Source organism: Heterodontus francisci, chromosome 1 (assembly GCF_036365525.1).
Source record: "Heterodontus francisci isolate sHetFra1 chromosome 1, sHetFra1.hap1, whole genome shotgun sequence".
NCBI lineage: Eukaryota > Metazoa > Chordata > Chondrichthyes > Heterodontiformes > Heterodontidae > Heterodontus > Heterodontus francisci.
The window spans coordinates 73,055,325-73,127,413 of record NC_090371.1 but is presented as its reverse complement, the minus strand read 5'-3'; the positions used below and the strand labels follow the sequence as shown (position 1 = coordinate 73,127,413).

The 72,089-nt window shown below is 43.3% G+C and overlaps 1 protein-coding gene across 1 annotated transcript; it reads left to right on the top strand.

The window, feature by feature from the left end:
* Positions 1 to 20,729: 20,729 nt before the first annotated feature.
* LOC137369905 (aquaporin-3-like) lies at positions 20,730 to 56,275 on the top strand. The gene is made up of 6 exons (XM_068031622.1): positions 20,730 to 20,914; positions 35,203 to 35,329; positions 41,386 to 41,523; positions 48,801 to 48,922; positions 50,947 to 51,164; positions 53,494 to 56,275. The coding sequence occupies exons 1-6, from the start codon at positions 20,807 to 20,809 to the stop codon at positions 53,666 to 53,668; spliced, it is 888 nt and encodes a 295-aa protein (XP_067887723.1). The 5' UTR covers positions 20,730 to 20,806; the 3' UTR covers positions 53,669 to 56,275.
* Positions 56,276 to 72,089: the final 15,814 nt, after the last annotated feature.

Sequence of the window (72,089 nt, the reverse complement as noted above, 5' to 3'; positions counted from 1 at the left end):
CTCATTTTCCATCAGTGAAACAATTCAAAGAACAGGTAAATGGTATACTTGACAAGGAAAACCTAAAAGATGTTAATTTAAATGGCTTGTCTTTAAGTTTTAAACTTTTATTAACATTGTACTTGTGAGAAAGCATCATTCAATTAGCAACTTATTGTCAAAACCTTTAAAATGTTGTTGATCATTAAATGTCCTCTTTCATTGATGTATTAATACATGTACATTTATGAGCATCAGTGAAACTGTGTTGCTTAGAAATCCATAAATGTGGTTCTGTCTTATTTTTCTTTGTTATTGGTGCTTGAGTAACAGCATTGCGGCTGTTAAGATATTGTATTTTTGACTGAATTTGAAAAAAATCGCTCTTCTTGTCATTAAGGTTGCAGACCTTTGGTACAGTAGCACTGCACTCGCTTTAGGTGAAGTCCTCAGAGAATTTTCACAATATATATTAATTGGGTGTTGGTGATGTCTTGACAAAGTGCTCCAGAAAAGTCTCCTGATGTGAATCAAAATTCCTCTTCAAACACAGTGCAGTCAGTTAATGTCCAGCAGCAAGTTAACAGTGGAAGCTGAGCATGGCGGTGAGTGGCGCTTGCAATCCTTACCAACCACCTCTTTACTCCTGTTCAGCTGGTCACTGTTAGGAGAGATTGTTAATTGCAGTGTTAGCCAGCAAAATAACATGCAGTTTCTGTACTAAGCATCAGGAGCCACTTTAATTGATCATCAGAGCCTTAATGATCCTTTGGGCAGGTGTTTCGAGCAACCTCTTCAACTCCTTAACCAAGGTGGCATTTTGTGCAATAGGTCAGTGAACGAAGTATTGCAGCTCAAGACCTCATCTTGGCCACATTGGACACTCTTTAGCACCTAAAGTAGCCAGGGAAAATTTCCCCCTGTACATTTGTTTAGGGCTGAACAGGGAAGCAAAGCAAAATTTTGAAAGGCTGCTGATTAGTAGCTGGAATGTTTCCCTGTGACATCTGACCGCCTGGTGGTGCCATCACAATGTAAATTCTGTTCATTTTGGGTTTCTTTGTGTGAAAGAACAACTGTAGGTTGAAATTATGGAAAATTAATGCTAATCTCAATTTAGAAAAGTTAAAGTTTAAATGTTTGGTTAACTGAATGCACTCTGATATTATGGAGTATCCTTGCAAAGATTTGCTGCCAGCAAAAATAACAGAGCAAATTTATTTTACATAGCAGCTTACGTCTTCACGATGCCCTAGAGCATTTTACAACCAATGAATTGAAGTTTTTTTAAAAATGTAGCTAAACAATTTGCACATGGCAAGGTCCCACAGACAGCAATTATATAAGTAAACACTTCATCTGTTTTAGTAATGAGGATGGAGGTAGGATGGGAGGATGCTTCACAGAATCACAGAATTGTTACAGTGAAGAAGGAGGCCATTCCGCCCGTCGTGTCTGCACTGGCTCTCCGTATGTGCAGTTCACCTAGTGCCCTCCCTCACCTTCTCCCCGTAACCTTGCACACTCTTCCTCCTCATGTAACAGTCCAATTTCCCTTTGAATGCCTCCACCACGCTCTCAGGCAGTGCATTCCAAACCTTAAACACTCGCTGCATGAAAAAACTTTTTGTCGTGTCGCATTTGCTTCTTTTACCAATTACTTTAAATCTGTGCCCTCTTTCTTGATTCTTTCACGAGTGGGAACAATTGCTCCCTATCTACTCTGTCCAGACCCCTCATGATTTTGAATACCTCTCTCAAATTTCCTTTCAGCCTTCTCCAAGGAAAACAGTCCCATCTTTTCCAATCAATCTGCATAAATGAAGTTAATTTTTAAAAATTCATTCATGGGATGTGGGCATCGCTGGCTAGGCCAGCATTTATTGCCCAATGCTAATTGCCCTCGAGAAGGCAGTGGTGAGCTGCCTTCTTGAACCGCTGCAGTCCATGTGGGGTAGGAAGGGAGTTCCAGGATTTTGACTCAGCGACAGTGAACGAACAGCAATATAGTTCCAAGTCAGGATGGTGTGTGACTTGGATGGGAACTTACAGGTGGTGATGCTCCCATGCATCAGCTACCTTGTCCTTCTAGGTGGTAGAGGTCGCGGGTTTGGAAGGTGCTGTCTAAGGAGCCTTGGCGTGTTGCTGCAGTGCAAATTGTAGATGGTACAAACTGCTGCCACTGTGCGTTGATGGTGGAGGGAGTGAATGTTTGTGAATGGGGTGACAATCAAGCGGGCTGTTTTGTCCTGGATGGTTTTGAGATTCTTGAGTGTTTTTGGAGCTGTACTCATCCAGGCAAGTGGAGAGATTCCATCACACTCCTGACTTGTGCCTTGTAGATGGAGGACAGGCTTTGGGGTTTCAGGAGGTGATATACTTGGTGCAGGATTCCTAGCCTCTGAGCTGCTTTCGTAGCCACGGTATTTATATGGCTACTCCTGTTCAGTTTCTGGTCAATGGTAATCCCTAGGATGTTGATAGTGGGGGATTCAGCGATGGTAATGCCATTGAATGTCAAGGGGAGATGGTTAGATTCTCTCTTGTTGGAGATGGTCATTGCCTGGCACTTGTGTGGTGCAAATGTTAATTGCCACTTATCAGCCCAAGCCTGGATATTGTCCAGGTCTTGATGCATTTCTACACGGACTGCTTCAGTATCTGAGGAGTCACGAATGGTGCTGAACATTGTGCAATCATCAGCGAACATCCCCACTTCTGACCTTTTGATTGAAGGTAGGTCATTGTTGAAGCAGCTGAAGATGGTTGGGCCTAGGACACTACCCTGAGGAACTCCTGCAGTGATGTCCTGGAGCGGAGAGTTTCCCCCGATTCCCATTGACTCCAGTTTTGCTGGGGCTTCTTGATGCCATACTCGGTCAAATGCTGCCTTGATGTCAAGGGTAGTCACTCTCACCTCACCTCTTGAGTTCAGCTCGTTTGTCCATGTTTGAACCAAGGCTGTAATGAGGTCAGGAGCTGAGTGGCTCTGGCAGAACCCAAACTGAGCGTCACTGAGCAGGTTATTACTGAGCAAGTGTGGCTTGATAGCACTGTCGATGGCACTTTCCATCACTTTACTGATGATTGAGAGTAGACTGATGGGGCGGTAATTGGCTGAGTTGGACTTGTCCTACCTTTTTTGTACAGAACATACCTGGGCAATTTTCCACATCGCTGGGTAGATGCTGGCTAGAAGCGCGGCAGGTTCTGGAGCACAGGTCCTCAGTACTATTGCCGGAATGTTGTCAGGGCCCATAGCCTTTGCAGTATCCAGTGCCTTCAGTCGTTTCTTGATATCATGCGGAGTGAATTGAATTGGCTGAATTGTGGCATCTGTGATGCTGAGGATTTCAAGAGGAGGTCAAGATGAAGGCTTCAGCAAGATGTTTGTGGAGCCACCTCCTCCAGTTAGTTGTTTAATTGTCCACCACCATTCATGGCTGGATGTGGCAGGACTGCAGAGCTTAGATCTGATCCGTTGGTTGTGGGATCGCTTAGCTCTGTCTATCGCATGCTGCTTACACAGTTCAGCATGCAGGTAACCCTGGGTTGTAGCTTCACCAGGTTGATACCTCATTTTGAGGTATGCCTCGTGCTGTTCCTGGCATGCCCTCCTGCACTCTTCATTGAACCAGGGTTGGTCTCCTGGCTTGATAATAATGGTAGAATGGGGCATATGCTGGGCAATGAGGTTACAGATTGTGGTCGAATACAATTCTGCTGCTGGTAATGGCCCACAGCGCCTCATGGATGCCCAGTTTGCGTCGCTAGATCCCTATCCCATTTAGCATGGTAGTAGATCCACACAACACGATGGAGGGTATCCTCAATTGAAGGCAGGACTTCATCTCCACAAGGACTGTGTGGTAATCACACCTACCAATACTATCATGGACAGATGCATCTGTGGCAGGCATGTTAGTGAGGATGAGGTCAAGTTTGTTTTTCCCTCTTGTTGATTCCCTCACTACGTGCCGCATACCCAGTCTAGCAGCTATGTCCTTTAGGACTCGGCCAGCTTGGTCAGTAGTGGTGCTACCGAACCACTCTTGGTGACAGACATTGAAGTCCCCCACCCAGAGTACATTTTGCACCCTTGCCACCCTCAGTGCTTCCTCTAAGTTATGTTCAATATGGAGGAGTACTGATTCATTGGCTGACGGAGGGTGGTAGGTGGTAATCAGCAGGAGCTTTCCTTGCCCATGTTTGACCTGATGCCATGAGACTTCATGGGGTCTGGAGTCAATGTTGAGGACACCCAGGGCAACTCCTTTATGACTGTATCCCACTGTGCCACCACCTCTGCTGGATCTGTCCTGCACCCCCTTTAATATTGTACCTTTATTTTATATTGTTACTCCATATACTTCCTACCAAACTGTATCATTTCACATTTCTCCACATTAAACTTCATCTGCCATCTGTCCGCCCATTCCAGCAACTTGTCTATGTCTTTTTGAAATTTTACACTATCTTCCCCACAGTTCACAATATTTCCAAGTTTCGTATCATCCACAAACTTTGAAATTGTCCCTTGTACACCAAGATCCAGGTCATTAATATATATCAGGAAAAGGAAACGATCCCTCCACTGGCCCCTGGGGAACTCCAATACAAACCTTCCTCCAACCCAAAAAACATCCACTAACCACTACCCTTTGTTTTCTGTCACTCAGCCAATTCTCTATTCATGTTGCTACTGTCCCGTTTATTCCATGAGCTATAACTTTGCTCACAAGTCTGTTGTGTGGCACTGTATCAAACGCCTTTTGGAAGTTCATGTACACCACATCAACTGCATTGCCTCATCAACCCTCTCTGTACCTCCTCAAAGAAACTCCAGCAAGCTAAACATGATTTTCTAGCCTTAGCTACTTGCACACTCTTAATTTTTGTAATTCTGTCCCTTCCTGCCACAGTCTGTTTATTATTTCCCTTATTGCTATTTTGCTCCCTTGCCTTGTCCTCTCTTTTTAATTTATCATACCTTCTCTCACTTGATCCCTCACCCCCACTATTTAGTTGAAAGCCCTCTCTACCGCCCTAGTTCTATGACTTAACAGAACACTGGTCCCAGCATGGTTAAGGTGAAGAATGTCCCAACAGTACAGCTCCCGCTTTCCCCATTACTGCGGCCAGTGCCCCATGAATCTAAACCCATTTCTCTCACACCAGTCTTTGTGCCACGCATTTAATTCTCTAATCTTATTTACCCTACTCCAATTTGCTCGTGGCTCAGTTAATAACCTAGATATTATTACCTTTGAGGTTCTGCTTTTTAATTTAGCCCCTAGATGCTCATACTCTCCGTGCAGAACCTCTTTCCCCATCCTACCTATGTCATTGGTACCAGCATGGACCACAACCACTGTATCCTCCTCCCCCCCCCCTCCCACTGTAAGTTCCTCTCCAGCCCTGCTAAACCTTGGCACTGGGCAGGCAACACAGCCTTCTGGATTCTTGCTCTTGGCTGCAGAGAATGGTGTCTATCCCCCTGACTATACTGTCTCCTACTAACACTACATTCTTATTTACTCCCCCCACTTCCTGTACCATGATGCCATGGTCAGTTTGCTCTTCCATCATGAAGCCCCCACTCTCATCCATACAAGCTGAAATTACCTCAAACCTGTTGGACAATTGCAAGGGTTGAGGCTCCTCCAACTCTGCCTTCTTGATCCCTTTACCTGCCTCACTCACAGTCACATACTCCTATCCCTGACCACTGACCAAATCAGAAGACCCTATCCTATGGGGTGTGACTGCCCTCTGGAACAAAGTGTCCAGGTAACATTACCCCTCGCTGATGCATCACAGTGTCTGCAGCTTGGCCTCCAGCTTACTGACTCTGAGCCAAAGCTCCTCTCACTGCAGGCACTTACTGGAGATGTGGTTGCTGTGAATCACACTGGTGTCCACAGCTCCCACATACTGCAGCTGCAACACATCATCCTTATTGTGTTTTAAATAACTATTTATTTATATAATTGTTTTTTTAATTAATGCCTCTCCCCACCAGCACTTACTGCTCTAATTTAAATCTTGGGAATACAATGAACGTTACCACTTAAAAATAAAACAGAGCAGTAGACTCACCAGCTTACTTCCTATTTGCTTCCCTGTCTTAATTAATTATAATTAATTATTAGGTAGTGATATAAATTTTAATTTTATCTTTTTCTAATTTCCAGCTAGTAATACTATTAACACACACATGCTAACAGCAGTGCACTAACCCAGTTATTTACAGATACTCCCTAACAGCAGTTAATCGCCAACCAATCTCCTTACAGCTTTCCTGTGATGTCACTGTTTGAATTTTTTTCAAACTCAGTCAGCGCGCGGTGTCTCCTGAAACTGTCTATGTGCGGCTCCTCTCAGCTCCCGAAGGTAAGTGAGCCTGGCGCTGTATTTATCTGCTCCTGCCATTTAGGTGCTGCCACGCAGGTCCGACTGCTCTCAGCTGCTGAAGGTAAATGAAGGCACCGAGCCTGCACTGTATTTATTCTCTTCCGATTCTAGGTACTCCGACCCAGTTCTAACTGCTTTCAGCTCCTGAAGGTAAGTCTAGTTAAAGTATAATATCCTTTGGATATTACTTGTAGTCTCATGAGTCTGACAATAGATCACAGACCAAAACGATCAAGTAATATTACATGATTGCAACATTTGGTATAAATATTTTCTGAAGATCATCAAAAATTACATCATAAGATCATAAGAACTAGGAGCAGGAGTAGGCCGTCCGGCCCCTCGAGCCTGCTCCGCCATTCAATAAGATCATGGCTGATCTTTTCGTGGACTCAGATCCACTTACCCGCGCTCTCATTATATCCCTTAATTCCTTTATTGTTCAAAAAGATATCTACCTTAGCTTTAAAAACGTTTACTGAAGAAGCGTCAACTACTTCACTGGGCAAGGAATTCCATAGATTAACAACCCTCTGGGTGAAGAAGTTCCTTCTTAATTCAGTCCTAAATCTGCTCCCTCTAATCTTGAGGCTATGCCCTCTTGTCCTAGCTTCACCTGCCAGTGGAAACATCCTCTCTACTTGTATCTTATCTATTCCCTTCATAATTTTATATGTTTCTATAAGATCCCCCCTCATTCTTCTGAATTCCAATGAATATAATCCCAATCTACTCAGTCTCTGCTCATAAGCCAACCCCCTCAACTCCGGAATCAACCTAGTGAACCTCCTCTGCACCCTCTCCAGTGCCAGTACATCCTTTCTCAAGTAAGGAGACCAAAACTGCACACAGTACTCCAGGTGCGGCCTCACCAGTACCTTATACAGCTGCAACATAACCTCTCTGCTTTTAAACTCAATCCCTTTAGCAATGAAGGACAAAATTCCATTTGCCTTCCTAATTACTTGCTGTACCTGCAGACCAACCTTCTGCAATTCATGCACAAGGACACCCAGGTCCCTCTGCATAGCAGCATGCTGCAACTTTTTACCATTCAAGTAATAATCCTTTTTACTGTTACTCCTCCGAAATGAATGACTTCACATTTATTAACATTGTATTCCATCTGCCAGACCTTTGCCCACTCACTCAATGTATCTATGTTCCTCTGCAAAGTTTCACAGTCATCTGCACACTTTGCTCTGCCACTCATCTTAGTGTCATGTGCAAACTTTGACACCCTACACGTGGTCCCCAACTCCAAATCATCTATATAAATTGTAAATAATTGCGGTCCCAACACCGATCCCTGAGGCACACCACTAGTGACTGATTGCCAACCAGAATAGCACTCATTTATCCCCACTCTCTGCTTCTTGTTAGTCAACCAATCCTCTATCCATGCTAATACTTTACCCCTAACGCCATGCATCCTTATCTTATTCAGCAGCCTCTTGTGCGGCACATTGTCGAAGGCCTTTTGGAAATCTAGGTACACCACATCCACTGGGTCCCCATTGTCCACCTTGCTCGTAATGTCATCATAGAATTCCAAAAGATTTGTCAAGCATGACCTGCCCTTCATGAACCCATGCTGCGTCTGCCCAACGGGACAATTTCTATCGAGATGGCCTGCTATTTCTTCCTTGATAATAGACTCAAGCATCTTCCCCACTACAGAGGTTAAGCTAACCGGTCTATAATTCCCCATCTTTTGTCGACCTCATCGTGGCAATGTTGGATGTTTTCTGAAGAGCACACCAACCAAGAGCAAACAAAGAATAGCAGGCTGCCTATCTGGAGTGACTGAAGAGACTGGATGGCAATCAGTAGGAGACACCACAACATTGCAGTGAGCTAGACTACAGACAGGACCTCAGGAGGTGTTGAAACTCTGAGAACAGCAGGCAATTTGTCAGGAGACTCAAGCTTTCACCAAATCTGTCCATGGGTCGAAAAATTTGAATTTCAGTAGCTGAAACCATTACTGTTTTAGTTTCCCCATTTTTTGCTTCATGGGCAGGGCCTAAGCCAAAAAGAGCAGGAAGAACCCAACAGTGCCACTAGAGGTCCAACACAGTAAGAAGGACTGGTTGTGGCAACTGCTTGTACTGCAAGCTCCAGGCATATAAAAAAATCTTTCTCTCAGTTTGAAAAAATACAGCTCTCTGAGTTGTTTTCAAAAATGAACAGCTGTGTCAACAAAAAGCTGATCTCTCTTGATTTAAAAAAGGACATGCTGTCTAAATAAAAACAAGAAATGCTGGAACCACTCAGCAGGTCTGGCAGCATCTGTGAAAAGAGAAGCAGGGTTAACGTTTCGGGTCAGTGACCCTTCTTCGGAACTGACAAATATTAGAAAAGTCACAGGTTATAAGCAAGTGAGGTGGGGGTGGGGCAAGAGATAACAAAGGAGGTGTAGATTGGACCAGGCCACATAGCTGACCAAAAGGTCACGGAGCATAGGTAAACAATATGTTAATGGTGTGTTGAAAGACAAAGCATTAGTACAGATTAAGTGTTAATGCACTGAATAAACAACAGCAAGTGCAAACCTGAAAAAAAAACGGTGGGTAAGCAAACTGAACAAACTAAGATGAAATGAAATAAATGCAAAAAAAAGGATTGTAAAAAATGTAAAAAAGAATGTAAAAAAAAAAGAAGAAAAAATAATTAAAAATGAAAGTAAAATGGGGGCTGTCATGCTCTGAAATTATTGAACTCAATGTTCAGTCAATGTTTAGGCTGTAGTGTGCCTAATTGGTAGATGAGATGCTGTTGCTCGAGCTTGCGTTGATGTTCACTGGAACACTGCAACAATCCCAGGACAGAGATGTGAGCATGAGAGCAGGGGGGAGTGTTGAAATGGCAAGCAACCGAAAGCTCAGGGTCCTGCTTGCGGACTGAGCGGAGATGTTCTGCAAAGCAGTCACCCAGTCTGCGCTTGGTCTCCCAGTGTAGAGGAGACCACACTGTGAGCAGCGAATACAGAATACTACATTGAAAGAAGTACAAGTAAATCGCTGCTTCACCTGAAAGGAGTGTTTGGGGCCAGGTATAGTGAGGAGAGAGGAGGTAAATGGGCAGGTATTACACCTCCTGCGATTGCAGGGGAAGGTGCCATGGGATGGGGACGAGGTGATGGGGGTAATGGAGGAGTGGACCAGGGTGTCGCGGAGGGAATGATCCCTTCGGAATGCTGACGGGGAAGGGAGGGGAAGATGCGACTGGTAGTGGCATCACGCTGGAGGTGGCGGAAATGACGGAGGATGATCCTTTGGATATGGAGGCTGATGGGGTGGAAAGTGAGGACAAGGGGAACCCTGTCACGGTTCTGGGAGGGAGGGGAAGGGTTGAGGGTAGAGGTGCGAGGAATGGGCTGGACACGGTTGAGGGCCCTGTCAACCACAGTGGGGTGAACGGTTGAGGAAAAAGGAGGTTATATCAGAAGCACCGTCATGGAAGGTTGCATCATTAGAGCAGATGCGTCGGAGACGGAGAAACTGGGAGAATGGAATGGCGTCCTTACAGGAGGTAGGGTGTGAAGAAGTGTAGTCGAGGTAGCTGTGAGAGTTGGTGGGCTTATAATGGATATTAGTAGACAACCTATCCCCAGAGATGGAGACAGAGAAGTCGAGGAAGGGAAGGGAAGTGTCAGAGATGGACCATGTAAAGGTGAGAGAAAGGTGGAAATTGGAAGCAAAGTTGATAAAGTTTTCCAGTTCGGGGCGGGGGCAGGAAACGGCACCGATACAGTCATCAATGTACCGGAAAAAGAGTTGGGGAAGGGGGCCTGAGTAGGACTGGAACAAAGAATGCTCGACATATCCCACAAAAAGACAGGCATAACTAGGACCCATGCGGGTACCCATAGCGACACCTTTTACTTGAAGGAAGTGCGTGGAGTTGAAGGGGAAGTTGTGCAATGTGAGAACAAGTTCAGCCAGGCGGAGGAGGGTGGTGGTGGATGGGGACTGGTTGGGTCTCTGTTCCAGGAAGAAGCGGAGAGCCCTCAAACCATCCTGGTGGGGGATGGAGGTGTAGAGCGATTGGACGTCTACCCTCACCCCTTCCCCTCCCTCCCAGAACCGTGACAGGGTTCCCCTTGTCCTCACTTTCCACCCCATCAGCCTCCATATCCAAAGGATCATCCTCCGCCATTTCCGCCACCTCCAGCGTGATGCCACTACTAGTCGCATCTTCCCCTCCCTTCCCCTGTCAGCATTCCGAAGGGATCGTTCCCTCCGCGACACCCTGGTCCACTCCTCCATTACCTCCACCACCTCGTCCCCGTCCCATGGCATCTTCCCCTGCAATCGCAGGAGGTGTAATACCCGCCCATTTACCTCCTCTCTCCTCACTATCCCAGGCCCCAAACACTCCTTTCAGGTGAAGCAGCGATTTACTTGTACTTCTTTCAATGTAGTATACTGTATTCGCTGATCACAGTGTGGTCTCCTCCACATTCGGGAGACCAAGCGCAGACTGGGTGACCGCTTTGCGGAACATCTCCGCTCAGTCTGCAAGCAGGACCCTGAGATTCCGGTTGCTTGCCATTTCAACACACCCCCCTGCTCTCATGCTCACATCTCTGTCCTGGGGTTGCTGCAGTGTTCCAGTGAACATCAATGCAAGCTCGAGCAACAGCATCTCATCTACCGATTAGGCACACTACAGCCTGCCGGACTGAACATTGAGTTCAATAATTTCAGAGCATGACAGCCCCCCATTTTACTTTCATTTTTAGTTATTTTTTCTTCTTTTTTTTTACATTCTTTTTTACATTTTTTACAATCTTTCTTTTTGCATTTTATCATTTCATCTTAGTTTGTTCAGTTTGCTTACCCACCGTTTTTTTTTCAGGTTTGCACTTGCTGTTGTTTATTCAGTGCATTAACACTTAATCTGTACTAATGCTTTGTCTTTCAACACACCATTAACATATTGTTTGCCTATGCTCCGTGACCTTTTGGTCAGCTATGTGGCCTGGTCCAATCTACACCTCCTTTGTTATCTCTTGCCCCACCTCCACCTCACTTGCTTATAACCTGTGACTTTTCTAATATTTGTCAGTTCCGAAGAAGGGTCACTGACCCGAAACGTTAACTCTGCTTCTCTTTTCACAGATGCTGCCTGACCTGCTGAGTGGTTCCAGCATTTCTTGCTTTTACTTCAGTTTTCCAGCATCCGCAGTATTTTGCTTTTATTATGCTGTCTAAATAAGCTGTCTCACAGTTAATAAAAGACCGATCTAGTCTCTCACTCTTAACAGGGGCAGGGCTACAAAAAACAAATCTCTCTTAAAAAGGAAACAGAAAGAAGTGTGCCTGTGAAAAAGAAAACCTGTGAAAAAGTCTGTATTTATAAGAATCAGAACCATTAATGCAATGGCTTTCAAATATCCAGTAATGGACTGGAAGGTGTTGGACATAGCATCTGAATTTAAAGTGTTTTGACAGCAAATGGAGCTACATTTCCTGGATCACGAAGTGAGCAAACCAGAGAAACAAGCTATCAAAATTAAGATTGTAATGAAGCCCTGCAATGGATCAATATGTCAGGATTGCCAGCTGAGGACCCTAACAAGATATGGACATTCCTGGAGCAACAACTCAAAATGAAGGTAAATTTCTGGGTACATAGGCTTGAGCATATGATCTACTGGCAAAGGCAAGATAAGTCCATTGACCAGTTTGTTGCAAGGTGCCAAGACAAAGCTCAATATTGTGACTTCACAGATATCAAGTTTTCAGAACGGGTTATAGAGCTAAAAAGAAGAAAGGGTACACCGTAGGTACACAACTCAATGATGGAAGGAAATTTGAAACCATTGTCGCAGTCCTGTGTTTTTTTTTCTCTCCTTGGAAATATTATGGTGCACCTTTAAGACTGTAAAAGATCAGTACATCTTTAAGGCAGAAAGTTCCAGAGGCTCAGTGAGCCAGAGTGCATTCTGGTTGCCAAGCAACAACCACAGAGAGAGAGAGGACATGAGATTTAATGTTGCATTTTTGACTTTTAAAATTAGCTGAGCAGCAGTCAGTTGAGAACCCTGAAACAATTTAAACTCTCAAAATACTACAAAGTTCCAAGCCGAATTAATTCCATAAGCAATAAGAAAAAGCTTTTTCTTTCTCGACAAATTATTGATATCTGCTGTGTTCATCGCTGGAAAAAAGAAGAGTTTAATACTACAACAGTTGAACTGCTGAACCCCTATCTTTGAGGGACACTTCTTTTCATTGGACCTTAGAAGACTGCAAGTGAAATTTGACTGTGTTGTATTGGAAGACCATTTGTCAGGAACGTAACTTACAAAGACTTGTTTATTTGTTTTATTTCTGAGAAAAAGCTACTTATAAAATCTACATTCTTTTAAAACCTGAACCACTGTTAATTTTTAGTATATGCATGTGAATGCGGGAGTTAGATTTTTAAATAAGAAGTTAGAAGGTCTTTAGATATTAGTTTATCTTAGTAGAGTTTAAGAGTTTAGTTTTTTTAAATAAATAGTTAATTTGTTGATACCTAAAGATACCTGGTTTGGTTCACTTCATTTGGGGGTTACTAGATTGTTCAATTTGGCTGCTTTTTTCTTTGATTTGGAAAGCTTAAAGAAATATGATGCAACCTGTGGAACGACAGGACTGAATTGACAGTGTGTTGCTCCCACCACAATCAGAATTATATATTTTGATTGGGGGCTTTGTCCTGAGCGGTCGTAACACCATCATGGCTGGGTGCCAATAATTACAAGTGCTGGGGGCAGCTATGACAATTGGTATGGTAACCAAGGCTCAGAAGTTGGCTAAACCTTGTTGCGAATGTGGCCTGACTTATCCAATTCACAGTTGTCCGATGTACCAGGACCAGTGCAAAGCTTGTGGCATGCGCGGACATTGGGCAAGGCAGTGCAGAAGGCTGAGCTCAGATACTGCACATAGGAACATTGGCAGATCACGTGCAGTGAGAACTTCTGCAACTCAGGATGGCAAATGCAACAAGTGGTTTGCCAACACACAACAAAAGCCCAAGCAGGTACATCAGGTCGACAGAGAGACAGATTGCAGGAGCCCACTGATGAAGAATGCACTCATGTGAACAGTGAGCAAACGTTCCACATAGTTAATTAGGATCAACATGTCAATGCTATTATGCAATCTGAGGCATTCACCATGATCGGGATTATTTGTCCACAGAAGAGTGGCAGGCATAAGCTCAGAGTAAAAATCAACACCGGAACAAGTGCAAATATTCTGCCCATCCATACAATGAAGGACATGTACTTAAAGAAATGGGAATCTATGGTACAACCCACAACAGCAAGGCTGACTGCCTACAATGGTTCTCCAATCGAGTGCATTGGAATGACAACCTTACAGAGCAGCTATGGGAGCTGCGAATGCTATCACAAATGTTTTATATTGTAGACACAACTGGACCAATATGCCGAGGTCTAAGAGTTGTCATGATACATGGATTCAGTAACGCACTGAAGATGGTACAAAATATCCAGGTAGAGTGTATTGGGTCAGTCCATGCAAAGGACAACAAAAAGGCAGGGAGTCTTGACATGAAGAGGCGGTATGACCGGGAGTCTCTCCTCGGGCTTCAGTTTGTTGCAGCAAGTACCCGGAGGCCAGAGGGATTGCCGATGATTGGTGATGTTGCCAGTCATCATTTATCTAAGCTTTCCAAATAAGGAAAGACTTTCACGATGACACGATCAGGATGAATAAGCAAACCTCCTCTATGTTTTAAGGCATGTTAAATTTGCTTACCTGTAAATAACATTTTGTTTTAATCTTATATAATTAGTCCGAACCGCAACATCATTGTTTATTGTACGTATGTTTTTCTTGTTGGGAAAAAAGGGACTGTTATTGGACGACCTTAAGACCGAACCACCTTAAGGAATTGTAAGTGACGAATACAGGAGGAAGTGATGTTGTTTCACACATGACCAGGGAGTTGTGGGTGGAGCCCAACAGAGCAAGACGTGTTTAAATATAGGTCGCGCAGTAACTGTTTGTATATCTATGTTCTAATTAAAGTATAATAAAACCTGCATTTTCTTTAGATATTTCTTGTAGTTCCATGAGTTTTGCAATAGGTCACAGACCAAAAGGATTAAATAATATTACAGCAACTACATAGGAGTACTGGGATAGGCAAATGAATAAAAATAAATGTGTCAGTTAGTGTTATGCAATCTGTTTGGTTGATGTAGCTGCCATGGTTGAATAGCTGGGAATGTGTGCAAACTGTGAGATCTGGGTGTGAGGCTTGCAACAGTGCTATGTATGTGATGGTGAAGTGAGGCATATGAATGTTAGCTATGAGTCCTGATTGATAAAGATTGTTGGTAGGTGAGTTTTTTTTCATTTATTCATGGGATCAGTGTCGCTGGCAAGGCCGTAATTATTTCTGTTCGTAATTATGAACATACCAACATATGTACAAACATCCTTGTCCTTGTGGTGCAGGTACACCCAGAGTGCTGTTAGGAAGGGAGTTCTAGGATTTTGATCCAGCGACAGTGAGGGAACTGTGATATAGTTCCAAGGCAGGATGGTGTGTGACTTGGAGGGAAAATTGGAGGTGGTGGTTTTCCCATGTGCCTGTTGCCTTGTCTAGGACAGCTTTGGTGTCAAACATCTTGAGTGTTGTTGGAGCTGCACTCATCCAGGCAAAAGGGACATATTCCATCATAGTCCTGACTTGTACCTTGCAGATGGTGGAAAGGCCTTGGCGAAATAGGAGGTGAGTTATCTGCTGCAGAATATCCAGGCTACCTGCTGTAGTAGCCACAGTGGGCCGGATCTTATTCTCCTCCTGACGGCAGGTTTTGTGGTGGGGGGCACTGGAGAATCGAAGCAGCAGCAGCAGCCATGGAACCTGATGCTGGGATTGCTGGTTCCGATTCTCCCTGGGGCGGGATAGGCCAATGACGGCCTTCCTACCCAGAGACCAATTGAAGCCTTTAAGTGGCCAATTAATGGGCATCTAAGGGCGTCCTCCTGCCTCCGCTGGGATCGTATCAGCAGTGGGAGGGGGCCTCTGCCGCACAGGGACGAAGCCTTGGAAAGTGAGGCACCCTCCCTGTGGGCTTCGGTGGGGGGGTCCCTCCTTCGTGGGCCATTTGTGGCCCATGAAGGACCCACACTGGAAACCAATTCACCCTCTGGGACCGTCCCTCCCCTTGGACCGAATACTCACCCCCTTACCCTCCGCCCCTCCCCCCTTGCCGAGGCCTTCTAGACTAGCCCCGGCAACCCCACCTCACCAACCTCTTCTCCAGGATTCCAGCGCTGGACCTGGGTCCAAGGCTTCTGCGGTACCGACAGTGGCTACCGCTCCTGGTGGCATTACCTCTACTGCTGAGCTGCGCCCTCTGATTGTTTGGCAGCTCTGGGACGGGATCCCCATCCCTATCAAGTCTTTAAAGGGATGGGGATCCTGCCTCCTTAAACATTCACCACAAAAGACCAGAAGATTGCTCCAGGGGGCTGAAAAAATTCAGTGCGAGGGTTCCCCCTGACTTTTCAGCCGGGCGCTGGGAGCCCTGCCTCGTGTACAAAGTCCAGGCCTGTGTTTCTGTGGCTGGTCCAAGTATGTTGCTGATCAATGGCAACCCCCAGGGTGTTGATGGCGAAAGATTCAGTGATAATAATGCTGTTAAATGTCAAGGGGAGATGGGTAGATGCTGTCTTGTTGGAGATAGTCATTGTGTGGCTCATGTGGTTCCACATCAGCCCAAGCCTGAATGTTGACAAGGCCTTGCTACATGTGGGCATGGACTGCTTTAGTATTTGAGGAGTCTCGAATGGTGCTGAACATCAGCGATTATCAGCGAACATCTCCACTTCTGCCCTTATGATGGAAGAAAGGTCATTGATGAAGCAGCTGAAGATGTTTGTGCCTAGGACTGAGGACTCTTGCAGTGATGTCCTGGGCTGAGATGATTGGCCTCTAACAACGACAGCCTTCTTCCTTTGTGATAGGTATGGTCACTGAATGTCAAGGGGAGGTGGTTAGACATACTCTTGTTGAAGATGATCAATTGCCTGCCACTTGTGTGGTACAAATGTTACTTGCCACCTAGCAGGCTATGCTTGGATTTGTCCAGGTCTTGCTGCATGCAGGCGCGGACTGTTTCATTACCTGAGGCATTTCGAGAGAAACCGAACATGTGCAATCTTCAGCGAACATCTACACTTGTGACCTTATATTGGAGGGAAGGTCATTTAATGAAGTAGCTGAAGATGGTTGGGTCTAGGGCACTTAATAGAAACATAGAAACATAGAAAATAGGAGCAGGAATAGGCCATTCGGCCCTTTGAGCCTGCTCCGCCATTCATTATGATCCTGGCTGATCATCCAACTCAGTAACCTGTTTCAGCTTTCGTCCCATACCATTTGATCTCGTTAGACCCAAGAGCTAAATCTAACTCCTTCTTGAAAACATACAATGTTTTGGCCTCAACTGCTTTCTACGGTAGTGAATTCCACAGGCTCACTGCTCTCTGGGTGAAAACATTTCTACTCATCTCAGTCCTGAAAGGTTTACCCTGTATCCTTAGACTATGACCCCTGGTTCTGGACTCCCCTACCATTGGGAACATCCTTCCTGCATCTACCCTAACAAGTCCAGTTAGAATTTTATAGGTTTCTATGAGATCCCCCCCTCACTCTTCTGAATTCCAGCGAATATAATCCTAACCGACTGCATCTGGCATGCATTTGCCCACTCACTCAACTTAGGGCGGCACAGTGGCGCAGTGGTTAGCACCGCAGCCTCACAGCTCCAGCGACCCGGGTTCAATTCTGGGTACTGCCTGTGTGGAGTTTGCAAGTTCTCCCTGTGTCTGCGTGGGTTTCCTCCGGGTGCTCCGGTTTCCTCCCACATGCCAAAGACTTGCAGGTTGATAGGTAAATTGGCCATTATAAATTGTCCCTAGTATAGGTTATTGATAGGGAAGTATAGGGATAGGTGGGGATGTGGTAGGAATATGGGATTACTGTAGGATTAGTATAAATGGGTGGTTGATGGTCGGCACAGACTCGGTGGGCCGAAGGGTCTGTTTCAGTGCTGTATCTCCAAATCTAAAAAAAAAATCATTGTCCAAATCACCCTGAAGCCTCTCTGCATCCTCCTCACAACTGACCCGTGCCGTCTGCATATTTGGAGTTATTACATTTAATTCCCTCATCAAAATCATTAATATATATTGTGAATAGCTGGGGTCCTAGCACCGATCCCTGTGGTACCCCACTAGTCACTGCCTGCCATTTGGATAAAGACCCATTTATCCCTACTCTTTGTTTCCTGTCTGCCAACCAATTTTCCATCCATCGCAATACACTACCCCCCAATCCCATGTGCTTTAATTTTACATGCTAATCTCTTATGTGGGACTTTGTCGAAAGCCTTCTGAAAGTCCAAATAAACCACATCCATTGGCTCCCCCTCATCAACTCTACTAGTTACATCCTTGAAGAATTCTAGTAAATTTGTCAAGCATGATTTCCCTTTCGTAAATCCATGCTGACTCTGCCCGATTCTACAACTGTTTTCTAAGTGCTCTGCTATAAAATCTTTGATAAAGGACTCTAGAATTTTCCCTACTTCCCCGAGAAGTGCTGTCCTGGGGCAGAGATGATTGGCCTCCGACAATCACAACCACCTCATCAAAAGGAAATTGGATGGGCACTTGAAGGAAATAAACTTGTAGGGTTACGGAGATTAGGTGGGGGTGTGGGACTGAGTGGATTGCTCTGCAGAGAGCCGGCATGGATTCGATGGACCAAATGGCGGCCTCCTGTGCCGTAAATGACTCTATGACTCTATCTTCCTATGTGTTAGGTATGACTTCAACTAGTGGAGCGATTTCTCTGATTCCCATTGAGTTCAATTTTGCTAGGGCTCCTTGATGCCATACTCAGTCAAATGCTGCCTTGATGTCAAGGGCAGTCACTCTTACCTCACCTCTGGAATTCAGCTCTTTTGTCCTTGTTCGAACCAATGTTGTAATGAGGTCTGGAGCTGAGTGGTCCTGGCAGAACCTAAACTGAGCATCAGTGAGCAGGTTATTGCTGAGTAAGTGGTATTTGATAGCACTGTCGCTAATACCTTTCATCACTTTGTTGATGATTGAGAGTAGACTGATGGGGTGTTAATTGGCCGGAGCAGTACCTGAAGGGATAGAACTTTAACGATATCAGCTAACATGGCAGCTAAGAAGGTAAGTTGGGTGATCAGCTGTTTAGTGGGAATAGAACTGCGGAAGCAAGGGATGGGTCTCATGGACAAGATGAGCTCAGAGAGGACATGTGAGGAGATAGGAGAGAAACTAATGTATGATGTGAGATCAGGGTTAGTGTTGGGGGACCTTTAGAGGAAGTTTGCCTGGTGGGCTAGGGGAACGGAGGGAAGTGGCAAAGGCAGCTGATCGAATGCTCTCAATCTTAGTGACAAAGAATTTCATGAGCTTCTCATTTGTTTTTGGAGGAAACAGGGGAGAGGGATTTAAGAAGATGGTTTGCTGAAGAGATAGATCTCAGAGGGTTTTGGGCTAGAGGAGGTTACAGAGATAGGATGGGGTGAGGCTATGGAGGGATTTGAACACAAAGATGAGAATTTTAAAATAGAGGCATTGTTAGACTAAGACCCAATGTAAGCCATGGAGCACAGGGATGATTGATAGGTGAATGGGACTTGGTGGAGTTAGGACATTGGCAGCCGAATTTTGGATGAGCTCAAGTTTACAGAGGCTGGAAGGTGGGAGACTGGCCAGGACAGCAATGAAATAGTCAAGGGTAACAAAGGCATGAATGTGGGTTTCAGTAACAGATGAGTTGAGGCAGGCATGGAGATGGATGATACTAAGGAGGTGTAAGTAGGCTGTCTTGCTAATGGAGAAAGTATTGGGTCAGAAACTCATCTTGGGGTCAAATACAATGCCAAAGCTATGAGCAGTTGGTTTAACCTCAGTGAATAGCTAGGGTGAGAGTTGGCAATTAGGGAACAGAGCTTGTGGTAGGGTCCAAAGCAATGGCTTTGTTCTTCCCAGTATTTAAGTGATGGAAATTTCTGGTCATCCAAAAGTGGATGTCAGTGAAATACAAACTTGGTACTTGTTTTTACGAATTTTGTAATTGTTTTGTATTTTCTTGCATTCCTCATTAGTTATCCTTACAGCACACATTATATTGGGAAAATGGATTCATGACATGCTCATGTGGCAGACACCAGTGACCCTAGTGCTGGGAAATGCAAATGGCCTAACGTAATGCACTTTCTGTTTCCCCTCCTTGGGGATAAGGTGACTGGCGGATTGATTTGTCTCCATTACAGCCAATCAGAAACCTGAATTTTTACTGCCTCCAGGACTTTTTATGCAAAATTTTAATCTTTGGATCATAAATTGTCACAGAGAAAGAACTGAGCAATTAAGCTTGGTCCAAGGGAAATGGAAGATATAAGCCTATGATAGGAACATCGGGACTTCTAATGTTCTGCTACACAATGCTGTGTTTCTATTATTTTTATGTACCTCATAACCATAAAGATTTCTTTCAAGGGACTGTTCTGAAATAATGTTTATTTTGTTTTAGTGTTCTAGTGACAGTTTGTAAACCAGTCTACGTACAACATGAATTTATGACACAGGTTCATCAGTGATTGGATCGTTAAAAATCATCTGCTTCCTTTGGAATTACAATTTCGGAAACAGGGCGGCACAGTGGCGCAGTGGTTAGCACCGCAGCCTCACAGCTCCAGCGACCCGGGTTCAATTCCGGGTGCTGCCTGTGTGGAGTTTGCAAGTTCTCCCTGTGTCTGCGTGGGTTTTCTCCGGGTGCTCCGGTTTCCTTCCACAAGCCAAACGACTTGCAGGTTGATAGGTAAATTGGCCATTATAAATTGCCCCTAGTATAGGTAGGTGGTAGGGAAATATAGGGACAGGTGGGGATGCGGTAGGAATATGGGATTAGTGTAGGATTAGTATAAAATGGGTGGTTGATGGTCGGCACAGACTCGGTGGGCCGAAGGGCCTGTTTCAGTGCTGTATCTCTAAACTAAACTAAACAATTTCAGTCCATAGACCATAAAAACAAATACTTTCAAGTCTATCAGTTACACTAGAAATTTGCAAAGATATAATTGCACTAATGTGGTATGAACATGCTGTTTAGTAAAAGGAATATTATTTGTCAAACAGTTTGGTTTTCTGTTATGTAAATTTCAAACCGTCTTTCTTTAAAAACTGTGTTTGTCTGGTGATGCCTGAGGGTTTCCACGGGACTTTGAGGCTATTAAAAGGCAAAAGCAGAGCTCCAGTAATTTTACACTGCACTGAATCAAAAGCTGCACCAACATTAATCCATCAAAACCTTGATTTCTCAATTCAAAATGGGAAAGCAAAAGGCAATTATCAGAAAAATTGAAGATTCATTCAGAATAAGAAATCTATTGCTAAGACAATGTCTTGCTGAATGTTTAGGAACATTGATTCTTGTGGTAAGTATTTCATTTTATGATTGATATATTACCACTGTCAAGCACTTTATGTACATCCATTTGATAGATCTTTTGAAAAATATTATTTGATACTGTTTGTCACAAAGTAAAAGATACTACAAATGGAGATTAACGTAGAAACAATTTCAAATGTAGAAATCAATTGTGGAACTTGTTTGTGTTTTTCATATGCCCATCAACAAGTTTTTATTTTTAGAAAGGAATGAAGCAACTATTTTCTTTTTTATAACTAAAACCTGAAAAATCACTAATGTCTCCTTAAAGTTTACAATAATTTTATGTGACTATCACTTTCTCAATCCTCCAGATTAGCAACAATCTGTTCTTAAAAGAAAGCTGTCTCATAAAATTTGATCTCAGCTTTTGTACTTTTTAAGTCCCAGCATTTGTGAATAAGTTTATTAATTTTTGCTATGATTTAGAGTATAGGAGAGTTGAATGCTTTAATATGCCTAATCTGCCTATGGTGCTGTGATAGTTATAATTCAAATTGAAAGAAAATTTGTGTCAAACTGTGTGTGGAATGGTACAAAGCAACCAGTGAAGGGAGAGTAGGTTTTGAAATAACATTTATCTGATAAATGGTTCTGTGAATCTACATGACAGGTGAGAAAAGTGTTAGTAACCAATTAAATTAATTAACCTGTTGAAAATTTTTGGAAGTTCTTCAGCAATATCACATGTTATGCTTTCCTCTCAAAACTTTACACTGACATCTTCCTCAGATTATATTCCATCTCATTCAATCCAAACTGAAACACATTTTGTTTAAATAAGTTGAAGGACTATAAAATATTATCACATACCTTAATTCTTTAAAAATACAGCTTAAATTTTCGCATCTATTTCAAAATTTGTAGATAACAGAAAACTTGTAAATATTGTGAACTGTGAGAAGGATTGTGATAAACTTCAGGAGAACACAAACAGTCTGCTGGAATGGACAGCCATGTGGCAGATGAAATTTAATGCAGAGAAGTGTGAATTGATACATCTTGCCTAAAAGAATTAAGAGAGGCAATATAAAATAAAAGATGCAATTCTAAAGGGGGTGCAGGAGCAGAGGGATCTGGCAGTATATGTGCACAAATTGTTGAAGTGGCAGTGCAGGTTGAGAAAAGCGGTTAATAAGGCATATGGAATCTTGGGCTTTATAAATGGAGATATAGCGTACAAAAGCAAACAGGTTTTGGTGTACTGTTATAAAACACTGGTTCGGCCTCAACTGGAGTATTGTGTCCACTTCTGGGCACCACACTTTAGGAAGGATGGGAAGGCTTTAGGGTGCAGAAAAGATTTACGAGAATGGTTCCAGGGTTGAGGACTTCAGTTACGTGGCTAGATTGGAGAAGCTGGGGCTGTTCTCCTTAGAGAAGAGAAGGTTGAGAGGAGATTTGATAGAGTGTTCAAAATCATAAGGGATCTAGACAGAGTAGATAGGGAGAAACTGTTCCCATTGGCGGAAGGGTCGAGAACCAGAGGACACAGATTTAAGGTGAATGGCAAAAGAACCAAAAGCAAAATGAGGAAAAACATTTTTACGCAGCATGTAGTTAGGATCTGAAATGCACTGCCTGAGAGTGTGGTGGAGGCAGATTCAATTATGGCTTTCAAAAAGGAATTGGATAATTATTGGAAAAGAAAACATTTTCAGGGCTATGGGGAAAGGGTGGTGGGAGTGGGGCTAGTTGAGTTGCTCTTGCAGAAAGTCAGCACAGACACAATGGCCAAATGGCCTCCTTCTGTGCTGTTACTATTCTATGATTCTATTTAAATGAGTCACTGATGAAAGATTTGCGAAATGCTTCAAACAAACTAACGTTCTCTAGCAGTTACAAGCAAACTGTAATTTTAATCGTATCTGATAACCAGTTTTACAAAACCCTTGAACAAATATTTGTCTTCTAGGGCAGGAATAATCCCTGGTTTAACATGATGTGACTAGCTATTCTATTCATGCTTAGTTAAACTTGAAAAAAGTAGTTGTTTCTAATAAATTACTGTTCATTTATTGAATACAGAATTATTGCAGAAAACCTCCTTGATGTGAATTGAACAGCACAGAAGGGGACCAATACAAAACTAATCCCACTCCCTGTTCTCTCACACAGCCCTAAATCTCTCTCTGTTTCAAATATTTATCCAATTTTCCCTTAAAGAAGATGCAATGGTCTCTGCCTCAGCTACTCCTTGTGACGAAGCATTCCATTCTCAGACAACTCTTGGTGTAAAGAAATTTGTTTAAAACCCTTTCCTCAATCTCTTAATGATTTTAAGTTGATGATTTCTCATCACTGACTCTCCAACCTGAAGACAAAATCATTCTGTCAAATCCCTTCATAATTTTAAAGACCTCTATTAAATCTCCTCAGCCTTATCTGATCCAGTAGAAGTAGTCCCAGTATCTCAAGTCTCTACTGATAACCATTTATAGAGAACTTTCCTCCGGTAGATTCTGAGTGGGTGGGAGAGGCCAAGATAGAGTACATTATACATTGACTGTAAAAAGGCGGGGCTTCTAGGGCTGTTTGTTTGCTTTTCTCATTTCATGTTTCTACGGAGTTAATAATGCAGGTATGGGCACAGTAGCTCTAAGATTGCTGTGCTTCAGTTGCTGTGTGCACTGAGCTCAAATCCTGCTATAATGCAAGGTCAGCTTATTAATGCATGACATTCCTGACACACACCGCTCTTGATCAGCTAGCAGCGAACCATGTCAGGCAATTTCAAATTAGAGGCCGCAGATATTACAAGTTTTTATTTATTCATTTGGGGGATGTGGGCGTCACTGGCTATGCCAGCATTTATTGTCAATCCCTAATAGTGCTTCAGAACAGAGGGATAAATCACTGCAGTAAGGCAATGAAGGATAAATGAAGCAACTTTGGAGCTATTGCTGCCAGAGAACCTGTAAAGAAGGGTGGACCTTTCTGCAGCTAAAGGTTGCACTTCCAGTGAAGAGCAATGCCAGAGAAGCCTAGATGAAAGCGGAGATAAAACACTAAATGCTGCATGTTCACATACTCATATAAAATGACTGCTGGTCTGAGTTGACATATCTTCTGACAGTCCTTAAGTGTGATTCATCAGGGAGTGGTGCTCATAGAGAAAGCACCATGGGAAATCACAAGCACACATTGCAAGAATTTCTGCCCATGAATGAATGGGGAATGATGTTCTCCACACACATCATTTTCCTAGATGTGCTCCCAAAAGGGGCAAAGCTCATGGAATCTCTTATTCCAACATATTCTCTATCTGCTTGCAGGAGAAGATAATATAATCTTGATTCCTATGAGGAGTTTTTGGTTGTAGAGTCAATAGGCAGAATGGGGCATGGGGAAGTCAGGGACCTTCCCTAAGCTCTTGGCTAGTGTCTTCCTTTGCTTTTTGCGAGGGTTGATGTTGGGGTGGTAGTGAGGGGGGTATGGGTGGGGAGGGGATGGTGGTGTAGAAGCATTGTTAGTGAGTTGCAGGAGGAGCTTTTGGTGGAGAATGGAACAAGAATGAGGGCGGGAGTGGGGGGAGCAGTGAAGCTGGAATAGAAACTGCTTTGAGCTACCGGCTGATAGCTGGGCAACAGTGGAGGAATCAAGAGAAGTGGTGGTGCGGTAGAGCTGGGTGTTATCAGCATGCATATTATTCTTTGGCCTCCTTGTCTCGAGAGACAATGGGTAAGCGCCTGGAGGTGGTCAGTGGTTTGTGGAGCAGCGCCTGGAGTGGCTATAAAGGCCAATTCTAGAGTGACAGACTCTTCCACAGGTGCTGCAGAAAAATTTATTGTCGGGGCTGTTACACAGTTGGCTCTCCCCTTGCGCTTCTGTCTTTTTTCCTGCCAACTGCTAAGTCTCTTCAACTCGCCACACTTTAGCCCCGCCTTTATGGCTGCCCACCAGCTCTGGCAATCGCTGGCAACTGACTCCCACGACTTGTGATCAATGTCACAGGACTTCATGTCGCGTTTGCAGACGTCTTTAAAGCAGAGACATGGACAGCCGGTGGGTCTGATACCCATGGCGAGCTCGCTGTACAATGTGTCTTTGGGGATCCTGCCATCTTCCGTGCGGCTCGCATGGCCAAGCCATCTCATGCGCCGCCGCCTTGAGGACTTCTGTGTTGGAGATACGGTCCTCCCACCTGATGCCAAGTATTCTCCGGAGGCAACGAAGATGGAATGAATTGAGACGTCGCTCTTGGCTGACATACGTTGTCCAGGCCTCGCTGCCATAGAGCAAGGTACTGAGGACACAGGCTTGATACACTCGGACTTTTGTGTTCCGTGTCAGTGCGCCATTTTCCCACACTCTCTTGGCCAGTCTGGACATAGCAGTGGAAGCCTTTCCCATGCGCTTGTTGATTTCTGCATCGAGAGAAAGGTTACTGGTGATAGTTGAGCCTTGGTAGGTGAACTCTTGAACCATTTCCAGAGCGTGGTCGCCAATATTGATGGATGGAGCATTTCTGACGTCCTGTCCCATGATGTTCGTTTTCTTGAGGCTGATGGTTAGGCCAAATTCGTTGCAGGCAGCCGCAAACCTGTCGATGAGACTCTGCAGACACTCTCCAGTGTGAGATGTTAAAGCAGCATTGTCAGCAAAGAGGAGTTCCCTGATGAGGACTTTCCGTACTTTGGTCTTCGCTCTTAGATGGGCAAGGTTGAACAACCTGCCCCCTGATCTTGTGTGGAGGAAAATTCCTTCTTCTGAAGACTTGAACGCATGTGAGAGCAGCAGGGAGAAAAAAAATCCCAAACAGTGTGGGTGCGAGAACACAGCCCTGTTTCGCGCCACTCAGGATAGGGAAGGGGTCTGATGAGGTGCCGCTATGCTGAATTGTGCCTTTCATATTAGAACAAAGAACAAAGAAAATTACAGCACAGGAACAGGCCCTTCGGCCCTCCAAGCCTGCGCCGATCCAGATCCTCTATCTAAACCTGTCTCCTATTTTCTAAGGGTCTGTATCTCCTTGCTTCCTACCCATCCATGTATCTGTCTAGATACATCTTAAAAGACGCTATCATGCCCGCGTCTACCACCTCCGCTGGCAACGCGTTCCAGGCACCCACCACCCTCTGCGTAAAGAACTTACCACGCATATCCCCCCTAAACTTTTCCCCTCTCACTTTGAACTCGTGACCCCTAGTAATTGAATCCCCCACTCTGGGAAAAAGCTTCTTGCTATCCAGCCTGTCTATACCTCTCATCATTTTGTACACCTCAATCAGGTCCCCCCTCAACCTTCGTCTTTCTAATGAAAATAATCCTAATCTACTCAACCTCTCTTCATAGCTAGCGCCCTCCATACCAGGCAACATCCTGGTGAACCTCCTCTGCACCTTCTCCAAAGCATCTACATCCTTTTGGTAATGTGGCGACCAGAACTGCACGCAGTATTCCAAATGTGGCCAAACCAAAGTCTTATACAACTGTAACATGACCTGCCAACTCTTGTACTCAATACCCCGTCCGATGAAGGAAAGCATGCCGTATGCCTTCTTGACCACTCTATTGACCTGCGTTGCCACTTTCAGGGAACAATGGACCTGAACACCCAATTCTCTCTGTACATCAATTTTCCCCAGGACTTTTTCATTTACTGTATAGTCCACTCTTGAATTGGATCTTCCAAAATGCATCACCTCGCATTTGCCCTGATTGAACTCCATCTGCCATTTCTCTGCCCAACTCTCCAATCCATCTATATTCTGCTGTATTCTCTGACAGTCCCCTTCACTATCTGCTACTCCACCAATCTTAGTGTCGGCTGCAAACTTGCTAATCAGACCACCTATACTTTCCTCCAAATCATTTATGTATATCACAAACAACAGTGGTCCCAGCACGGATCCCTGTGGAACACCACTGGTCACACGTCTCCATTTTGAGAAACTCCCTTCCACTGCTACTCTCTGTCTCCTGTTGCCCAGCCAGTTCTTTATCCATCTAGCTAGTACACCCTGGACCCCATGCGACTTCACTTTCTCCATCAGCCTACCATGGGGAACCTTATCAAACGCCTTACTGAAGTCCATGTATATGACATCTACAGCCCTTCCCTCATCAATCAACTTTGTCACTTCCTCAAAGAATTCTATTAAGTTGGTAAGACATGACCTTCCCTGCACAAAACCATGTTGCCTATCACTGATAAGCCCATTTTCTTCCAAATGGGAATAGATCCTATCCCTCAGTATCTTCTCCAGCAGCTTCCCTACCACTGACGTCAGGCTCACCGGTCTGTAATTACCTGGATTTTCCCTGCTACCCTTCTTAAACAAGGGGACAACATTAGCAATTCTCCAGTCCTCTGGGACTGGAATTGTCATGGAATGAGGTGATGATACTTAGTAGCTTTGGTGGACATTCGATCTTTTCTAGTAGTCTGAAGAGACCACGTCTACTGACGAGGTCAAAGGCTTTGGTGAGATCAATGAAAGCAATGTAGAGGGGCATCTGTTGTTCGCGGCATTTCTCCTGTAGCTGAAGAAGGGAGAACAGCATGTCAATGGTCGATCTCTCCGCACGAAAGCCACACCGTGCCTCAGGGTAGACGTGCTCGGCCAGCTTCTGGAGCCTATTTAAATAGACTCGAGCAAAGACTTTCCCCACTATGCTGAGCATATGAAAACTAATGCTGTACTTTCAGGTGATGTCACCAAGGGGCAGCATGTAGATGAGAAATAGGATGGGGCCAAGGATAGAACATTGGTGGACACTAGAGATAATGGTGTGGGAGCAGGAAGGAAAGCCATTGCAAGTGATACTCTGGATTAGATAGATAAGAAGGGAACCAGTTGAGAGTGGTTCCACCCAGCTGGACAACCTGGAGATGCATTGGCCGAGGATGGTGTGGTCAACCGTGTCATAGGTTGCAGAGAGATCAAGAAGGATGAGGAGAGAATGTTTACCTTTGTCACTGTCACAAGAATGTCGTTTGTGACTTTGATAAGAGCTGTTTCAATACTGTGGCAGGAGTAGAAACCTGATTGGAAGGATTCAAGCCTGGAATTCTGGGAAAGATGGGCAGGGATTTGCAAGGCCACAACCCATTCAAGGACTTTGGTGAAGGAAGGGCGATTAGGGATAGGGTGGTAGCTTACAAGGATGTTGGGGTCAGGGTTGATTTTTTGAGGTGATGACAGCAGATTTGAAGGAGAGAGGGACAACACCTGAAGAGAGAGAACCATTTACAATATCAACCAACATGGGGACCAGGAAGGGAAGTTGGATGATCAGCAGTTTAGTAGGAATAAGGTTAAGGGAGCAGGAGGTAAGTGTTGTGGACAAGATGAGGTCAGGGAGAGCATGAGGGGAGATAGGAGAAAACTAGAGAAAGTTGCAAGTTCAAGGCTAGGGCAGGTGGAAACTTTCGAGGAAGTTTGTCCCGATGGGCTGGTAGAAAGGAGGGATTTGGCAGAGGCAGCCGATCAGATGGTCTCGATCTTAGTGACAAAGAAGTCCATGAGCTTCTCATACTTATTGCTGCAGATGAGGGTGGAGGAGACAGGGGAAAGGGGTTTAAGAAGACGGTTTGCAGTAGAGAAAAGACACTGGGGGTTATCTTTGCATTCCAGGATGATCCTGGGATAGTGAACAGTTTTAGCAGATGACAGCAGCATCCGATAGTATTTTAAAACAGAAAGTGCTGGAAATACTCAGCAGGTCTGGCAGCATCGGTGGAGAGAGAAACAGATTTAACGTTTCAGGTCGATAACATTTCATCAGAAACCCAATATTGTTTTATTTGGTCCAGCCATATCTGGCAGTGGATGGGGTAAATCACTTGTTCGCCATATTCTTTCAAGTCTGCATTCCTTGGACTTAAGTGAGCAGAGATGAGGGCTTTACTGGGTGAAGGACAAAGATGAGAGAGAGTAATGGTTTTATTAGGAACTAAGTCATCAAAGTGGAGCTGAGGGTGTGGTTGAGCAAATCAGTAGCTGCAAAAATGTTGTGGTGAACAGGAGGTCAAAAGCTGGACAGTTAGGATTTTGGAAGTGCAGTTGTATGTGAATTGGGGGATAGTTTTTCCAAGGGTGGATATAGAATTAGTTAGGGTTATTTCTTTTGGGGGATTTGGGTGTCACAGGCAAGGCCAGAATTTGTTGCCCATCCCGAATTGCCCTTGAACTGAGTAGCTCGCTAGGCCATTTTAGAGGGCAGTTAAGAGTCAACCACATTGCTGTGCATCACATGTAGGCCTGACCAGGCAAGATGGCAGATTTCCTTCCAAATGGGCTTTTATGATGGTCAATGATAGTTTCATGAGACTAACCTTCAATTCCAGATTTCCATTAATTAACTGAATTTAAATTTCATCAGCTACTGTGGAGGGATTTGAACCTATGTTCCCAGGACATTAGTGTGGGCTTCTGAATTATTAGTCCGGTGACATTACCATTGTCCTACCATCTCCCCAAAGGAAGTGGGACGTGGGTGGAGCGGGATACAAGGAAGTGATCAGAGATGACTTTATCTGTGATTGATAAGATGGGACTAGCAAGGCTCGTGAGATGGCAAGGTAAAGTGGGTGGCTGTGCATATGGGTTGGGAAGATGGCATGGAGGGAGAGATTTAGAGAGAATAAGAGGGCAGTGAACTCAGAGGAAAGAGAGCGTGATGATTTGAGATGGAGGTTGAAATCACTAAGGATGAGAAGTTGCTCAGTACAGACGTTAAGGGAGGAAAGCAGTGAAGATACCTCGGTGAGAAAGTTTTTATCATACTTGGGATATACTTCAGGGTATTGTTCATGATTGATGACCCAGCTGGGCTTATTAATGGTGCCTGGAAGGGTAGATTTGTCACAAGCACCAATAGTTTCCACTCTGCTCCAGATATCCTTGCAAGATCTTTCAAAGGTTATGGTTATCCTAGCTGCAGGAGTGTTCCTTGTTGGTAATTGCATTTTTTTTTTATCATTCTACATCATTACTTTCAGGCAACAGTTTACTCAAAATTAATAGCTATTTTCAGGCAATTATGGACAGGAGTAGAAAGTTTGGACAGGTAGATCAAATGAAAAGTTAATGACAAGAATACGTCAGCTGGCATATTTCCTGTTATTAATCTTAACAATGTTCAGCATCAAGAAGACTGTGGAATTCCTGGCATCCAGATTTGCTAGAGTGGTAGAGCAGGATTTCAAATTAAAGTGCTACCTTACCTGGTGCAAAATGAGAGTTTTGTCATATTCCCGTATCCATCAGCCAGCCATGACTCCCGAAGTTGTGAAGGAAAGTTTGCCGAAGCTCTGGCACCAGGGATAGGGTTGGAATTTGAAACTTCAATGTTGTCTGTGTGTGGAGGGCAGCAAGCTAGAGCTCAGTAGTGGGAAATGTGACGATAAGTAAATGTTCTGGAATTCTGCTTGGTTACTTACTTTACACCATTCAAAATAGGGAATGATTTGAGCAGAGTGCCAAAAATACATAAAATAAACCCAAAATACTGTGGATGCTGGAAATCTGAAATAAAAACAGAAAGTGCTGGAAATACTCAGCAGGTCTGGCAGCATCTGTGGAGAGAGAAGCAGCGTTAACGGTTCAGGTCTGTAACCTTTGATCAGAACTGGCAAAGGTTACAAATGTTGTAAAGAGTTTACTAATGGTGTGGTGAAAGACAAAGCATTATTGCAGAGAGAGTGTAAATGACAGAATAATGAACAGCCTTAGCCAAAAGCACAAACACGAAAAACCCAGTTTAAGGCAGACACACGGTCAAAAAAAAAGATAAAAACAAAATAAAATAATAATAAAAAGGGCCAGTCATGCTCTGAAATTATTGAACTCAATGTTTAGTCTGGAAGGCTGCAGACTGCCTAATCAGAAAATTAAGTGCTGTTCCTCGTGCTTGATGAAAGGTCAGAGACCTGAAATGTTAGCTCTGCTTCTCTCTCCACAGATGCTGCCAGACCTACTGAGTATTTCCAGCACTTTCTGTTTTATACCAAAGATACATACTCTACCATGCATCCCAACATGGAGCTTTTTTAAGAATTGACAAGAACCCCAGGCAACCAAATTTCCTCATAAGTGTCCGAAGTCCAGGCTGACTGATGGCTTTGAAAGCTTTGGTCAAGTCAACAAATGCCATATAAAGTACTCCCTGTACTTCTCCTGAATTTGGCTAACAAGAAATATATTATCCATTGTCCCTTAGCTAGCCTTGAAAATGCATTGCAATTCCAGAAGTGGCCTCCTGTCCACTATATTCAGAAGCAGGCAATTAAGAAGAATCCAACTTGAAATGTTGCAAACTCTAGGTAGAAGTGAGATGCCCTGATAGTTACTGCGGTCACATTTCTCTCCTGTCTTATATCTTGATGATGAGTACACCCTTTAGATTCTGCAATCTCCATATTAGACAGAACAGCTTATACAGATGTTCAGTCAGAGCTCTACATCCAATCTTGTAAATCTCTGTATAAAAGCCATATGGTCTAGTGCTTTGCCATTCTTTATTGACCTCGTGCCTGCCTCCATTTCCCAAATGGTTGGTGCAGCATTCAAGATGTCATCATCGACCTCTTGTGAAATGTGGTCCAAGGCTTTCTCAGCAACAGCCAACTCAGTGCTGAGCAGCTTCTCAGAGTAGAACTCATTGTCAGCAAATTATTTTCAGTGATTCACTATCTCTGCTTTTCACTGGCATTCTCACATTTTGCTGTGGACCATAGGCAGCCTTCAATTCTTTGTACAACTTTCTCATGTGAGACCTGTCAGCATACTTCTGCAACCCTGCTGCCTTAGCTTCCCACCATTGGCGTTACATTTGGTTTGATCTGTATTTTGTGGACAAGTTTCCAAAAGTCAGCAAGTAAATTTTGATGTGCTTTCCTTTCTCTATCAAGCGGAAGTTGGGTGGATTTATCATTTTTCTTGAACCATTCTTGGTGCCCTCTAGATATGAATCCAATTAGTCTGCTCTGTTATGAAAACAGAAGGTGCTGGAAATACTCAGCAGGGCTGGCAGCATCTGTGGAGAGAGAAGCAGTTGACGTTTTGAGTCTTTCCGTTGTCATTTCAGATTTCCAGCATCCGCAGCTTTTTGCTTCTATTTTAGTCTGCTTGGTTGCCTGATATAGCAGATTCCAGATTTCCATCCATTGCACATCAACATCAGTGTTATTCTGAGGCATTCTGGAGTTCAAAAGGGTTTCCATGGTTTTCTCAGAGTTCTGCTTGAACATCATCAGTCTTCCATCTTTCAACATTCAATCTCTTTATCGATTTCGCTGCTACCATGCGGCATCATGGCACTACCACCAAGGACAGCTTTGAGTGTCTCATTCAGTGATCAGTTTAGCAGTCAGAGCTATGCATGGCAGAGGTTATCCTGACATAACGATGGTCCCTTTGATGCACAATGACACTCTGGGCTGGATTTTGTAGTGCAGACGCCAGCCCTGCCGTTGGGACTGGAAATGGGTGCATGGTACGTCCGGGGGGCGGGGGGGGGGGGGAGGTGGTGCTGGCCACATGCAATCCAGTAGTGGCCAGCCAATTATGGGCCTTGAGGTGCAGGACCCGACCAATTGTGTGGTTGGAATCGGGGGCAGAGGCGGAGAGGCAGGTGCCAACTGACGCCTCGGCAGATGCTGGCGTTATTTTTAAAGGGTTGCCAGCCCTGCACTTAATCTTGCTGTCTGCAGGCATAGGATGGCAGAGTCCAGAGAGGCTGCAGAATGTTGGCAGAAAGTAGACCCCGGGTGGCTTCACTGATGCTCCCCCCAAGGCAGCCAGGGAAAGGCACCATGTACTATTCCCGTGGGACAGGAGAATGAGGCCTGGGAGCTTGACCAGGCAAGCCTGGGTGCAGATTGCGGAGTAGGTCAGCAGCCATGGGGTCACACCAAAGGCCTGTTTACAGTGCTGCAAGCGGCTCAATGACTTCATCTGGGCAGTGAAAGTGAGTACGTCATAATGTCTTCACCTCTTGAGTCTTGTATCTGACAAAACAGGAAGGTGCATTGGCTGGAGAGCTGGCCAAGCCCTCATTCATCAAAGCACAGACTGCTGTTATATAGGAGAGGGGTTTAGATTGGAGACAGCTGTCTCTTCCAGTCTGGGACTACGCTGCAGATAGGTTTCACTGATCTCTTTGATAGCATTAGGCATGTTTCCTCCCAGATCAGTGGCCAATACCTGTGACAAGGCAGGAAGGGCATGTACGATGCATGTGATAGAAAAGACGCAGGGCCAGGTTGCCTAGTCAGCAGCTCAAGGTGCAGCCTGCAGCATCCTTCTTAGGACTTAGCTGCTGTGAAATAAGGGTCCCTTCAATTTAGAGGCTCCAATTGGAATCCATTGCAGCCACTCAGGTAGCAACTAGAAAAAGGACAAGGCTAGAAATACTAGTTCACACATGGCACACTGGTATCAAGGGCAAGAACAGTGGTAAGAATCACAAGGTACACACTCACTGTGGATTTTCATCAGAATTGTCCTTGCACTAAAGTTTCTGTGCATGCCGACATTGTTTATTGGCAATATTTGAAGTTGCTGTCATCAGGTGCCATGAATTGGCTTATGTGAGTTAATATGTACAGAGAAGGGTCTGTAGATGATGGTTTATAAATGGTGGTACAGGGGGGTAAGGCTGTTGTTCCAGTGGCCAGATGTGGTAGTCTAGATAAGATGGTACAAATGTTTCTTGTAGCTGACAATGAGTTGTCCTCTGCAATATCACAGGCTGCTAATGCTGCTCCTCTTCTTGAGGCTTTTGTTGTCAATGGCATCTTTGTTCATGGTTTCTTGATGAGGAGACCTCTAAGGAAGGCAAAGGGCTGAATTTTACTGACCCTCCAACATTGGGTTTTGTGGCGGGGGGAGGGCTGGAAAATGCCTCCAGGAGAAGGCCGCCATGCACCTCGACGCCTGGAGGGCCCGGCACGATATTACCAGCGGTGGCAAGGCCCCATGGCGGCCTTCCACCACTCGGTGATGGGACCCCAATTTGAATATTTAAATAAATTTAAATGATTGAGTTAATAAGGTTCACATCGCCGCCTCATGTCCCGCTGCGCTCTTTGGACCGGCAGCCGCCACTCCCGCGCCTTTGGATCCCCGTCCAGTGAGGAGGGGATGGTGGGAGGTAAGTTTATCAGTGTGGAGGGCAGGCGGGGCTGGTGGTGGTTGGGGTCAAATTAGGGTCATGGGTGTAGAGGATGGTGGAAAGGTTTGCAGTTTAAAGATTGTGCAGTTTTGGGGGAGAAGGTGAAGGCAAGTGTTTTAGGGGAAGGACAAATAGAGTCATTGAGCCATAGAGTCAGAGTTATACAGCACAGAAACAGGCCCTTCGGCCCATCGTGTCTGTGCCGGCCATCAAACACCTAACTATTCTAATCCCATTTTCCAGCACTTGGCTTGTAGCCTTGTATACTAAGTGCTCATCTAATGATTAATTTAATGTTATTGGGGGTGGGAGAGGGGCAAAAGAGATGTATTGTTTATTTTAGTTCAATTTACCTTTAAATATTTAAATTAGCCAGTAGGGCTGATAGCCCTTAAAAATGGTGTGAGCGCCTGCGCACAGGCAGCTGACAAAATTGCTGGGGACTGACAGCCTGCGTCCTCTCCACGTGATCGGGGGAAGGGGCGGGCGGTGGGGGGGGACCTGCCCCGGCTATTTAAATGAGTTGTTGCACAGAAGCCATGCAATGGCTATTGATAGAACAGTTTTTATGATGTCTGTGGACTGCAGCATGTGGTATAACTCAGGGATGGCTTCCTTTGTAATGATTTAGGCTCTGTTGCTTGGTCAAATTCAGGCATCAGTGCCATGGGTTAAATGTCATATAAAGAGAAAATGATGGAAACACTCAGCAGGTTAGGCAGAAAATCTAGACTTATGTGTACTTCTGTTGGGCAAGGCTAATTCTGCTTTCTTTCCAAGTTGGAACACTTAGGGAGTGCCCAATGCTCCATTGAGAGATTTGATATGTGAGAAAATCTCACACAATTAGGAACAGCTGAGAACGCTGACAGGTGAAGCTGGGGTTATGGCTCCATCTTTTTAATGCTGAGCCTAGTCCTTTCCACTAATATTCTTAGAATCTATTTGCACAAACATGGAGCAATACTTTGCAGTAACATGAAGTTATGTACTGTCTCTTGGCAGTATTAATATCATAAAACATACCTGAAACCCATGATCTGGACTCTTCCACTCTCGTGCTGGAGGAAGTTGAATAGAAAAAAATGGGAAGCAAAAATATCAAATAACAATATAAAATGTATTTACTTTTGTTGTTTCTTTTCCTTACAGTTGTTTGGCTGTGGAGCATTGGCACAAGTTACCCTCAGCAGGGGCACACATGGACTGTTTTTGACTGTTAATTTTGCCTTCGGATTTGCAGTGATGCTCGGTGTACTAGTAGCTGGCCAAGTGTCAGGTATATCTACATACATATCTCTCTCTCTCATGCACACATGCAATACTAAACAGCTATAAGACATTGCACATGTAATTCTGGGTAGAGCAACATTTTATAGAAAAATAATGACCTTTGGATCAGAGAAAATGTCACCATGGGATTAATGACTGTAAAAATTTGCAGGACTTCACTGAACTGCTCAGTGATAAATTTTGCTACACCTTATGATTATTCCCATCTTGATTCTTTAAAATTTCACATAAGAATGGTTATCTGACCTCTTTAACCCTTCTTAACATTTTGTCAATTTAAGCAGTTTAAGCAGTCGTGGATCACTGTTCCATTTCCCTCTTCCTGCTCAAATTGTAGTACAAAATTAGGCAGAGGGCAACAGAACATCTTGGAGGAATGGCTAGGAAGCCTCACCTTTCTCTGGAATCCAGCTTGACTAATGGGATGAAGTCCATTCCCTCAGTAGTGACCATAATTCAAATGACTTTTAATCTAGTTTTGTGGAAATATTTGCAGGGCTATGGGGAAAGGACAGAGAGTGTGATTAATTGGATAGCTTGTTCAAAGAACTGGCACAGACACATTGGGATGGATAGTGTCCTTCTGCACTGTCTCATTCTATGATTCTAGTGGCAGATGAACTGGTGTAGAAATTGATATGTGTGCACTTGTTTTTCAGGCATAAACAAAAACAAAGCATACCAATTTAGAACAAAGAACAAAGAACAGAACAGCACAGGAACAGGCCATTCGGCCCTCCAAACCTGTGCCGATCTTGATGCCTGTCTAAACTAAAACCTTCTTTACTTCCGGGATCCATATCCCTCTATTCCCATCCTATTCATGTATTTGGCAAGATGCCTCTTAAACGTCGCTATCGTACCTGTCCCCCGGCAGCCAGTTCCAGGCGCTCACCACCCTCTGTGTAAAGAACTTGCCTCGCACATCCCCTCTAAACTTTGCCCCTTGCACCTTAAACCTATGTCCCCTAGTAACTGACTCTTCCACCCTGGGAAAAAGCTTCTGACTATCCACTCTGTCCATGCCATTCATAACTTTGTAAACCTCTATCATCATAAGATCATAAGAACTAGGAGCAGGAGTAGGCCGTCCGGCCCCTCGCGCCTGCTCCGCTATTCAATAAGATCATGGCTGATCTTTTCGTGGACTCAGATCCACTTACCCGTGCTCCCACCGTATCCCTTAATTCCTTTATTGTTCAAAAAGATATCTACCTTAGCTTTAAAGACGTTTACTGAAGAAGCGTCAACTACTTCACTGGGCAAGGAATTCCATAGATTAACAACCCTCTGGGTGAAGAAGTTCCTTCTTAATTCAGTCCTAAACCTGCTCCCTCTAATCTTGAGGCTATGCCCTCTTGTCCTAGCTTCACCTGCCAGTGGAAACATCATCATGTCACCCCTCCACCTCCGTCGTTCCAGTGAAAACAATCCGAGTTTATCCAACCTCTCCTCATAGCTAATGCCCTCCAGACCAGGCAACATCCTGGTAAACCTCTTCTGTACCCTCTCCAAAGCCTCCACGTCCTTCTGGTAGTGTGGCGACCAGAATTGCACATAATATTCTAAGTGTGGCCTAACTGAAGTTCTGTACAGCTGCAGCATGACTTGCCAATTTTTATACTCTATGGCCCGACCGATGAAGGCAATCATGCCGTATGCCTTCTTGACTACCTTATCCACCTGCGTTGCCACTTTCAGTGACCTGTAGTAGTGGGACAACCTGTATCTAATCTGCACATGCCCTAGTCCCATTGTTAAACTCGTGGTCCTTTTTTTTTTAGGTGTCCCAGGTGGAGAATCATGAGATCAAGAGAAACCCTGTGAAAACTCTACCTCTCATCCTGTATGTGACAATTCTGTGCTGGACCTTGCCAGCATGCGTGTAGGCTACTTCAGTATTACAAACCTGCAACAAGGATACATTGACATTGAATTGCCCACTAATTAATGGCCTTAAATGTTGTTTTCCCAACTGTGTCAGAAGCTTATGGCCAATGTTTTAAAAGTATATCGGAAACTAAGATCCTTTGTACATGTTGAATGACAGTTGTATGGTGTATGGTACTGCTGTGTTATTAAACCTCAGCTAAACGATTGACACATGGAAATACAATCTTGATCAACATTTTTGCTTCCTGCAGTGTTTAAACATGTGGCGAGGTAGGTGAACCAGCATATTGCTCAGTTGGACACTCCTAATCAAGCAGAATGGTATAGCTGCAGGGAAGGAAGGGAAAGGATGAAAAATCAAAAATGCGTTCCTTAAAATGATCAAACTTCTCCTGAAAGTAAACCATATCTCATTATTATAGAATCTTAGAATCACAGAAAGAGGCCAATTGGCCCATCATGCCTGTGCTATCTCTTTAAAAAGCTACCCAATTAGTCCCACTCTCCTGTTCTTTCCTCATAGCCCTGCGATTTTCTCCCCTTCATGTATTTATTCAATTTCCTTTTGCAAGTTACTGTTGAATCTGCTTCCACCACCCAGTCAGGCAATGCATTCCAGATCATAATAACCTGTGTAAAATAAAATTCTTCTCTTCTCACCTCTGGCTTTTTTTCTAATTACCTTAAGTCTGTGTCCTCTGGCTACTGACCCTTCTGCCACTGGAACAGTTTCTCCTTATTTACTTTATCAAAACTCTCCTTGATTTTGAAAGCCTATAGTAAATTTCGCCTTAACCTTCTCTGTTGTAAGGACAATCCCAGCTTTTCCAGTCTCTCCACATATAACTGAACTCCCTCAGCCCTGGTACCATTCTAATAAATCTCCTTTACATGTTCTCTGAGGCTTTGACATATTTCCTAAAGTGTGATGTGCAAATTGGACACAGTATTCTAGCTGGGACCTAAGCAGTGATTTTGTATTTTATGCCTCTGCTTATGAAGTCAAGAATCCTATATACTTTTTTTAAACAGCTTCCTCAATTTGTCCTGCCACCTTCAATGATTTCTGTAAGTATACCCCTAGGACTCTCGGTTCTTGCATCCCCTTTGAAATTGTATATTGCCTTTCCTCATTCTTCCAACATTTCATCTGTCATTTTCTGCCCATTTCACCAATCTATCTATGTCCTCCTGAAATTTGCTACTATCCTCCTCACAGTTTACTACTTTTTTGAGTTTTATGTCAAATCTGTTACTTCATCAAAAAACTTAATCAAGTTAGTTAAACACGATTTGCCTTTAACAAATCTGTCATTGTTTTAATCATTTTTTTCCCAAGTACAAATTAATTTTGTCTTGGATTATTGTATCTAAATGTTAGGCTGACTGGCCTCTATTTGCCTGATTTTTCCTTCTTCTCATTTTTTAAAAGAAGGTTGGAACATTTGCATTCCTCCAGTCTTCTGGCACCACTCCCATAACTAAGGGGGAATTATCTGAGTATGAGAATTACCAGAACAACAATAATTTGTGTTTATTTCCTTTAACATAGAAAAACATTTCAAGAAGCTTCACAGACGCCTAATCAAAAAAATGAATGCTAAGTCAAAGAAATATTTAGGCTGAATAAAAGCTTGACCAAAGAGAGGAGTTTTAAGGAGGATTTTAAAGGAAGAGTGTTAGAGTGGCAGAGGGGTTTAGGGAGTGAATTTCAGGTCATGTGACCTAGATGGCTAAAAGAATGATAGAAAGTATGACAAGAGGGTAGATGTTGTTTATATAAACTTCCAAGAAGCAGTTCATGAAATTCTGCATACTAAATTGGTTGTGAAAATTAAGGTCACTGGATAAAATGATAACTGGCAAAATGGCTAGAGAGTAAGAGAAATGCAGACAACAAAGATGCAGACTCTGATTTGTAGGGTATGGCTAGTGAAGTTCTCCAGGGTCATGAGGGTTCAGTACAGAACGATTGTTCATCCACAATTGGGATACTGTGCGCAGTTTTGTACTTCACTTTAGAGACAGGAGTCTGAGCGGCAAGGTATGAATAGAGCAATTAAATCTATATTCTCTCAAACTGAGAATTTTTAAGGAAACATTATATAATGGTATTGAATATGATTAAAGGAATAAGGTAACCATGGATTAGTTTCATTTGTACATAAATTGATAAATTTGAACCATGATCCCAAGTACTAGATACATAAAGGGTGAAGTTAGAAAGAACTTTTTCATAGTTACTTTGCCACAAGTAGTAATCAATGTTAAATTGCTTGCAATATTCATAAAGGTACTGGGTTATTACTTAGGAAGAATCTAAAACAGCATGAAGAGAAATTGGGAAAATGAGATTAGTTTGGGGAGAAAGCAGGAAAATGGGACTGTGTAAAAGCAACCCCTGAGAGGGGCCTAAAGTCAATGCAGGTAAGAACAGCTGAATGATCTCCTCCTGTGCTAATGTGTCAATGGCCGGGGATTTCCTCAGAGCTGCTCCTGGTCTGTCACCTTAACCAGACTGGAACATCAGCCACACCTGATGGAGCGGGAGCAGTTCCAAGGAAATTCTCAGCCTACGTTTCTATGTAGAGTCAATCCATGCTGTGAAATCTTGCTGCATGATCAGATGCCCTTTTAAAATAAGAACAAAGAACAAGAACAAAGAACAGTACAGCACAGGAACAGGCCATTCGGCCCACCAAGCCTGCGCCGATCTTGATGTTTGTCTAAACTAAAGCCTTCTGTACTTCTGGGGACCGTATCCCTCTATTCCCATCCTATTCATGTATTTGTCAAGGTGCCTCTTAAACGTCGCTATCGTACCTGCTTCCACCACCTCCCCTGGCAGCAAGTTCCAGGCACTCACCACCCTCTGTGTAAAGAACTTGCCTCGCACATCCCCTCTAAACTTTGCCCCTCGCACCTTAAACCTATGTCCCCTAGTAACTGACTCTTCCACCCTGGGAAAAAGCTTCTGACTATCCACTCTGTCCATGCCACTCATAACTTTGTAAACCTCTATCATGTCGCCCCTCCACCTCCGTCGTTCCAGTGAAAACAATTCGAGTTTATCCAACCTCTCCTCATAGCTAATGCCCTCCAGACCAGGCAACATCCTGGTAAACCTCTTCTGTACCCTCTCCAAAGCCTCCACGTCCTTCTGGTAGTGTGGTGACCAGAATTGCACGCAATATTCTAAGTGTGGCCTAACTAAGGTTCTGTACAGCTGCAGCATGACTTGCCAATTTTTATACTCTATGCCCCGACCGATGAAGGCAATCATGCCGTATGCCTTTTTGACTACCTTATCCACCTGCGTTACCACTTTCAGTGACCTGTGGACCTGTATGCCCAGATCTCTCTGCCTGTCAATACTCCTAAGGGTTCTGCCATTTACTGTATACTTCCCACCTGTATTAGATCTTCCAAAATGCATTACATCACATTTGTCCGGATTAACCTCCATCTGCCATTTCTCCTCCCAAGTCTCCAACTGATCTATATCCTGCTGTATCCTCTGACAATCCTCATCACTATCTGCAATTCCACCAACCTTTGTGTCATCCGCAAACTTACTAATCAGACCAGCTACATTTTCCTCCAAATCATTTATATATACTACAAACAGCAAAGGTCCCAGCACTGTTCCCTGCGGAACACCACTTGTCACAGCCCTCCATTCAGGAAAGCACCCTTCCACTGCTACCCTCTGTCTTCTATGACCGAGCCAGTTCTGTATCCATCTTGCCAGCTCCCCTCTGATCCTGTGTGACTTCACCTTTTGTACCAGTCTGCCATGAGGGACCTTGTCAAAGGCTTTACTGAAGTCCATATAGACAACATCCACTGCCCTTCCTTCATCAATCATCCTCGTCACTTCCTCAAAAAACTCAATCAAGTTAGTGAGACACGACCTCCCCTTCACAAAACCATGCTGCCTCTCGCTAATAAATTCGTTTGTTTCCAAATGGGAGTAAATCCTGTCCCGAAGAATCCTCTCTAATAATAAACGGAGCAATATCTTTATGAAAAGGCAGACAAACAATTTCATACAAAGCTATTAAACAGGTTCAATAATAATGCTGCATAGTTCAATATCAAAGCACAAAGAGTAATTTATTCATTGTGATTATTTTGTTCCTTGTGTAGGAGCTCACCTGAATCCTGCCGTGACCTTTGCTATGTGTTTACTTGCTCGTGAACCCTGGATAAAATTTCCCCTTTACTCTTTGGCACAAATACTAGGTGGCTTCCTTGGATCTGGTATCATTTTCGGTTTGTATTTTGGTAAGTAACAATGCTATTTTCACGTTTAATTAAATTGTTGTACATAGTAACTTTCCTCTCGAGAGGGATGCATCATAAAAGAAAATAGAAAATGCTGGAAACACTCAGCAGGTCAGGCAGCATCTGTACAGAGAGTTAATTTTCAGATTAGTCAGATACAATTATGCAGAAGTTTATTTAATGTTTTTATGTGATAGATTTATTGCAGAAGTACTAAAGGTTGAGTGTATTGGTGATTAAAACACAAAGCTCCTTTATCGTCTGTGAGGAAGCTTCAATCTTTCTCCAAAGGTGTTTGAGCCCTGTTTTGGAAATCACCTAAATTAAGATTTAGGCAGTAAGAAGTGAGCACTTACAATCCCTGATATATAGCATTTTTACAAATGATCACAAAATTAGTAAATTAAAGAAAATTGCAGATGAACTCAGCATAGCTCTCTATGACATGTGGGGTGATCTTCATTTTGTATATCAGCCAGGCAGTTGGTGAGGTGTCTGCTCCACATGTTAGATGCAGTCAGCAGGAGGCACTTTCACTTTTGTTGGTCAGGCCTTATTTGAATTAGATGTGTAAACTGCCAGGATTAATCATATTCCTTATAGACAATTCGCCATTTGGGAGAGTGGGAAAACCAATGGAAATAAAGATCAGAAGAGATGAAAAACAGGCTTGCGACTCGCTATCACTTGTTTTACACTATCGCATCAGTTAGTTAGAGGGGTTTGCACTGGGCGATTCACCGCATACAAGTGAACAGGAGCAGATGCAGATGAAAAAGACAGCCTAGGAAACAGCTCTGTGGAGGGGGGAATGTTTGCTTTGCTGAAAAGGACAGAGATGAAGACTTTAGGGTCTTATGCTTTACAGGAAAATTGCTTTCTATACATCAGCAATTACACAGCTTCTGCAACATGTAGGCAAATGTCAGAGAGGTGGAAAAATAATATGGTCATAATAGTAGGGGATTTCAACTTCCCCTATATTGGAGGGGATAGTATTAGTGTAAAAGGCTTAAAGGGGGCTGAATTCTTCAAGTGCATTCAGGAGAGCTTTTTGAGTCAGCACGTAGAAAGTCCTACAAGAGGAGGAGCGGTACTGGACTTAATCCTAGGGAATGAAGCCAGACAAGTGGTAGAAGTGGCAGTGGGGGAGCATTTCGGGGATAGTGACCATAACTCTGTAAGATTTAAGGTAATTATGGAAAAGGACATAGAGGGACCGGAAATAAAAATATTGATTTGGGGGATGGCAGATTTCAATATGATAAAACAGGATCTGGCCAAAGTGGATTGGGAGCAGCTTCTTGTAGGAAAGTCTACATCAGACCAGTGGGAGTCATTCAGAAAGGAAATAATGAGAGTTCAGAGCCAACATGTTCCCGTAAAGGTGAAGAGTAGGACCAACAAGTCAAGGGAACCCTGGATGTCAAGGTATATAGAGGATCGGATAAGGAAAAAAAAAGAGGCTTATGGCAGATTCAGAGCGCTGAAAACAGCGGAGGCCCCAGAGGAATATAGAAAGTGTAGGGGGGTACTTAAAAAAGTAATTAGTAGAGCAAAGAGGGGGCATGAAAAAACACTGGCAGACAAGATAAAGGAAAATTCCAAGGCATTTTATAAGTATGTTAAGGGCAAGAGGATAACCAGGGAAAGAGTGGGGCCCATTAGGGATCTAAGAGGCAATCTGTGTGCAGAGCCAGAGGACATAGGTGAGGTTTTGAATGATTAATTTTCATCTGTGTTCACTATGGAGAGGGACGCTGTAGGTGTAGTGATCAGGTAGGGGGATTGTGATATACTTGAGCAAATTAGCATTGCAAAGGAGGAAGTATTAGCTGTATAAGTGGGCTTAAAGGTGAATAAATCCCTGGGCCCAGATGAGTTGTATGTGAGGCAAGGAAGGAGCTAGCAGGGGCTCAGACACAAATTTTCAAATCCTCTCTGGCCACAGGAGATGTACCAGAGGACTGAAGGATAGTGAGTGAGGCACCATTATTCAAGAAGGGTAGCAGGGTAATTATAGGCCTGTGAGTCTAATGTCAGTGGTAGGGCAATTATTGGAAAAAATTCTGAGAGACAGGACTAATCTCCACTTGAAGAGGCAGGGATTAATCAGGGATAGTCAACAGGGCTTTGTCGGGGAGATTGTGTCTAACAAATTTGATTGACTTTTTTGAGGAGGTGACTCGATGTGTAGCTGAGGGTAAAACAGTTGATGTAGTCTACATGGAGTTCAGTAAGGCTTTTGTTAAGGTCCAGCATGGGAGATTGGTGAAGAAGGTAAGAGCCCATGACATCCAGGGTCATTTGGCAAATTGGATCCAAAATTGGCTTATTGGAAGGAGGCAGAGGATGATGGTTGAGGGTTGTTTTTGTGAATGGAAGCCTGTGACCAGTCGGGTACCGTAGGGATCGGTGCTGGGACCCATGCTGTTTGTAGTGTACAGTAATGATTTAGACATGAATATAGGAGGGATGATCAGTAAGTTTACCGACGACACGAAAATTGGTGGTGTCGTAAATAGTGAGAAGAAAAGCCTTAGATTACAGGATGATATAGATGGGCTGGTAAGATGGGCAGAGCAGTGGCAAATGGAATTTAATCCTGAGAAGTGTGAGGTGATGCATTTTGGGAGGACTAACAAGGCAATGGAATATACAATGGATGGTAAGACCCTAGGGAGTACAAATGGTCAGAGGGACCTTAGGGTGCTTGTCCATAGATCACTGAAGGCAGCAGCACAGGTAGATAAGGTGGTTAGGAAGGCATATGGGATACTTGCCTTTATTAGCCGAGGCATAGAATATCAGAGCAGGGAAATTATGTTAGAGTTGTATAAAACGCTAGTTAGGCCACAGCTGGAGTACTATGTACAGTTCTGGTCACCACTTTATAGGAAAGATGTGATTGCATTGGAGAAGGTGCAGAGGAGATTCACTAGGATGTTGCCTGGCCTGGAGCATTTCAGCTATGAAGAGAGACTGGATAGACTAGGGTTGTTTTCCTTGGAGCAGAGAAGGCTGAGGGGAGATCTGATTGAGGTATACAAAATTATGAGGGGCATTGATAGGATAGATAGGAAGAAACTTTTTCCCTTAGCGGAGGTGGTCAATAACTAGGGGGCATAGATTTAAGGTAAGGGGCAGGAGGTTTAGAGGGGAGTTGAGGAAAACTTTTTTCACCCAGAGGGTGATTGGAATCTGCAACACACTGCCTGAGGGGGCAGGAACCCTCACAACATTTAAGAAGTATTTAGATGAACACTTGAAACGCCATAGCATACAAGGCTACGGGCCAAGTGCTAGAAAATGGGATTAGATTGGATGGGTGCTTGATGGCTGGCACAGAAGTATTGGGCCAAAGGGCCTGTTTCTGTGCTGTATAACTTTATAACACTATGCTGGAGAGTGTGCAGGAGTCTATTACCAACTTATATGGGGTTCTGGTGCATGGCATCAACACTCTGGAGTCATCGATGGAGCACTTCAATGGATACTGTAGCAGGGCCCATCTTGCAAAAGTCTGGCATCAGTAGTAGTATTTCTCAAGGATACCCTTAATGGGGCCATGTAGGCTCTGGGCTCTGCTGTCTCCTCCACTTGGGACAAGCTGGGAGAATGGGACTTCAGTCAGATTATGGATCTCAGGAGATCTGCTCTTCTGCAGATCAGCAGGAGTGTTGAGCCATAGCCTGGTAGCAGGAGTATCTGTACCCGTTTCCCTCTCACAGGTTGATAACACATCTGGACCTTCATGACCTCCTCAACCAGTGCTCACCTTTGTGTCAGATGGCCATCTGGGCCACACTACTCCTGTAAGTTGCCATACCTCGCTTCAGAGATTGTTGACCATCGGTCTTACATGAGCCTTTGACTGTAGCCTTCCACCTCTTATGTTGTAACAACTTTAGGAACATTCGCATAGGTAAAAGAGCCCTTAAGACTGGCACTGTGGACTCACATCAGGGTGATAATTGATGTTAAACATTAAAATGATAAACATTTTTGATATTTTTGTGTGCAAAGAGAAATCTCTTTGAGAGTGAAAGGACTTGGAGAGATATTGGGGAGGACATTTAATGCTGGGGAACATGGTATGTTCATCAGATAACACTCTTCAGTGAACTTCTGCTAAAGAGCTGTGGCTGCAGTAAAAGTGTTGGTGTGGTCCCTCTTCCTCAATATCCTCTACATCATCAATGTCATCTCCCTCATCAGTTAAAGGTCCTTGTCCACTGTATTGCCCCATTACAGAGCAAAGTTATGCAGTGTATAGCAAACCACTAATGTGAGGGACACTAGTGGGCTGTAGTGCAAGAAGCCACCAGACCTGTCCAGGCAACACAATCATTCTTGAGGACCCCAACGGTCTGTTTGATGAGGGCTGAAGTTGAGCCTATTTGAGCATGGATTCCTAAGAGGAATCATGAGTCAAGTGTGTAATGGATAGCTCTTATGCCAAGCAGTCAGCTTCTTGCTTGCTGTGTGGGATCAAATAGATTAGATTAGAGATACAGCACTGAAACAGGCCCTTCGGCCCACCGAGTCTGTGCCGAACATCAACCACCCATTTATACTAATCCTACACTAATCCCATATTCCTACCAAACATCCCCACCTGTCCCTATATTTCCCTACCACCTACCTATACTAGTGACAATTTATAATGGCCAATTTACCTATCAACCTGCAAGTCTTTTGGCTTGTGGGAGGAAACCGGAGCACCCGGAGGAAACCCACGCAGACACAGGGAGAACTTGCAAACTCCACACAGGCAGTACCCGGAATCGAACCCGGGTCCCTGGAGCTGTGAGGCTGCGGTGCTAACCACTGCGCCACTGTGCCGCCCATGAGGGGAAATGGATGATTGGTGCAAGATAAAAATGTCACGGCAGCAACATGGACAGTGGGAGCTGACCTACATGATGTGTTGTTGGTAATCACATACCAGTTGTTCATTAATGAAGTGAAAGGCCTTGTGATTCATGAAGACAGTGGCATCATCTGAAGGCCAACATAGGTGCATCACTGAAGCCCTGAACTTGGCAGAAGCCGTCAACCTTTGCGAACTCTAAAGCCCTCTCATGCCTCTTGTTGGATATTTACAAACTGACCATAGGGATAATTAGATCCTAGAACATCGGATCCTTGGAGAAATATAGATTAAAAAGCCCCAAATAGTAGCACAACCTCACTTTTGTTCATTTTGTGTCAATTTTGTGGTCATTGACAATGTCGAAAGTAATAATGATCCTTTCACTTTTGATACTTTCAATAGATCTTCAATAAAGTACCGTATAGTAGACTCATGACCATGGTCAGAATATGTGGCATCAGAGGGCAGGTAGCAGAGTCAATAGCAAGCTGGTTACAAAAAACAAAAGAGAAAGTAAGGGTTAATGGTAGTTACTCAGACTGGCTAAATGTGGGAAGTGTTGTTCCACAATGATCGATACTGGACCACTGTTGCTCACCATTTAGATAAATGATTTGGGCTTGGGAATTGGAAGTACAATACCAAGATTTGGGGATGACACCAAATCTGGGGGTTATAGTTAACATAGAGGTGGACTGCAAAAAATACAAGAAGACGTCAATAAACTTGAAGAATGGCTGTGTAAATGGCAAATTAATTTCCATAAGGGTAAGTGTGAGATGGTGGGTTTTGGTAGGATTAAGGAGGCCACATATTATTGGAAAATACGACTCTAAATGGGGTAGAGGGACAGAGGGATCTAGGAGTACAGGCGCATAAATCATTAAAATTAGTAACACAGGTTAATAATGCCATAAAAATGCAAACAAGACACTGGGGTTAATTTCTAGAAGAACAGAATTGAAACACAGAGAAGTTTATCTTGTATTCTATCTGGTTAGACTACATTTAGAATACTGAGCATAGTTCTCGGCTGTGTTGTACAAAAAGGATATAAAAACATTGGGGGGGAATTTACGAGGATGATACCAGAACTAAAAGATTTTAACTATCACAAAAGACTTAACAGGCTGGGGTTCTTTTCTCTAAAAAGAAGGCCGAGGGGTGACTTAATAGAGGTCTTTAAAATTATGAAGGGGTTTGATAGGGTAGAGAAGATATTTCAAGTTGACGGTGGGTACAAACCTAATGGTCATAAATATAAAATATTCACTAGTAAATCCAATAGGAAATGCAGGAAAAATTTGCTACCACGTGGAGTAGTTGAGGCACATTGCATAGATGCCTTTACAGGGAATCTAGGTAAGTATATAATGGAGAAAGGAATAAAAGGATATATGTTGATGGGGTTAGATGAAGGAGAGTGGGAGGTATCTCATGCAAAACATAAATACCAGAATGGACCACTTGGGTCGAATGACCTGCTTGTAAATACTATACAATTCTCTTTAATCTGGAGTCAAGTGTAATGTCATAACAAGCACCTGTCTTTTGACAAAGATCATCTACAATTGAGAAAATGAGTGAGACCATGGGACATTCCCACCGACATTGAGTTTTTCTATTGAAGCAGATCCAACTGAGACCTAACTGAAACTGAAGGATTGCTTTTTGATACGAAAAAGTACACTCATCGAAAAAAGCAAGTTGGGCGGCACAGTGGCGCAGTGGTTAGCACCGCAGCCTCACAGCTCCAGCGACCCAGGTTCAATTCTGGGAACTGTCTGTGTGGAGTTTGCAAGTTCTCCCTGTGTCTGCGTGGGTTTCCTCCGGGTGCTCCGGTTTCCTCCCACAGCCAAAAGACTTGCAGGTTGATAGGTAAATTGGCCATTATAAATTGCCCCTAGTATAGGTAGGTGGTAGGGGAATATAGGGACAGGGGACAGGTGAGGATGTGGTAGGAATATGGGATTAGTGTAGGATTAGTATAAATGGGTGGTTAATGGTCGGCACAGACTCGGTGGGCCGAAGGGCCTGTTTCAGTGCTGTATCTCTAAATCTATAAATCTAAAAAATCTTCGTTGAGGTCATTTAATCTCTAGAATAACAACAAGATGTTCTTGGAAAGGAATTTATTGTAAATAATTATTGAGATTATAAGTTCAGGCTTTTACTAATTCTCATGTATTTCTCAGTCTTTTGATTTAATCCCCATTAAGTAACAGTGATGGAGTTGTCTGTATTTTCTGTATTTCTTTTTCAGTGGCAGGTATTTTCACATTCATAACTAAAATTGAATTTTGTTCAATGGCACAATGGCCTCTTTTGTGTTGATAAATCATTAACAAAGCAGGAAACTGAATTCATAAAATAATTATTAATTCATTGTATGTTATTCCAGATGCCATGTGGGACTTCAGTGGACAAAACCAACTGTTAGTACATGGCCCCAATGCCACTGCTGGTATATTCGCCACATACCCATCTGTGCACTTAACTCCACTCAATGGCTTTTTTGATCAGGTAATTAGGAAAAATTGTATTTAATTAGGTACATTTAATTTTTATCTGTTGATGGGATGTGGGTGTCATTGGCAAGGCCAGCATTTGTTGCTGATTCCTAATTGCCCTTGAGAAGGTGGTGGTGAGCTGCCTTCTTGAACCACTGCAATCCATGCGATATAGGTACACCCACAGTGCTGTTAGGAAGGAAGTTCCAGGATTTTGACCCAGTGACTGTGAAGGAATGACAATATAGTTCCAAGTCAGGATAGTACGTGGCTTGGTGGGGAACTTGTCTTTGGAGATGTTCCCCTGTGTCTTCTGCCCTTGCTACATGCTGTATCATGCAAAACTGGACAGCGTAGGTTTGATTATTTTATAAAATAGCCAAGGCCACACCTCCAGTTATAAATTCAGAGATTAATTGTGAATTGGCAATGGAGTTATCTCCTTGTGGTTAAGATCTTTCAAATTTTATTAACAACTCACCTGATGATATATCACATTAAAATAATTCATATAAAATGTGTTGTATCGTACCAAAACATATAATTATAATATGTGTGTAATATATCAAGGGTAACAAGGGATGAGCAATAAATTCTGGGATTGCCAGCATTGCCCATATCCTGAGAATGAATCATTAAAAAAATCAACCGTGTCAGAAACATGATGAAGCAAACTTGTCAAAGGGTGCAATAAACTTACATGAATGCAATGCTATGGTCCATCCAATTGAAAGAACTGTATACAGTGACATGAATTATGTACATGACAGTCCTTTTTTTGTATGCTTCCACTTTAGCTGATTTCTTACAGTAGTTATTCTCTATGGAACAAAGTGGGGGCTGAATTTGGTCTTCTGCAACATAGTGCTAACCAGCGGCAGCTTGTTTACATCCTGTTCGGTTTTTCTTTTCCCTTGAACAACTCCAAAAATAAATTTCACGCCCATTGTATCAACTTGAAGCTAAGCTGGTGCTGAAATTTGCAAGTTTTGTCAAGTACATTTGCCATTGATAGGTACAGAGCTAATAATGTCTCACACTAATGAGAAGTGTCATATAATGAGGATATTATGAGTTAGAAACTCAAGGTGAAACATCAGAACTACCTTGATTTTTTGGAAGGCCTGTAGTTTTTGTGTTGCATCACTCTATTGTGGCTAGATCTATTACTGATTAGCATTAATCTGTTGTTCCTTAAAATCATTTTTCTGTAGAAAGGATTTAGAAATAAGTTAGCTTTTAAAGTGCTTTTTAATCAGCAGATATTATCATCTAGTGTAAAAAGGTGAAGAGGTGCTAAACATAAATTATTTTCCATAGAGCGTAAACAATAAGCAACTTGTTAGCATGTCAAGGTATTCAAAATAAAAGCCTCACACCCCATTGTGTTGGGAAATCCTTTCTGTGAAAGAGATATAGAGGCTGGGACTTGTTGAAACAAGATACAGCACAGGCAGTCAGGCTCAGAAAAAAAAGACAGGAGACTGCAGGAAACGGAGGCTCTGACGTAGAACAGTAGGTCAGAATGCAGAGTTGCTCTGCTTTTATTAATAAGATGACCCACTGGTGTAGAGATGGATAGTGGGTACATTATTTTACATTATTACTTGTTGACCAGTTGTACTGATTAAATTAAGTGAATTTGATCATAACCGTTGCTCTGCATGCTAACTTGATATGCAATGAAGCAGACTGATGATTCCCATCAAGCCTGTTCTCACCAGGTACTTGCTCAGTCAACTTTTAAACATTTTGAAGAACTATACATGCAGAAGACATAATTATCCAGTCCAGATCACAAGGTGATGCTATTGTTCTACAAGTGATGCCACTGAACCTGAGAAAGCATCTATGGCAGAATCATAATGCACACAGCGTCAATTTTAGTGACATTCTAGAATATAAACTTGACGAATAGGAAAATTAATTTTTAATAGTCAGTGTATTCATAATGTGAATTTGCTATATTCAATTTAAACATGATAATTTCCCTAATTCTTTATGAGTCTGAAGTTGCTTTTCCTTTTCCAAATGCAGCTGATTGGAACTACTGCTCTCATAGTTTGCATCCTTGCCATTGTGGATAAATTCAATAACCCAGTGCCAAAGGGTCTGGAGGCATTTACTGTTGGCTTTACTGTCCTGGTAATTGGCTTGTCAATGGGTTTCAACTCCGGGTATGCTGTAAACCCTGCCAGAGACTTTGGACCTCGTTTGTTTACAGCATTGGCTGGCTGGGGAGCTGAAGTTTTCATGTATGTTGTTTTCATTTGTTCTTATGGTTTTTCTTTCAATTAATTTATTCTTGGAGTGACGAGCTGGATTCTGGAGTGTAAGATTAACACTGTTATACATGTAATTATGACAAATTGAATGTTTCAACCAGTGATGCCTTGGGTATTCAAAATGCATATAAAATTACTCAATGGACAGTGCCATTAATATCTAGGACTGAACCTTGATAACAAGGTACATACAGATAAAGTAAGCCATTTCACCCATTTGTATCCATTCAGAGAACCCAAAGTTTCCTATCACAGCATGCAGCTTCTTCTCAAAGCTTTTAGCTTCCACTACTGTACCTGGAAGTCTATACCATATGCCCTATCATATTAAATGGTAAAATGTGAAGGAGTAGAGAAGAAGAAAAGCTTAGGCATTCAGATATACATAGCTTTAATGATGGGAGGACAATTAAATAAAGCTGTAAAAAATATGAGCCTAGGTTTTATACATTGAGGTATATAGTACAAAAGCAAACAGTTAACAGTGCATTGGTGGAAGTATGGTAAGTTGGAATTTACACCCAGTATTTTGATCCCATTCAAAATCTCATGATGGGTTATTTAAATAGCCTGGATTTTACATCAGGTGGACAGGAGCTGGGCACCGACATAACATTTGGTGGTGAACCCGCTTCCGCCTAGCCTGGGGATCTGTCCTGTATTTTTTGGGTCCCCACGCTTTAATTATTCTAAGACGGGACTTCCACCCGCTTGAGGGAGGAGGTCCCCCTTCATTAAGCTGCCGGCCAATCATTGGGCTGGCAGCTCTTAATCCCAGCAGCATCACCAGGAGCGGTGGTCACTGCTGGGACTGCAACTCAGCCGAGGACATGGAGCCAGGACTGCAGGTAAGTTTGGGTTGCCTTGTCGGGGGTAATCGGTTGTGCCCCGGCGAGGCAAGTGTGGTCGTTTGGGGGGAAGAGGGTGTCTTGGGTCCTGGGGGTGGTTGGGGAAGTGGGGGCGGCCCTCAGTTGGGCACCTTAAGGCCCTTGATTGATCTGGGGTGGGCGGCCCGTTTTCTGCGTCCCCCACCCTACGTAAAGTGGGGCGGAGGCAGAAGCGGGTCGGGAAGTCCTCCTGGAGCCTCCCGCTCCATTTTATGCCATCCCTCCACCACCATCCGGCTTGCTGGGGTGACATAAAATTCCGGCCCTACATCTCAGAACAGCAGCCTATACTCCGAGAGGGGAAGCCAGGGGCCAGATCAGGCTCTAGAGAAAGATCAGCTGAATATTTTTTCCAAGTTTATTTCCAGAATGACAGGATTGATTTCCATTGCTCTTGAGGCCTTTACAAGGCCTAGAACAGAATCTATGCTGGGTGATCAAGCGTGCTGATAGTGTAATTCTTACAGTTACCCCAAACATGCCCCCAAAGTGCTACAACAATGTAAATAGGGGTTGCAGAATTAACATTTACCCAGAGTGCAATTTACAGGTCAGTGTCAAAAGGACAGAAGCTCAATGGAACCAGGTTCCAACCCAAGTTAAAGGTTTCTTACATGAATTATTTGCAAATTGCTCCCCCAGAGATGCAGTTTGGCAACAGTAAAGATTTGGGCAGTGCTGTAGTTAAACTGCCTAAAACTGTACCATTTACCAGTGCAGAGCACTTGTTAGTTTCCCCTTCTTGTCCAGCTATGAATACCTCACCTGTAATCAGCTTGCAACATTATCTGAAACTGAATGGGAAGACCCCCCCACCGCCCCCTCCACCCCCCCAGTGACAGATTTGCTTCTCCAGGTCCTTTGATTGAGCCAGACAGGCTGGAATGTCATCAACATGCCTTGGAGTTCTGAGGCTTTACCTGATTCAGGATGTGGATTATCAAGTTTACCACAGAGGAGTGACTCCCATGCCAATCTCCAATTGTTACGTATGCTACCTTCCAGACAATTCAAGCCTATTGAAACCCCATTTACCACTTCATCAAGGAGCATAGTCACTAGTTGGTCATCAGACAGCTGACAATGTGGGTTTGAGCTCTCGGTGGATGAGCAGCAGTGACATAGTGAGCAGCAGAAGCAGAAAGCAGAGAGTGAAAAATCAATCACATAACTGTCTTCTGGATTTGTCAACCTACTAGGTATATGAGTTATATCAGTATACATTTTATAAATTGTAGGGTGAGGGTATGTAGAACGCAGCATGTCACTAGAACTAAGATTCCTAGAGTGATGCATTTTATGCTATTGTATATAATGCTGGTAAGTTTCATTTTGATTCTATTTGATTTGGTGCATTAAACGTGATGTCTAACCTCAATTTTAATGTTTCTTTATTCTCCCATTTTTTCCAGTGCTGGAAACTACTGGTTTTGGATCCCTATTTTTGCCCCACTCCTTGGTTCTGTACTTGGTGTTCTGGTGTATCAACTAATGATTGGAATACATATTGAGCCCATAAACCATAGTTCACCTATTGGAGAAGAAAATGTAAAACTGGCTAATGTAAAATTAAGAGAAAGTTCATGATACATTACAGGTCATGTCCAGGAGATTGTCAAATTAGTGTTTGTTGATATCCCATGCATTTTCTCATAGTAAATCACAACATTTGAACTGTTTCAAATATGACAGCACAATTAACTTGATATTTTTGAAGATATGGAATTTCTTTATCTGCTGCAATAAAGTTTCTGTAGATTTCTAAGGCAGTATATGAAACATAGAAATGAACATAAACTTTGTCACATTTAACTGTTGCATTTAAACAAGAAAGTATACAAGAATTAAGAAACCCAGTCATTTGCTGTCACATTCTACAGAGTAACCTCCAAACAAAATTATCCTCTCAATAACCTTAGGATTTTCCAAGATCAAATTAGGCTGTAGCTGACCCCAGGAGGTCCTTATTTACATAATTTAGATTTTGTGCTGTCAAATGGAAACCCAAGTGACAAAAACCTCCATCTTAGTGGAATAATAAATAAAGGCAAACTTTCCTCTATGGGGCAGTATTTTTTAAAAACTTTGTTTTGACTGCAAATCTTAAACCTGTCCCCAGGACCTCCAGTTGGTGGAGGTCTGGGGGAGATCATAGTAGTAATATATCATGGGTGCCCATACATGTACCATGAGAATGTTATGGGAGGTCTAGTAATTTGATTTTTTTATTTAGTTGAAAATTATAGCCATAGAATTTAGATTTAATAGTTAAGGCTGTATTTCTAAATAGCTGACCAGTGATAACATATACACAATCAGAGTATCTATAGTATAAAATCAAATTCTAAATTGGGGAAGGGCAAATTTTACGAAACTGGGAGGTGATCTGGCGAAAGTGGACTGGATACAGCTACTTGAAGGAAAATCAGTGGCAAACCAGTGGGAGGCATTCAAAAGCAAGATTCTACAGGCACAGTGTAGGCATGAACCCCCAAAGATAAAGGGTGTTACAGCCAAATCTAGAGCCCCCTGGTTATCTAGAGACTTACTGGGTACGTTAAAGCAGAAAAAGAAAGCTTATGATGATCACAAAAAACTTAATACTTTAGGAAGCCTAGAGGAGTATAGAAAGTGCAGGGGTGAAGTAAAAAAGGAAATTAGAAAAGCAAAGAGAGGACATGAAAAAATATTGGCAGGTAAAATCAAGGAAAACCCAAAGATGTTTTATCAGTACATTAAGAGCAAGAGGATAACTAAGGAAAGGGTAGGGCCTATCAGAGATGTACAAGGGAACTTACACATGGATGCAGATGATGTGGGCAGGGTTCTTAATGACTTTTTTGCCTCTGTCTTCACAAAGGAGAGGGATGATGCAGACATTGTAGTAAAAGAGGAGGAGTGTGAAATATTAGATACAATTAGCATAATGAGAGAGGAAGTACTGAAGGGTCTGACATCCTTGAAAGTGGATAAATCACCAGGGCCAGAAGGATTGCATTACAGGTTATTAAAGGAAGCCAGGGAGGAAATAACGGATCCTATTCCTATCCTCACTAGCATGTGGCACAGGGAGTAATCCTGAGATTACAACCCTAGAGGTCCTGCTTTTTAACCTTCTGCCTAACTCCCTATATTCACTTTGCAGGCCCTCATCTCTCTTCCTTCCTATGTCATTAGTACCAATATGGACCACGACCTCTGGCTGATCACCCTCCCCTTTCAGAATGTCCTGCAGCCGCTCCGAGACATCCTTGACCCTAGCACCAGGGAGGCAACATACCATCCTGGAGCCTCGTTTGCGGCCACAGAAACGCCTATCTGCACCCCTTACGATAGAATCCCCTATCACTATAGCTGTTCCACCCCTTTTCCTCCCCTGCTGTGCAGCTGAGCCCTCCGTGGTGCCACAAACTTGGATGTTGCTGCTTTGAGGAAGCAACAAGGAGGATTGATGAGGGTAGTGCAGTGGTTGTGGTCTACATGGATTTTAGTAAGGCATTTGACAAGGTGCCGCATGGCAGACTCGTCAGTAAAATGAAAGCCCATGGGATACAGGGGAATGTGGCAGGTTGGATCCAAAATTGGCTCAGTGACAGGAAGCAAAGTGTCGTAGTCGATGGATGTTTTGTGAATGGAAAGCTCTTTCCAGTGGCATTCCATGGGGCTCAGTGTTGGGTCCCTTGCTGTTTGTGGTATATATTAACGATTTGGACTTAAATGTGGGAGGCATGAGTGGGAAATTTGCTGATAACATAAAAATTGGTTGTGTAGTTGATAGTGAAGAGGATAGATGTAGACTCCAGAATGATATCAGTGGTTTGGTTGAGTGAGTGGAAAAGTGGCAAATGGAATTCAATTGGGAGAAGTGTGAGGTAATGCACTTGGGGAGGACAAATAAAGAGAGGGAATATACAATAAACAGGAGGATATTGAGAGGGGTAGAGGAAGTGAGAGACCTTGTAGTGCATGTCCACAGGTCCCTAAAGGTGGCAGGACAGGTAGATAAAGTGGTGAAGAAGGCATATGGAATGCTTACCTTTATTGACTGAGGTATAGAATACAAAAGCAGGGATGTAATGGGTGCGGTAACAATGTTGGGACTGTACTACAGGCCTCCCAACAGCGAGCGTGAGATAGAGGTACAAATATGTAAACAGATTATGGAAAGATGTAGGAGCAACAGGGTGGTGGTGATAGGAGATTTTAATTTTCCCAACATTGACTGGGATTCGCTTAGTGTTAGAGGTCCAGATGGAGCAGAATTTGTAAGGAGCATCCAGGAGGGTTTTCTAGAGCAGTATGTAAATAGTCCAACTCGGGAAGGGGCCATACTGGACCTGGTGTTGGGGAATGAGCCCGGCCAGGTTGTTGAAGTTTCAGTAGGGGACTACTTTGGGAATAGTGATCACAATTCCGTAAGCTTTAAAATACTCATGGACAAAGACGAGAGTGGTCCTAAAGGAAGAGTGCTAAATTGGGGGAAGGCCAACTATACCAAAATTCGGCAGGAGCTGGGAAATGTAGATTGGGAGCAGCTGTTTGAAGGTAAATCCACATGTGATATGTGGGAGGCTTTTAAAGAGAGGTTGATTAGCGTGCAGGAGAGACATGTTCCTGTGAAAATGAGGGATAGAAATGGCAAGATTAGGGAACCATGGATGACAGGTGAAATTGTGAGACTAGCTAAGAGGAAAAAGGAAGCATACATAAGGTCTAGGCGGCTGATGAAAGACGAAGCTTTGAAAGAATATCGGGAATGTAGGACCAATCTGAAACGAGGAATTAAGAGGGCTAAAAGGGGTCATGAAATATCTTTAGCAAACAGGGTTAAGGAAAATCCCAAAGCCTTTTATTCATATATAAGGAGAAAGAGGGTAACTAGAGAAAGGATTGGCCCACTAAAGGACAAAGGAGGAATGTTATGCTTGGACTCAGAGAAAATGGGTGAGATTCTAAACGAGTACTTTGCATCGGTATTCACCGAGGAGAGGGACATGACGGATGTTGAGGTTAGGAACAGATGTTTGATTACTCTAGGTCAAGTCGGCATAAGGAGGGAGGAAGTGTTGGGTATTCTAAAGGGCATTAAGGTGGACAAGTCCCCAGGTCCGGATGGGATCTATCCCAGGTTACTGAGGGAAGCGAGAGAGGAAATAGCTGGGGCCTTAACAGATATCTTTGCAGCATCCTTAAACACGGGTGAGGTCCCGGAGGACTGGAGAATTGCTAATGTTGTCCCCTTGTTTAAGAAGGGTAGCAGGGATAACCCAGGTAATTATAGACCGGTGAGCCTGACGTCAGTGGTAGGGAAGCTGCTGGAGAAGATACTGAGGGATAGGATCTATTCCCATTTGGAAGAAAATGGGCTCATCAGTGATAGGCAACATGGTTTTGTGCAGGGAAGGTCATGTCTTACCAACTTAATAGAATTCTTTGAGGAAGTGACAAAGTTGATTGATGAGGGAAGGGCTGTCGATGTCATATACATGGACTTCAGTAAGGCGTTTGATAAGGTTCCCCATGGCAGGCTGATGGAGAAAGTGAAGGCGCTTGGGGTCCAAGGTGTACTAGCTCGATGGATAAAGAACTGGCTGGGCAACAGGAGACAGAGAGTAGCAGTAGAAGGGAGTTTCTCAAAATGGAGACGTGTGACCAGTGGTGTTCCACAGGGATCCGTGCTGGGACCACTGTTGTTTGTGATATACATTAATGATTTGGAGGAAAGTATAGGTGGACTGATTAGCAAATTTGCAGACGACACTAAGATTGGTGGAGTAGCAGATAGTGAAGGGGACTGTCAGAGAATACAGCAGAATATAGATAGATTGGAGAGTTGGGCAGAGAAATGGCAGATGGAGTTCAATCAGGGCAAATGCGAGGTGATGCATTTTGGAAGATCCAATTCAAGAGTGAACTATACAGTAAATGGAAAAGTCCTGGGGAAAATTGATGTCCAGAGAGATTTGGGTGTTCAGGTCCACTGTTCCCTGAAGGTGGCAACGCAGGTAAATAGAGTGGTCAAGAAGGCATACGGCATGCTTTCCTTCATCGGACGGGGCATTGAGTACAAGAGTTGGCAGGTCATGTTACAGTTGTATAGGACTTTGGTTCGGCCACATTTGGAATACTGCGTACAGTTCTGGTCGCCACATTATCAAAAGGATGTGGATGCTTTGGAGAGGGTGCAGAGGAGGTTCACAAGGATGTTGCCTGGTATGGAGGGCGCTAGCTATGAAGAGAGGTTGAGCAGATTAGGATTATTTTCATTAGAAAGACGGAGGTTGAGGGGGGACCTGATTGAGGTGTACAAAATCATGAGAGGTATAGACAGGGTGGATAGCAAGAGGCTTTTTCCCAGAGTGGGGGTTTCAATTACTAGAGGACACGAGTTCAAAGTGAAAGGGGAAAAGTTTAGGGGGGATATGCGTGGAAAGTTCTTTACGCAGAGGGTGGTGGGCACCTGGAACGCATTGCCAGCGGAGGTGGTAGATGCGGGCACGATGGATTCTTTTAAGATGTATCTAGACAGATACATGAATGGGCAGGAAGAAAAGAGATACAGAACCTTAGAAAATAGGCGACATGTTTAGAGAGAGGATCTGGATCGGCGCAGGCTTGGAGGGCCGAAGGGCCTGTTCCTGTGCTGTAATTATCTTTGTTCTTTGTTCTTTGGTTTGGCCACAGTTGGAGTATTGCGTACAGTTCTGGTCGCCACATTACAGGAAGGACATAGTTGCTCTGGAGAGAGTGCAGAGGACATTTACAAGAATGTTGCCAGGGCTTGAAAGTTGCAGCTGTGAGGAAAGATTGGATAGGCTAGGGTTGTTTTCCTTAGAACAGATGAGGCTGAGGGGTGACTTAATTGAGGTGTACAAAATTATGAGGGGCCTGGATAGAGTAGACAGGAAGGACCTGTTTCACCTAGCGGAGAGGTCAATTACCTGGAGGCACAGATTTAAGCGGATTGGTAGAAGGATTAGAGGGGACATGAGGAGAAACTTTTTCACCCAGAGCATGGCGGGTGTCTGGACTTTGCTGCCAGGAGCGGTGGTGGAGGCAGAAATCCTCAATTCATTTATAAGGTGCCTGGTCATGCACCTGAAGTGCTGTAACCGGCAAGGCTATGGACCAGGTGCTGGAAGGTGGAATTAGATTGGGCGACTAGTTTATTCGGCCGGTACAGACACGATGGGCTGAATGGCCTCCTGCTGTGCCATAATCTTTCTTTGGTTCTATTGGAGGCAGTGCAATGAACAACTTATTTATCAAGAGCCAAAAGGTTTCACCATCCAGGATCTGGGATAAGTAAACTTGATTTCATTTAAGTACATAAAATACAGGTTGAAGCAGCCACATTATTTTAGAACAGAACTTGCTGAATATTACACTATGGCATTTTGGGTGAGTTGCGATTTCCTCCAGATGAACATTGGAAGACTGAAGGCACCATCTTCAGCCCCATCACAAACTCTGTACCTTTGCCACCAATTATAAATTGTGCCCAGCCACTGCCTTAGGGTTGAACCAAATAGTTTGTTACTTCAGCCTCATGTTTGACCCTGATCTAAGCTGCTAGCTACGTCCCGCTTCAGTCCAACTGCTGATGAAACTCTTTTCCACGTCTTTGCCATTGTCAGACTCAACTATTCCTATAAATATCCTATGCTCACCTAGCCATCCACCAATTCTCCACTCTGTGTAAACCAGCTTATTCAAAACTTTACGTCCTGTACCTTATCCCCAACTAGGTCTCACTCATGTATTACTCATGTCCTTGCTGACCTACATTGCTTCCTGGTCCTACAATGCGGCAAATTTAGAATTTTTAGCCAAGTGTTTAAATTCGTTCATGACCTTATCCCTCCCCATCACTGTAACTTACTCCCCTGATACAATCCCCAGAACTCTGTTCCTTTGACTCTTGCCTCTTGTGCATTCCCTGCCTCTTTTTGCCTCACCAGTGACAGTTGTGCATTTAGCTATCTAAACACCACTGAAAAGTAAAGGAAGCAGCGTTGCTACTGCCAGACGTGCCTTGACTCATTCAAAGAAGTGGGTTTCACTGTCACCCCTGGAGGCAACATAACTGTTGCACAAGCTTGCTTTTTCATTGATCTAGTGTTCTGCTTCAAAGCTGCTTTTACATTGAGCTAAGGCCTCAGCAGGGTGCTGGCTTCTGATGTCCAGCCAGTTTCAATCTAAATGTAAAATTGCCTTGATTCACTAAAACAAATAGTGCCATTTTTATTAGGTTTTCCCAGCTGACAATCTTAGCAAGGCGTGCCGAGTACCTTAGGATATCAGTTGACTGCACAAAACCTGGCTGTCAGAAACTGGTCCTAATAAAATGGGAGTTAGTGCAATGTAAAAGCAGCTCATAAATTGGCTATAAAATTTTGTAAAGATATAATTAAAGGCAATTAATTGGTGACTGCTTAAACTTGGGTTTTACTCTGTGTTTATAAACAGAACTTATTTTAAATCTGCGGTTGAGTTTTAGGTAATGTAAATACAGTAATGCTAGCTGATCTGGGATTTTATTTTAGAATTTTGATTTTATTAAAAATAGCTTATGAAATAGCAGTACTATCACTGTAGAAGATAAAATATTTTGATATTTGAAAAGTACCATTTTATTGCCATTTTGTGTGTAATTGAGGAAAGAAAGGAAGTTCACATAAAAAAATCTTGTACACCATGTGAAACACAATTCAAGACAGAAACAATACACAGTCTAACATATAAAGATGTCAGCAGAAAGTCATGCTGGGTAATACCTATAGAAATGTCTCAGAAAGGATGTGGCTACTTGAGAAATGATAAATAAACCTTGCTGTTATACACCAACAGCAGATACTGCATTTATCACAAATCCACAGGTTTCTTTAAGGCTGCCCTTTGTGTTCCTTATAGACTGCTTTGTTCTGTTTACAAATGGAGATAATTAAAATGGTTAGAATTGACATTTTGTTTTGAATGACATTTAATAATGGCACACAATGGTAACAAGTGTTTATATAAAAGTAATACATTGTAGATTTTTTCTTTAATAAATATATTTCTGACACATATGAGGTATCAGAAGACATTTTAAGAACTGTTGTCCATCCTGAAACTGCTTGGATAGTGATCATGGTTCACCATTAACATTGACCGGTGTTAAAAAAAAACCAAGAGAGAAACACTGATTAAAAGATTAGACTGGAATTTTTTAACTTGTTTACATTTGATCCTCCAATATGAACCCATAGTCAAAAATCTTGATGCAATTACTTAACAATCTATTCTACTGGAATACCATTTAGTTTGAAGTCCATGTTGATTTACATTTATAGTTTGCAAGTAAGAAATGGTTGTGAAGACAGGAACAGCTCTGCTCCTGACTATTGTGACACTGAAGATTGGGATAGGGATATCAATTCCACCACAATTTTACAATAAAAGACATTTAAAACAAAATAACCATTCTGTAGTGGACAATTACATTTCAAGACTCTTGCAAACTTGATGCTATTGTAAAATCAGAATGATCTGAGTCCATTTGGCACTTTTTTCAGTACTGATTACAGCAGCCTAGATGTCATGTGTCAGTGCTAGCCTCAGTTATTTGTTTATTTATTGGTAAGCTTAAAACTAAGCTTAAAACTGAGCTTTTAGACATGTCATTGCATCTCCAACTTGGACTTCAACCGGACTTGTTTCCTTTGAATGTCTTTTTCAAAGTTTTTATGGGGTTTGCCTAATGCAAAGGCTGTTTGATATTGAAGCTGGTTTGACACCCAATAGTGGAAAAAATCAAGTAATAACATGGTTCTCATGGTAACATGGCTTTCAAACCTTTGCCTCGAAATTGCACTGTATGATTTTGATCATGAATGAATTTGTTAAGTGTTTGTTGCTACTGTCACACAGCCTGATTTCACCCAGTTGTTAGCTAAGGTGAAAGTGTCAGAGTGTCCATGGGCATTATTATTACATTATTGGGGTAATTTTACAGGTTTGTGTTTTTGAAGCAGAACCAACTATATCCAGAGTTTGGGTGCATCTCCCCATGGTTTTCTGTCCATTATAGATGGAAACTCATGGGAGCTGTGTCTGACTTCCGGGAATATACTCCTGCCGAGTCAGCCTCTACACATGAGGTACAAAATCTGTAACATAGTCCTTGTAATTAAGTTCACTTATCCTCTGCTCCCACTGGGGAGCCACGTTGGGTAAAAGCTACAATTTTTCTTTCAAAAATATATTTTATTCACAAAATTTGTAAAGGTACATTACATAACAGTGCAAATTTGACTACAAAAGTGCAAAACAGATCAATTCCTTTCTATACAGTACCTGAGGTGTCTCATTACACTCACCATTACAGGTTATATTTACAATGTACATTTACATTTCGTGTCAAACATTCTCTGATGTATACAGCCCAAGGGGTTTCACACAGTTTCCAGCCCCTCGCTATACTATGACAGGAAGGACTTAGACAGTGGCCTTTTTCAATCGAGCCTTTGAGCCTTTGTGGTAAAAGATACAATACCATATTGCAGATTCTCTGACCCACACTCCCACTAGAAGCTTGGTGTACTGAAGTTACTTTTATATACAAGTGATGAGATGATGAATGTTTCAATTTGCTTTGTGTCCCATCAAAGTTAATCACATCTCAATGTGAGTATCAGATAAGAATTGGTGTTAATATCGGAGGTTAGTTGGAAGAATGGAATTTCCTTACAACCAGATAGTCATCACATTATCTAACTGGGATGCCCCGTCCCTTTGTATTGCCAGGAGACATCCTGGCAGGAGACATCAGGTTAAATTAATTTACAGTCAAACTATCAAGATGCATGGCCATTATGTTAGTGTCTGGAGGTTTGCTGAGAAGGGACCCTTCAATACCATTGCTGAACATCAGGTGACATGATGACTTTAAAGGAGAATGTTCTGGACTTTAGTGGGAGGGATACGTAGGATTTTCCTAGAACAGTGAGGACACTGCTGAGGAGAGCTCACGGACAGTCACAAGTCCAGCCTACAGAAGCCAAGCCTGATCACCTTGAGTCTACAGGAAACCAGGTTATATGAGTTTTTTCGTGTAGTCGTAATAATTACTGTATTCTTGTTTCTGAGTAATAACTTGCATTTGGACAAGACACTCGAGCCTGAACCGTGAGAAATCATTTAACTAATAAAGGAGAATTCCTTACAATGGGATGAATTTTTGCCATTTATGTGGTTTTTCCGGTGTTTTCTGTGGCTCTTCCATCAAATTTAGTGTAGATGAGCGGCAAAATCTTTGTAGAAATTCCCCCCCCCTCCACCCCCGCCATGTACTTTGCTGTTATGGCAGTGCATTTCCACTAAATGTTTGGCAACTCTTTTTTCAATGGGCCAGCACATCTTCAAATAATCAGATATGGATAAGAAAAATGCTGAACATTCGGCCACCAATATACGCTGTCTGTCATCAAGCTGAGTATAACAATGAGTGGATTAATAAGAGTAGTAGCACAGAGCAAGTCTAGAGGCATTAATTAAAATTAATACCGTATATACTCATGGAAAAGTTGAATTTTTGAAACCAATGTTTGGGGCTAAAAGTTGGGGTGGGGGGGGGGGTCGACTTTTACATGAATCATATTTTTGAATTTTTATTAACAAATTAATAACCACCATGGAGACAGACATCATTAGTATCAACTTATTTATTGAAACAAAAGTCATGTACAATTTTATACAATTTTTATTACAGTAAATGGAACAATTTAATAATGAAACTAGTTAGGACTGAACATGCATTAAAATCCATCTAAAGCTCTCTCGTCATCATCTTCAGCTCTGAATAATTCTTCCCAGTCATCTACTGGAATGGCATCATTATATGGATCATCATCAACAGCAGTTATGCCATCATTGTCTTCGTAATTCCACAAATAATCATCCTCTGTACCATCGAGTGCAATAGAAATTCCACATTTCTTGAAGGATCTCACAACACTGTCAGATTTGAGCTCATTCCAAGCATCCACAACCCATTCACAGAAATTTGCCAGTGTTGGAGCCTGCATGCTGCCTGCCAAGGTGAATGTTTTCTCTCCCTCTAGCATCCAGTTGCTCCACTTATTTGTGATGCTGTCCTTGAAGGGCTTGTTGATACATCTAATGGTTGGACCATGCCGGTAAGGGCACTGGGAATCACTGCAATATCAATGTTCTGTGATTGAACATGTTCCAGATGAGCAAGTATTTTTCATTACGTAATCCACGTGGTTGCAAATTCCACACTTCCCTCAACCATATTTTGCAGCCACCTTCATCCATCCATCCTTTTTCATGATCATGGATAACAATGCCTCTTGGAAATTTCTGTTTGGGGATGGTATCCTCTTAAATTGATTTTAGCTATGTCCCGTTGGACATACAAGAAAGTGCAACAGTGAATCCAGTCTTCTCATGGTCGATCGTCTTAACTAGTACTGTTTTTTTCTCCAATTTGTTCACCATTTGACTTGTTGGCATATCAAAATTCATGGGAGTTTCGCCCATGTTGCCAATGCAGCCAAATGGTAGCCATTCTTCTCTAGATGGCTGAGTATAAATCGATGGAATTTGGTGATCTTGTTGTCAGGTTCAGCAAGTAGACGCTGTGAAATCTTAATCTTTTGGCAAAGTACAAAATTGTGGGCTGCTCAGTGGCAAGCTTTGCTCCACAGAGCCACCGCAATATTTAGCGCAGCGGCTCATTTAAATGGCCGGGATGGACCACCCTCCTAATGACATGGAGGGGTGGGCACTCCTTCCCCCACAATGGCGTCTGGCACCACTGCACAGGTGCCAATTTTAAAGGGTTTCCAGCCATCAGTTAATTTACATTTTTAAAGTTGCAGGAGTTATAAAATGAAAAAGAAAAATGTATTAAACGTTTCAACCCCCTCTCCCACCCCTCCAAATGACTAAACACTTAATTAATTGCTAGCAGAATGGGCAGACAAGTGGCAGATGGAATTTAATACAGATAAGTGTGAAGTGATGCATTTTGGCAGAAGGCATAGGGTGAGGCAATATAGACTTAATGGTGCAATTCTAAAGAGTGTGCAGGAACAGAGGGATCTGGGAGTGCATGTGCATCGATTTTTGAAGGTGGCAGGATATATTGAAAGAGTGGTTAGAAAAGTATATGGGATCTTGGGCTTCATAAATAGTGGCACAGAGTATAAAAGCAGGCAGTTATGCTGAACCGTTATAAAGCTCTGGTTAGGCCCCAACTGGAGTATTGCGTCCAGTTCTGGTCATCACACTTTAGGAAGGATGTGAGGGTCCTTGAGAGAATGCAGAGGAGATTTACCAGAATGGTTCCAGGATGAGGGATTTTAGTCACTACGTTAGGTTGGAAACGCTGGGGTTGTTCTCCCTGGAGCAAATGAGATTGTGGGGAAAATTGATAGAGATGTACAAGATTATTACAAGCTTTAATAAGATGGACAAGGGAAAACTGATCCCATTAAGTGATGGTACAAGGATTAGGGAACACAGATTGAAGGTTTTGGGCAAGAGATGCAGGGGGGATTATGAGGAAGAACTTTTTTATGCAGCGAGTGGTAATGACCTGGAACCTGCTGCCTACGAGGATGGTGGAAGTGAAGGCAATGATTTTGAAAGGAAATTGGATGGGCACTTGAAGGAAATAAACTTGCAGGGCTATGGGGATCGAGTGGGTTAGTGGGACTGACTGGATTGCTTCACAGAGAGCCAGCATGGACTCAATGGGCAAAATGGCCTCCTTCTATGCCAAAATGACTCTCTAAGCTTAACTTCACTTATGCTAACAGGAGACACATGCTTTCCTTTTTCTAATTGTAGCTGTTTTGTTTTATTTGCTAATTGACCATGTATTATAGCCAACCCATCTTTCAGTTTATAGTTCAACAAAAATTCGAAAACAGCCTTTATGCTGGAGTTTTTAAAAAATGCGTTTATGGCCTGGAGCCTTGTTTGTGGTGAACGTAGGCCGCAGGATTGGAGCTGTAGTGTTAGAGCTGTATTTCTGATCTGTGCTCCTGTCCAGCAAGGCTCCATGCCAGGACACCAGCATCACTGCATTTAATAATCTGTAAGTTTTCACTAAATGTTTGCCTTACAACTTTGAGAGGGATGGAAACCTGAGGGCAGTTTCAGATAGGACAAATTCAGAGCAGGAAATTGGAGGCAGGAAATTAGCGAGTGACTCAGAAAGACAGAAGAAGCAAAGGTTAAAAAGTGTACAGAACAGGAATTTGGCAGTGTTAAAAGGTATTTATTTAAATGCAAAGAGTATAGCAAATAAAGCCGATGAGCTGAGAGCACAGATAGACACATGGCAGCATGATATCATTGCTATAAGGGAAACATGGCCTAAAGCGGGGCAAAATTGGCAGCTCAACAACCCTGGGTATAGAGTTTTCAGGCAGGATAGAGAGGGGGATAAAAAAAAGGAAGGGGTGTAGCATTATTGGTTAAAGAATCCGTTACAGCTGTGAGGATGGATAATATGCTAAATGAATCATTTAATTAGGCCATATGAGTTGAGCTCAGAAATAAAAAAAGGGCAGCCACACTACTGGGAGTGTACTATAGACACCCAAATAGTGAGAGGGAGGTAGAAGAACAAATATGTCGGCAAATTTCTGAGTGCAAAAATAATAGGGCAATAATAGTTGGGGATTTCAACTACCCTAATATCAACTGGGATACAAACAGTGTGAAGGGCACAGAGGGTGCAAAATCCTTGAACTGCATTCAAGAGAACTTTTTTAGCCAGCATGTAACAAGCCCAATGAGAGGGGGCACAATTCTAGATTTAGTCTTAGGAAATGAAGGGGAAGTGGATGAAGTACCAGTGGAGCATTTTGGAAATGGTGCCCATAATACAGTTAGATTTAGCATTATTATGGAAAAGGACAAAGATGGAACAGGAGTAAAAGTTCAAAATTGGGGGAAGGCAAATTTTACAAAGCTGGGAGGTGGTCTGGCAAAATTGGACTGGATACAGCTACTTGAAGGAAAATCAGTGGCAAACAAGTGGGAGGCATTCAAAACGAGATTCTATGGGCACAGTGTAGACATGTCCCCACAAGAAAAAGGGTGGTACTGCCAAATCTAGAACCCCCTGGTTATCTTGAAGCATACAGGATTAGAGAAAGCAGAAAAAGAAAGCTTCTGACAGTAACCAAAACTTAATACTTTAGGAAACCCAGAGGAGTATAGAAAGTGCAGGGGTGAAGTAAAAAGGGAAATTAGGAAAGCAAAGAAAGGACATGAAAAAATTTTGGCAGGAAAACCCAAAGATGTTTTATCAGTACACTAAGAGCAAGAGGACAACTAAAGAAAGGGTCGGGCCTATCAGAGATGTACAAGGGAACTTATATGTGGATGAAGAAGATGTGAGTAGGATTCTTAATGAGTACTTTGTCTCTGTCTTCACAAAGGAGAGAGATGATGCAGACATTGTAGTTAGAGGAGTGTTAAATATTAGATATGATAAGCATAATGAGAGAGGAAGTACTAGAGGGTCTGACATCCTTGAAAGTGGATAAGTCACCAGGGCCAGATGGATTGTATCCTCGGCTGTTAAACGAAGCCAGGGAGGAAATAGCAGATGCTCTAAGGATCATTTTCAAATCCTCACTAGATACAGGCGAGGTACCAGAGAATTGGAGGTCTGTGAACATCGTACTATTGTTTAAAAAGGGTGCGAGGGATAGGCCAAATAATTATAGGCTGGTCTGTCTGACCTCAGTGGTGGGCAAATTATTAGAATCAATTCTAAGAGATAGGATAAACTTTCACTCAGAAAGGCACGGATTAATCAGGAATAGTCATCATGGATTTGTTAAGGGACGATTGTGTCACAGAGTCATAAAGTCATAGAGTTATGCAGCACGGAAACAGGCCCTTCGGCCCATCGTGTCTGTGCCGGCCTGAGGAAGTAACGAGGAGGATTGATGAGGGTAGTGCAGTGAATGTTGTCTACATGGATTTTATTAAGGCATTTGACAAAGTCCCACATGGCAGACTGGTCAGAAAAGTAAAAGCCTGTGGGATACAGGGGAATTTGGCGAGTTGGATCCAAAATTGGCTCAGTGACAGGAAACAAAGGGTAGTAGTCAATGGATGTTTTTGAAAATGGAAAGTGGTTTTCAGTGGCGTTCCACAGGGCTCAGTTTTGGGTCCCTTGCTGTTGGTGGTAAATATTAATGATTTGGACTTAAATGTGGGAGGCATGATTGGAAAATTTGTGGATGACACAAAAATTGGCCGTGTAGTTGATAGTGAAGAGGACAGATTTAGACTCCAGAATGATATCAATGGTTTTGTTGAGTGAGTGGAAAAGTGGCAAATGGAATTCAATCCATAGAAGTGTGAGGTAATGCATTTGGGGAGGGCAAACAAAGCAAGGGAATACACAATAAATGGGAGGATATTGAGAGGGCTAGAGGAAGTGAGAGGCATCCACAGGTCCCTAAAGGGCAGGGCAGGTAGATAAAGTGGTGAAGAAGGCATATGGAATGCTTTCCTTTATTGGCCGAGGTATAGAATACAAAAGCAGGGATGGAATGCTGCAACTATATAAAACGCTGGTTCGGCCACAGCTGGAGTATTGCGCACAGTTCTGGTCACTACAATACAGGAAGGACATAATTGCTCTGGAGAGAGTACAGAGGAGACTTATAAGAATGTTGCCAGGGCTTGAAAATTGCAGCAATGAGGAAAGATTGGGTAGACTATGGTCATTTTCATTAGAACAGAGGAGGCTGAGGGGTGACTTAATTGAGGTGTGCAAAATTATGAGGGGCCTAGATAGAGTAGACAGGAGGACTTGTTTCCCCTAGCAGAGAGGTCAGTTACCAGGGGACACAGATTTAAGGTGATTGGTAGAAGGATTAGAGGGGACATGAGGAGAAACTTTTTCACCCAGAGGGTGGTGGGTGTCTGGAATTTGCTGCCCGGATCGGTGGTGGAGGCAGAAACCCTCAACTCATTTAAGAGTTACCTGGACCTGCACCTGAAGTGCTGTAACCTGCAAGGCTACAGACCAGGTGCTGGAAGGTGGGATTAGCAGCTAGCTTTTTCAGCTGGCGCAGACACAATGGCCTCTGAATGACCTCTTTCTGTGCTATAACGTTTCCATGATTCTGTCGTTGGTTTGTCCTGCAAAGAACTGCAAGAATACTTCATGTACATGGTATTCAGCTGCATTTCCATGAGGTACAGCATGGAAGCAAACCAAGCACTAGGGCTTATTTCTTAGTGATAGAATTGAAAACTAAAGTTATGGTAACTTGTATCAAACCTTGGTTAGACCACACCTTGAGTACTGCATACAGGTCTGGCCACCATATCATCAAAAGGCCATAGAGGCACTGGAGAGGGTGCAAAAAAGATTTAAAAGGGCGATACCAGAAAAGAGAAGATGGAGGGATGACCTAATAGAGGTCTTTAAATTTAATAGTCATTTGGTAGTACAGATTAAGTATTGGTGAAAACAGAAACATTTTGCCGAAGCTTTTCATCTTGCACTCATCAAGACAATTCACAAGAATACAAATGTTAGGGAAGCAACAAATTTATACTATATGAGAAGAGAGTGCTGATTGGTTGGCAAGTGGACTCTGATTGGTAGAGGCATTGCCATAGAGAATGCACCAGTTTATGGTGACTGACAGTTAACTGTCAAGCTTTGTTTGAAATTTAAACCAGGCAGCTTGACCCTGATTGGTCAAGGCATTGCCCTGAGGAATGAATCAGCGAATGGTTGTTACTTATTTTGTCTAGCTGAAATAGGCGCTATGTGTGTACATGTTATTTCGGTTTGCAAAGATCAGGGTCCTGTGTATTAATATAGGTAGGTTCCAGTACAGACAAATGCGCCACACTGTGAGCCCGACTGACAATCTTAAATTGGTTGTCAGCATAATTCATAGCACACTGAGGATTATTTAGCAAATGTTGTCCAATCACAGAATCACATCTAATGTTGGACAGTGTGTTTTGAATTTTGCAAGCACAGGCTGGTTGGGTATGGTCTGTACCTTGCTCGTTGTGAACAGCGGAAGAGACATGTTGTTTGATACGATCTGCCAGTCTTTGGGACATACGGCCTACATACCTAGCATCACACTGGCATTGAAATTCATATATCACATTACTCATTTGTGTGATAGGCAGAACGTCTTTTTGGCTTGACGGCAACATCCTGTTAGTGGCGAACACCACACGTGTTGCTACTGCGAGGCAGCAGTGTGAAACAGCTAGCTTCACCTGTTGCTCAAATTTTTGGGATACATTACCCTTCCAGAGTAATCTGAGATAGACTGGACACATTTCAGGGCCGAAAATGACGGCCTTAGGCCCGTTCATAAGTTTGCGCAAGGGGTAGGCGGTGGCGTAGTGGTATTATCACAGCTGTAGTAACCCAGAGACCCAGGGTATTTCTCTGGGGACATGGGTTCGAATCCCACCACAGCAGAAGGTGGAATTTGAATTTAATTAATAAATCTGGAATTAAAAGCTCGTCTAATGATGGCCATGAAACCATTGTCGATTGCTGTAAAAATCCATCTGGTTCACGAATGTCCTTTAGGGAAGGAAATCTGCTGTCCTTACCTGGTCTGGCCTACATGGGACTCCAGACCCACAGCAATGTGGTTAACTCTAACATGCCCTCTGAAATGGCCTAGCAAGCCACTCAGTTGTACCTAACTGCTACAAAGTCAATAAAAAGGAATGAAACCAGACGTAAGACCTGGCATCGATCTAGGCACCGGAAATGACAACGGTAAACCCAGCCCTGTTGACCCTGCAAAGTCCTCCTTACTAACATCTGGAGGCTTGTGCCAAGGTTGGGAGAGCTGTTGCACAGACTAGTCAAGCAACAGCCTGACATAGTCATACTCACGGAATCATACCTTACAGACAATGTCCCAGACACTGCCATCACCATCCCCAGGTATGTCCTGTCCCATCGGCAGGACAGACCCAGCAGAGGTGGTGGCACAGTGGTATACAGTAGGGAGGGAGTTGCCCTGGGAGTTCTCAACATCGACTCCGGACCTCATGAAGTCTCATGGCATCAGGTCAAACATGGGCAAGGAAACCTCCTACTGATTACCACCTACCGCCCTCCCTCAGCTGATGAGTCAGTACTCCTCCATGTTGAACACCACTTGGAGGAAGCACTGAGGGTGGCAAGGGCACAAAATGTATTCTGGGTGGGGGACTTCAATGTCCATCACCAAGAGTGGCTAAGTGCCACCACTACGGGCCGAGCACTAAAGGACATAGCTGCTAGAATGGGTCTGCGGCAGGTGGTGGGAGAACCAACACGAGGGAAAAACATACTTGACCTCGTCCTCACCAATCTGCCTGCCGTAGATGCTTCTGTCCATGACTGTATTGGTATGAGTGACCACCGCAAAGTCCTTGTGGAGACGAAGTCCTGCCTTCACATTGAGGATACCGTCCATTGTGTTGTGTGGCACTATCACCGTGCTAAATGGGATAGATTTCGATTAGATCTAGCAATGCAAAATTGGGCATCCATGAGGCGCTGTGGTCCATCAGCAGCAGCAGAATTGTACTCAACCACAATCTGTAACCTCATGGCCCGGCATATCCCCCACTCTACCATTACCATCAAGCCTGAAGACCAACCCTGGTTCAATGAAGAGTGCAGGAGGGCATGCCAGGAGCAGCACCAGGCATACATCAAAATGAGGTGTCAACCTGGTGAAGTTACAACCCAGGACTACTTGCATGCCAAACTGCGTAAGCAGCATGCGATAGACAGAGCTAAACAATCCCATAACCAACGGATCAGATCTAAGCTCTGCAGTCCTGCCACATCCAGCCGTGAATGGTGGTGGACAACTGAACAACTAACTGGAGGAGGTTGCTCCACAAATATCCCCATCCTCAATGATGGGGGATGCCAGCACATCAGTGCGAAAGATAAGGCAGAAGCATTTGCAAC

Bases quoted from the DNA above. Each gene is read 5' to 3' on its own strand.
- LOC137369905 (XM_068031622.1), top strand. From the start codon at position 20,807: ATGGGAAAGCAAAAGGCAATTATCAGAAAAATTGAAGATTCATTCAGA. The intron at 35,330-41,385 runs GTATATCTACAT...TTCCTTGTGTAG, and splicing joins AGTAGCTGGCCAAGTGTCAG to GAGCTCACCTGAATCCTGCC. The intron at 48,923-50,946 runs GTAATTAGGAAA...TTCCAAATGCAG, and splicing joins TCAATGGCTTTTTTGATCAG to CTGATTGGAACTACTGCTCT.